At 42.1% G+C, this 71,919-nt stretch overlaps 3 protein-coding genes across 5 annotated transcripts; 1 reads left to right on the forward strand and 2 right to left on the reverse strand.

Annotated features, from left to right (window-relative positions):
- Positions 1 to 11,738: 11,738 nt before the first annotated feature.
- TMEM100 (transmembrane protein 100) lies at positions 11,739 to 19,799 on the reverse strand. Of its 3 annotated transcripts, none has more exons than XM_063175981.1 (3): positions 19,643 to 19,799; positions 16,393 to 16,536; positions 11,739 to 13,262 (listed from the first exon to the last, which is right to left on the reverse strand). In XM_063175981.1, the coding sequence occupies exon 3, from the start codon at positions 13,198 to 13,200 to the stop codon at positions 12,796 to 12,798; it is 405 nt and encodes a 134-aa protein (XP_063032051.1). In that variant the 5' UTR covers positions 13,201 to 13,262; positions 16,393 to 16,536; positions 19,643 to 19,799; the 3' UTR covers positions 11,739 to 12,795. The 3 variants fall into 3 exon arrangements, with proteins under 3 accessions (XP_063032051.1, XP_063032052.1, XP_063032050.1); XM_063175982.1 differs by lacking the exon at positions 19,643 to 19,799 and adding an exon at positions 16,629 to 16,697; XM_063175980.1 differs by lacking the exon at positions 19,643 to 19,799 and having other exon boundaries at positions 16,393 to 16,686.
- A 324-nt stretch (positions 19,800 to 20,123) lies between these two features.
- On the reverse strand, positions 20,124 to 20,540 carry LOC134428994 (PE-PGRS family protein PE_PGRS61-like). Its single transcript, XM_063176095.1, has one exon. The coding sequence runs from the start codon at positions 20,538 to 20,540 to the stop codon at positions 20,124 to 20,126; it is 417 nt and encodes a 138-aa protein (XP_063032165.1).
- A 7,906-nt stretch (positions 20,541 to 28,446) lies between these two features.
- On the forward strand, positions 28,447 to 37,917 carry PCTP (phosphatidylcholine transfer protein; the record flags this gene model as incomplete). Its single annotated transcript, XM_063176096.1, has 6 exons — positions 28,447 to 28,650; positions 31,353 to 31,470; positions 34,966 to 35,045; positions 35,378 to 35,549; positions 36,190 to 36,257; positions 36,784 to 37,917. Coding segments are annotated over 6 exons (714 nt in total), but the record flags the coding sequence as incomplete, so codon positions are not given.
- Between the last annotated feature and the right edge of the window lie 34,002 nt (positions 37,918 to 71,919).

Raw genomic sequence — 71,919 nt, forward strand, 5'->3', positions numbered from 1 at the left:
GTAGATAATTGAATTAGAAATCAAGCTCCAAGTGCATCAAGAGTTTTAATAAACACAAAAAAACCCCAATAATGCTTTGGCCAGGCAACAAGATACCCAGTGACATTTTCCCAGATCTATTAACATGCAAACCTGATACAGACACCAGCCCAGCCACAGAACTCACCTTCATTTTCCTGACTTTCCTTCTCAGTCCTTCTCAACCCATATTTTTTTTTCAGTTCACTAAACAATTATAAAAACAGCTCTTTCAGTCAACAAGAAATAAAAGGTACCACAGTCTCACATACCTGCATATCCCACTGGGATCAGTAGGAGCCTTCAGCTTACTGGGAGTTCAGGCTGACTTGAAATTACATTAATAAAGCACTTGGGCTCATTAGAAACCAATTAGGGACTGAACTGGCTTCTGAAACTGAACCCACTGCAGACAGTTAATCAATTCCTAGTTCTAAAGTGCAAAGAAAGTTATGCTTCTTATTACAAATTACTTTTAAAGACTATTTTATTTCTTAAAGGAAAGAACATTAAAGGTTGAGATTTGTGTGTATCTATACACAAACACAGGTACACATTAACACACAGACGTGAATAAAAGCCCAGGAGAATTTGTCTCATGGGGAGTTGTAGAAGGACCTTTCCAATGGGCACAGTGGGATTCTGAGTGCTGCTTCTGTAGCCTTCAAACGTGAAATCCAGGACTGGCAAATACCCAGCAGTCTGGCTGAGGTGTCAAGCGTGCTGTGTCTTGTGTCCAGGTCCCCTTTTACAGTTTCCTTGTAGCCTCCAGGATCAATACTCTGGAGAGCTTCTTGTTAACTCAGCAAAAGGCAGAACCCTGCTGTAAGGAGCTCAGGGAAAAGCTATTACAGGAGCCAAAGCATAAGGTGGGATGTTATTGGAATGTTCCTGAATAAGTAACTTTGGGCAATCAATTAGTTCCACTTTTGTTTTGGAAAGAGAGTAATGAAACATTACGCTTAGGGCCCAAAATGAACAAGAGATCCATTCCCTCCCTTTCTTGTAAAAAGCCCTGCATCTTGCAATATCTGCTTTAATGGCTCAATTCTGGGCCAGGGATTTCAAAATGTATATGGCTGTCCTCCAAACCTTCCTTGAAATAAGAGTGTATTTTGGTTTAACTTAGAAAAAATATTCTCATTGCGTGCAAATCCCTTCCCTGGCCATCAGCAGAAATTAATCAGAGAGACCAAGAGCTGTGAAGCCTTCACTGGACAAAGCACAGTGGTTGGAAAGACACCTCATTGCATCCTTCTGCCCTGTCACTGAAGGGCAGGGGTACAAGGATATACTCAGGGATTGGCTCAGGAATGATGTGTATTAGCTCAGGTTTGGTCCAGCAGAGCATCAGAACCCAGCTCAGCCTTACCCATCTCTGGATTCTTTGCTTAATCCACAACAACAGCAGAAAGTCCCAAAGTCCAGCCCCTTCTGTGGCTTTTATCCCAAGAAATGTATTCAGTGATTTCCAAATCAAATACGTAGGCCAGGGAATAAGGGGATTGGATACTGAGCTAACTGCTGCTCTTTGGATGCACTCAAATACCAGTTTTTGGAAAGGCTGTGTCTGCAGCTCGTTGTAATACTACCAAGAACCTCTGGCATGGGAACAAACAAAAGAAGTGTTGAAGATGCCAGGGCTGGCTCTGTGAGAGGGCAATTTAAAGAATAATGGACCTCCAGTGGTAAAGTCTCCATGCTGTGCTATTCTGCTGGCAATTATTGAGGAAGTTTGTTTAGGATTTAGGCCCAAGAGCTCCTAAGAGAGGCTTGTAAACAGCATGGAAGTTGAGTTTCCTGTTGGTGATAGGGAGATTGACAGCTCACAGCAACCTTTTGTGTTGTGCAATGACGAGTGTGATTGCTGTGCAGTTCCCCTGCAATGTGATTAGATTGTAATCAAACTGTGGCTCTGCTGGATTTCTTGATGTCTTAATTGATGGCCCCAAACCAAATGTCTTTCACCAGAAAGAAAGAAACCTGAAACTTGAATTCCTTGACACTGAGTAGGTTTAACAGCCTCTAGTGCCATGTCATGCTTGTGGCAAATGAACCTTATGTACAGTGGGTACAACCTATAGAAAGCATGGAAAGATCCGGAGACAGATTCTGTTTTATATTTTAATTTAGAGAATAGGTATAAATTTCTTTTCTCAGTTCCACAAAGTTGTTATGAAGATGAAACTCCTTTTAGAATTAAAAAGCAGTTGTCAACACTTAAGCAACTGTGAGTACAATCTGGGGCTTGTGGAAATCTGAAGGTTGAGTCACTATCACCAGTGAGACAAAGACATCATCTGGTGCATTAAGGAAAAAGTAAGTGCTTTTCCTAAAAGGTAGTTTATTTATATTATATAATTTTATAGCTGTGTTGCTCAGAGCACATTTCTAAATTTTGAGAATTAATATTTAGAGATCACCTACTTTAGTGAAGAGTAAGGCATAACAGAATGACTGCTTATATGTAGAAGGATAATAAGTTTAATTGAACCGATGTGAAAAACAAACAATAAAAACAAATATTGTCTGTAAAAATAACTCTGACAAAACAAAATCAAACTAAATTAACTTAATCAACAAAGAAAAAGTGTCTCATGGAAAGTATAGCTAATAAGATCATCTTGGAAATTTTTAAATTATCCAGAAACCTGAGACACAAACTTGTATTTGACAAACACTGTCAAAATGTTCCAACATCATATGGTATAATACATATGGTTCATATAAATATCATATATAAACACAGACCATGCATGAGAAAGTTGCCTATTCATGCTTCATAAATCAAAAAAGATGATGGAAATAAACCAGTATTTAAGAGCTGCTATTAAAACATAGAGACTTCTTTAACCATTTTCCACAAGAAAGAGCAAACTCAGAGATGGGAGCTGAGTTCTCTTCTTGGGCCCACAATCACCATTTCCCTTCAAACAACCAACACAGCTTTTTCCTTTTTGTTTCTCCCCTCTCTGGCATCAAGGTTGTTCAGTATCACAGGGGAGGAGGCCACTCTGTGGCTGTACATGTTCATTTACAAACTTATAAACCCTATAAATGAGCTGATGTTCTAGCACGCGTCCTTCCTCTGAGGGGAGCCTGGGGTGTTTCTCTACACTTCAAGGCTTTCCATTAGAGCTGCCAGCTCTGCCACAGGCCCCTCTCTAATCTCTCATTCCATCATCACTTGAGGACACTTGTAATGCTTGATGGGGCTTTAGTATAAAACTTCCCGAGGCAGTTGTCAGATGGCCCTGGGTCCTGACCATGACACAGTTCACATGTTCAGGAATGTGATTTCATGCTATGTGTGCTGCTGAACTGCAAGCTTTTAGTTCAGGCTTCATGGTACTTAATCTCTTCCCTGCCAAAAATTGCTTAATAACATCTCTTATGTTCAGCTGAAGTGCTCCAATAGCCCAAAAGGAAAACTTTGTTTCAAGGTGGATTTAAACTTTGCTGGAAAAAAAAGGAAAATCTAATTAGACTACTTAATGTAATTTACACTGTTGTTCATTCTGTCTGTGATGTGCAGGGGATGCAGAAGGGCTCTGCTGACCTCAGTGAGCCACTCACCAGCAAGGCAGATCAAAAATCACCACCTGGGTTGTGTCCACACACCCCACAAAGACTGGGAGATCTAGAAACTAAATCCGAATCCCCAAGCACTGTCATACCCACAGAACAACCCTCCCACTGCCCCCTTTGAGCTGGGGAGAAAGTGAAGAGTCACTTTGCAGGATGTCCTTCACACAGCTCCTGCTCAGCCTTGTCCTGTGATGAAATGATCCCTCTGCAAAAAGCCCATCCAAAAGCAGCTAAAAAGAGTGGCTGAGTGAGATGGAAATAGCAAACATCCCCCACAGGTGGTGTGCCAACATCAGGGGCTAGCAGGGCTGGGGTCTGAAGAGCAGCCGTCTGATTCCTGGGCAGAACTGGCCCCTTTTGCAAAGTTATTTGAAGAGCAAGCTGTGACTGCAGCTCCTCCCCCAAGCACGTCTGTGCTTCAGTCTCTCCAAATCATTCCCCAGCCCAGCTGAAGGTCTGCTGCCCTGTGACCACACTGCAGCCTCCTGCAACAGAGGCTGGCTCCCCAAAACCTGATACTCATTGAGGACACGAAGCTGGGGAGACTAGCAGGGCATTTATTTCTTTCAAATACAGATCTGCACAGATGAGAGCTCTCCAAGTGCTCTGCAAAGCTGATGCCAGTCACATTTTCAGAGCTCCAGTGTTTAACAAAGGCTTCACTCTGGGGATAAGAGCATTGTCCAGCAGAGGAGGTGACAGAGACGTCAAATCGATCTGCCAGATGTCGGTGGCGTAACTTGTACCGAGCCTCCTTTCTCTTTGTGCACTTGGCCCTGCCGCCTGCAACGTGCATTTCCCAGCTGGAAAGGCCTCACACACTCCTATTACTGGGAAAAAAGAAAGCTGCCCAAAGGGAGAAAGTACAAAAGGTTTGCCTGTGCTACAGGAAGCTGGAACTGCCAACAGTCTTGCTGAACTGAGTGCGTCGGCAGAATTAGGGTTTAGCAAGGTATCAGCAGCGGGACAGAAATGGAGGGAAAAAATTTCCCAAGTCAGGCTATTTTCTCTCAAAACCAAGTAGAATAGAGAAATAAAATTCAGTGATCAGAGCTCTTCACAGTCTGGAATTTCATCGCATGAAAAACTCCAAGGTTATTCTTATTTTCTTACTTTCCTAAATAAGGATGCAAATCTCAGCCTCAGGAGTTTATCTGTGCATGGATTTAGGTACAGAGCTTTCATACTTGTGCATATTTCATTTCAGCAAAGTGAAAATCTTTCGTGTTATCCTGCTCTTTCTGATTTTTTAAATACAATGCAGTTGAAAATTAAATGTGGTAATCCAATGATTACAACTTCCTGTAAAAATGAATAAGCAATAAAGTTTACATTTCTGTGAAATGTTTTGACTTAACGAGATCATAGTTTTCCAGTGGAAGACTATTCCCTTGGGAATTTCTGACCAGCTGTAACTGCAGCATTTGGAATACATCTGTCATCCTAGGAAATGAAGGATTATCAGAACCACAGGAGCACAACTAAGCGTTTGTTGTGGTGAGGCTGAGGGATGCTCTCAGTGGTGGGTGCACCAGGTTCCTTTCTCGTTCTTTGCACTTTTAAATCTCTCCTAAATCTGAACGCAGAGTGTTAAATTATTGAATCGGTGCGTGAATATAAACACTCAAACTGTGCAATTAGAAAACAGAAAAAACTCCAGTAGATGGCGCTCAAAAATATCCCAAATTTGCGTCCCTGCTCGGCTGGTGCCGTGCGAAGGCCCGGAGGAGGCAGCTCTGCCAGCAGCCCTGGGCAGCCCCCTCACCATCACTCAGAGCCAGGGGATGCTCAGAGCTGTAACAAAGGTGGGCTCAGCAGGGGCTGGAACACAGAAAATGCACCAAAAGCAAGTGCATTAAGAGATCTGGGTCCTGTAAAAACCCAGCAAAGTTTTGGAGAAATGTTGGGAACCAGGGCAGTTGTAGAACATGACTTTCCAGGCAGGGGATTGTCTGGCTGCCAGTTCCTGTGCAGTCCTGTTGTTCAGTAATGGCCAGTTCTGGGGTCACTTTTAAATTCTGTAGCTCTGGAAGGAGCCTGTTGTATTTCAAAGGCTGTTGAGTAGTAATTCTTCCACAGAAGCACAACTGGTTTTACCACCACCAGGGGAATGGTTTTTATTGACCATTCTGACCAAAGACCAGAGCGAAAGTTGATCCCATCTGATTGAGTCCCTGGTTGGTGGCCCATGGGAAATGAGCTCATGGCCAGTTAATTCCTCTGCAGTGCCACAAAGCCACTGCCAGAAGGGCCTCAGCCACTCCAGGGACACAGCTCTGGGGTGGCAATGCTCAGTGTGGGGCACCTGGCTGTCCTCTCTTTGTGCAGAGGAAAACAAAGCCCTTCACACAGCCCGGGAAGAGAAGCCTCCCCAGGCTGGTTGCCAGCATGCTTCAGTCCTCCTCTGCAGTACTTATCTCTGCTTCAGCATTAGTGTGAGCAAAACACACGTGGGCCTGTGGATCCTCCCTGGTTTTTCTGTCTCATCCTGAGCTCCAGGCTTCATGCTTTCACTTCTGGTCACTTTACAGACCAACTGCACTTTTCTGTGTCTGTGTCTGTGTCCCTCTAGTCCTGCTTGGCATGGGGCAGCCCAGGCTGCAGTGAGGAAGAGATGGCAGCTCAGAAAAGCCACCTCAGCCCCACTGATGTCAGAAAAGCCACCTCAGCCCCACTGATGGCAGCTCCCAGAGGGGCAGGAGATGAGCAAAGCAGTGACTGTGATGTGAATGCTGAGCTCAACACCGATGGTTTGTGTCTTTCACAACACTTGGAGCTGGTGGCAGTTGAGGCTACCACACCTATCATGGCGCAGCTGCTGCAATGGTGGAACTTGAGGGCTTTGCCAGGGGAAGAACAGCTTGTTCTCTAAGTTTTTGGGGGTTTTTCTTATAAAAGACTAATGAGGTGTTGGTCCTATATGCATTTAGCTGCTCATTTTGCAAGAGCTTAAACATCAGCAATAACTTGACCACCTTTATGATCTTTCACATGAGTTACTCACTTCAGCAGTTCTGCCTTTGGGGATAAAAAGGGAAAGAGGCAACAAGATGCTTTGCTTCAAGCCTGCATTTCATTAAACTTCTGCTGTACTGCTTTTTGCTCCAGATTAGGAAACAATTTACTTCCAGACTTCATTAGACTTTCTTGAGAAAACTGTTTATAGAGAAACAGTTTAAGAGATCAGGATATTTCTTTACAAGTTCATTTTGCAATCCAGACTGAAAAGTCCTTTGCTGGTATGCTAGCAGAGGTCATTCTTTGAAGCACCATCATTTGGTAGGCAAAGAATGAAATTACCTAGATAGAAACAAAGCAGAAGTGGCAACAGAGATGGTCATCCATAACATACCCCATGGATTCCAGGGAAATAAGTCTGTTCAGGGGAATCTCAGCTAATTCACATGGATGTCAACTTTGTCCTTTTTTTACTGCGTGAAGCAGCAGATTCCTCCCTGCAGTGCAGCGAGGGCGCAGGGGAGAGAACAAAGAGCAGCAGGCAGTGAGAATGTGACACCATCCCTTCCCACAGCGCTCTGGGCTGCAGCTCTGCTGGCTGGATGTTATTTTAGTGGCTGTGCCTCCCTCCCATGCTGTCCCAGGGCCCGGGAGCAGCAGCTCTGACGCCCGGTGAGCCCGAGGCTTATTCATGTTCAGGAATGGGAGGGTCAGGGCCATCGACACACACCAGCATCCTGCTGCCTATTATTTCCTGCCAGCCCTGGCGTTGCACCAAGCCCTAACATGACAGGTGGATGGAGTTCACAAGGAAATCATGTCATGGGCCAGTTTTCCAGGAAAGCTGTTAACTCTATTCACAAGCCCAGGCCTTCAGATGGAAAGGGAACGTGGCTGAGAAGAGGCGGTGAAGGGCTGCTCTGCTGTTATTGATGGTTTTGTCACAGATTATTCACTGACATCTCTTGCTGCAGCACAGAAATCTTTACCTCTGCACAGTGCCTACACCTTCAAGAGGAGACTGTGGCTGAATGCCTTTTAACTTAAAAAACCATGGGGACACTGCCTCTGCAAATCCCATATGGGCATTCGACATCAGTCAGGCTGCAAAAGATGGTAAAAGAATCTGCTTTTTGCTGAGCTAAATGCTTCCTGGGAAACAGAAAATAAATATGAGGTGAGGATCTAAGACTGATGTTAACCTGGGGACTTAAAATATTTTATAAGGATGAAACTGAGGATAAAGTCCAGGATGTATCAGAAACAAGACTTACGTATTTTTAAAGGTCTCAATCAACAAGGCACACTTACTATCTTTCCATTACTCCATGCAGTGTCCAACGACTGCAGTTGTATGTTCTTCTCTTTCTTTCCTCTTTTTCTGTTTTTAAAATGTAGTAATTTTGATATTAGTATAGAAAGCACAGAAGAATAGTTAAGAGGAAAGGCAGTCAATGCAAAAAAGTGTTTTTCAAAATTGCCATGCTTGCTACAAATGCAAATTTTAGGATGCACAGAGTCAGGACAATAGGGCTCCAACTGGCTGCTCACAAGAGGAAGGATTAGGTCCTGTGTCATGTTAATAGTGACATCAACAACATGAATAAAAGCCAAAAATTCAAGTTGATTTTGCAGTTTAAGACCATTGTTCTCCCACATGGTTTAGCCTGTAAGATTTAGTCTACACACAGATTTCTGCCAGAATTTATAGTTTTCACACCATACAGTGCAGTTCTTGATATGTAATGTACTTCAATATATAAAAGCTCTTCATGACTGGATAATATTTACATTGATATAGCTAAAATGTCATACAAGCTAGAGGCAACAAAGGTATTGGAAATATAAAAGCAAAATTATATCTGTCAATGCTTAAAGGTACTGGTAATATCTATGCAAAATGATGGCTGCCAATATTGTTCTGCTCTTCTTATTTTGCAGCCCATTGTAAAAACAAATTAGGTGAAACCTGCTGATAATATGCACCAACTTCCACCTCAGATACCAAAGGAGCAGTAACCCTGAATTTGACTCTGGATAAGCAAAGCTGGGGCAGGAACACGGGATATTCCAGAGGGTTTGTTCCTGGCCTGACTCTTCCGGATGCTGATGAGCCTCTCAGGCCTCTCTCCGTCCCTCACTCCGAGCTGGTTCCTGTTCTCTGCAGTAACACTGCACATTTGGTGTTTGGTAACAGGAGCTCTCCCAAGTGTCCATGGCAGAGAAACTTAATTCTTGACACAAGTCCATGAAACTATCCTTTCTTTCTCTCTTTCTCTCTCTTTTTTTTTTTTTTTTAACCTGGAAAATTATGGTATTAGAGCCAGAGTCATGTACAAAACACAACACGTGAAATGACTGGGGAATCGCAAATTGGGCGTTTTGACTTGAACAAAATCTAAGCATTGTCATACCAATCTGATTATTATTTTAAAATACTGTCCCAGGCTATAACTGTCTTTGTGTACAATAGCAATACAGGGTGTAGTTACAGACACAATTTCCTGTGCTTAGGGTTTGCAATTATTATTTAAGATCACTGTAACATTTGCCCGGAGCACAGCGCAATTCCTCTATTAGATAATTTTCTATCCTTGTGAGGCCAGTTTTGCTTGTGCAGTGCTGCCAGGGCTTTCAGGAAGGGATAGACAAGCAATTGTGACAATAAAATTTGCACCAGCTCCCACCCAGCCTCTCCCAGAACTGAAACACCATTTGTGGCATTCAAAGCCTTTTCACACCAGAAGGGAAGGTGTTTCTGAGCTGGAAAGTCACTTTGATCTCCACAGGGTTGCATCCTTCTGCTTCTCAGATTCCCATGAGAAACACCAAGCAGCAATCGTGGAGTTCCAGTTGGCTCTGCATCAAAGACTTGGTGCACTGCAGCACCCAGCACCCAGGCAGGAAACTCCAAATCAATCCAGATTAGGTCATGGGGCTCAAAATTTAAAGCAGGAATTTTGGTTGGGTTTTAAGGGCTGAAAAGGATATGTTGTTCCTGGGTGTGTAGAGAGAGAGAGAGAGAGAGGATAATAATGAAAATATCTAAAATAAATAGATTTGCAAGAAGAAAAAAGCATAGATTGTGAGACATGGGTAGGATGTCATTGCTGGTCAGTCAGAAGAGATGATGCTACTGCTTTGGACTGGCCCAAAATCAATGCAAATAAATCATGGGGGAAAAGTCAGTTCCTAAGGCCATGTGACCACCTAGTAATGAAACCTTTGAAAACACCTTCAACAGCCTAAAACTCTCTGCCTGAACTGCTCACAACCTCTGCTTTGCTCCTGCAGGACACCAGGATCAGATGCTGGGATTCTCCCACATAAAATTACTGTTTTGCTCCTCTGAATGAAGGACAAACAAGCCTGACTGTGCACAGCCTTTCATTTGCTTCTTGGGATGAAGATGCTTGTGCATGTACCTGATCTCTAAAGGACACAGACGATGCTGCTGAGCTCAGCAGCCCCTCTCACCCAGAGGCCTCCCAGCCTGTCCAGTTGGGTGGTGCTCAGGGGAGCACGGTGTGCCTGAAGCTTTGCTGTGCCAGGGTCACATCCAGGGTCACTGCAGTGTGTCTGTCCCTGCACACAGGCTGGGTAATGCCCAGGTGCCCACAATTAGCAAGGCAGAGGGTGATCCAGGAATTCTGCTGTGTCCTTGCCTATGCACTGCAAAAGTCAAAGAGAGCAGAGATAAGGAAAGGGAAATCATCTCTAGCAGCAGCAGAGCAATTCTTACTCACTCCTATTTACCCTTCCTGAAAAAAAACTGCTCCAAATCCCCCATCATCTCCTTTCCACTGAGTTTGGCTTTTCTTTTTTGACTTGGAGCTGAGCCTCACCTTGTACCTGTACCTGCCTTTCACAGCAAGCTCAGCTGTATCACAGTGATGGCCAAAGGAGGACCCATGGGTGGGAAAGGCTTCTGGAGAGGGCAGTGGGCAGCTCCTGCTCTGGGCTCAGCCTAGGGAGCCAAGCTGCCACACACTTAATGGAAATCACTGCATCTCTGCAGCCCCTGCAGTTCTCTCCTCAGCAGCCCCCGAAATTCCACTGACAAAAAAAGAAATGGGGAGGGGAGAGAAGGAGTCAGAAAAACTATTGTGTTCCCAGGGAGGGAAAAAAGATGAACAGCTCTATTTAGCTTCTCCAGCTTTGCTGATGTCAATCACTTCTCTCATTTTAAACAGGAAAGGCACCACTTTAGTCCACCTGTTCCATTATTTATCATGCTATGCGTTTCCCATGAATTGTCACTCATGCAAAACCTGTACATCGTAAGGGGACACCCTAATATTTTTAATGACCTTAAGCAAAGTGATTGACACTAGACACCGGTGTCAGATGTTCTGGTGACGCAACATGTTCTCCTAGCAGCAGGAAAGCTTCCTGCCGTGATTAACTGAGGGCTATGGAAGTGCTAAAATGTGTTGTCAGCTTTCCTCTGATGCAAGTGATTTTATTATAGCGTCTGGTAACCATGGAGTGTGGCAACGCAAATACTGACCCCAAACATCCCCTCCTGCACATATAGCTCACTCTATTTAAAACACAAGGTGCAGCTTGCAAATCCAGGGATAAGTTATGGATGTAACAAGCTTAAAGCATGGAGGGCAGAGGAAATGGTGGCACCTAAGCCATGATTCCTGGTGGTTTCAGCAGGAGGAGTTTAGGGATCCAGGATGAGGTGCAGAAGGAACCCCCTGCAGCACCCCTTTGGCAGGTGGGCTCTGCAGCAGCATCACCAAAACTGTCCTGGCTGCCAGAGGCTCTGAGGGCACAGAGAAGGCACAGGCCTGTCTCACCTTGGTAGTGGAAAGCAAAAATCACACCCAGCCCTTCTGAGTCTGGAGAAAGTAAGGAGGAAATTAAAAGAGAGGAAAAATAGAAATATGGCTCCATGCAGCCCCTTTGCCTTCTCATACACGCCAGGGTGGAAACCTGTGACTCAGCTCAGCACCACTTGTCCTTCAAGAAGGAGAAATCATGTTCTGTTTTGCTTCAATTTGGGACAAGCCTGTCAACAATCCATTAGCTGAGAAAAGCTGGAAGACCTCTACAACACAAGAGTTACAGAATCAACACCTCAGCCACAAGCGGGGGACACCTGGCACCTGCTTTTCATGAAGATTTGTAATCCCAAAGCTCAGTCAGCAAACACTACACATAGCTTTGCTTCCACAAGTTATTATTAATAGTTATGTCTCAAACTGACTGTGACAGTGAGTGTCTGCAGAACTGTCTGCTATGATTTTTCAATAACAGAGCTGTTAATCAAGCTGCAGAAGGTTGGACTATCAAACCAAAGTCCAGAGGCTGCAGAAGTTTCTGTAAGAGATCAGCAGTACATGTGTTCACAGTTATTGTCACAGGGGTTGTTCTACAAAAATAGAAATATAAAGCAGTCAGAATTGAAGATACAAGCTATCTTGATAGCAATAAAGAAATATTTTCTAAAGGTCCAGCAGCACTGGATATTATTTTAATGAAATTTATTTTTTAATTTTTATAGCAAAATAATCAAAAGTGCTAAACCTGACCACTTAATTTACAAAAATTCTCATGTTTTAAGCTATGATCATACCTTGTTATTTAGGTTAAACAACATAATTACACATTTCTACTGATTTCTATTCAATACTGAAACAAAATCAATATTAGTTGTTTTAAAAAAGGGGGAAAGTACCACAGGTATTGGGAGGGGGAAGTTACATAAAATATAAGAATCAGCTTATTGAGAAAGTTGCAATGTGTTCTTATTGCTTTTTTTTTTTTTTTTTCAGCTACAGTTTAAGTCCCAGATACTCTGGCCATAAGCTTGTAGTCACTTCAAATGCTATGACTTCTCCCTTGGTCAAATGTCAGTGTTTTAAGGAGACCTCTGGCATTTCAAGTCAATTCAAATTATTTTCTCAGTTCCCACACGTTCCCTTTCCAACACGATCAGCATGTTGGAGAATGCAGTTAGGATGGCTGCAGTTATGTGACACAGTTTTCTGTGAAGGAAAAATAGGTTTTTCTCTGTCTTGAAAAGAATCACTACCAAGTCTGCAGTAAGAAATATATTGAGAGCATTTGCAGAGTTGTTACAAGTATTTCTCAATCCGTTCCATTTTCATTTCAGTTCGTTTCCACAGTTAAATTAAAACCTGCAATCTCTCCTACTGATAAATAGCCAAGTTGACTTACAAAGGTTCTGCCTTCTGCCCAGCCTTCTCCTGGCCGCCTTTAGCCAAACAAGGTTCGCTGGTTCGCCACGAGCGCCGTCTGGCTCTCCCGCCTCTTTGCCTTCTTCTTGTGCTGCCTGATCTTCCAGCACACGGCGCTGGAAGCCAGCAGAACGAGTCCCGAGGACAAGAGGACCAGGCCAAAGACGGAGATGATGGAGCCATGGGAGTTGAAGATGTAGGCGACGGCGGTGACCACGGTGCCGGCGATGAGGATGACCACGCCGAAGGGAATGGTGCAGCGGTAGCAGGAGAGCTCGGCTCCCCCCGTGGCTGCCGTCAGCTGGCACTCGCTGACCAGAGGAATGGTGGTTATCACACAGTCATTGTTGTTGCTCTTCTCTGGGGGTACGGAATCAGGGAGCTTTGGGGTGCCCAGGATCTCTTTGATAGGCTCGTTTGTCATCTTGACTGTCTTGACTCGGCCCGTTCTTAGGCTAGAGCAGGCTCTGCTGAGCTCGTGCTGCGCTGTGGAGAGAACAGCGTGAGTTCAACCAATAATTACCAATTACGTGTAAGACAAATGGGGACACAGAAGTATCCCCTTGGGATTACAAGCAACCAGACATTCAGACCCCACAAGGATTTATGCACAAGATCAACAGTGACACGACTGATTGTGAAGGATCTGAATCACTTCTTGTAGTAGTCAACAATATGTATGTAAGTTCTGGAAATAACAGAGTCACAGACCAAGACAGGCACCAGCATTAAAGTGTTGTGGGCTAAACCCTACATTAAGTTACATCCTGAAGTCAGCATTTCTGGACATAATTTAGATTTCAATGGCATTACATTTTCTCACAAACAGGTGAAGTTCACACACTGTTTTGATTTTGGCTCACACACTTTTCACAGTTTCTTTATACACCTGCACACAATATATTACACAGATTTGCTCCACTGCACATCACAATAACATGGTCAAGTATTAGCCCAGCAAAAACCAGGATGAACAGTGAGCTCTTTCTCAGTGCAAGTGCGACTTAGGGAAAAAATTCGAATGGTCACGACAAGGTGTAGAAGTGGGGGGAGTGGGGATGCAAACAGATTTCTGCACTCAGCTCAGCTCAAGGCTAGTGAACCTCCAATATCAATGCCAGACTGACAGCTTGCCATTTACACTGGCTTCATGCAAAAGCAACAGGTCTCTTGTAAATCCCTGAAACCACATCCCTGTTACTGTGGGAGGTAGATTTACCATCATATTCACTCATCTCAGATAGAGCAGGTTGTTTTCCTCCTGTTTCCAGACTGTCAACACACTCTCAGTCCTGAAGGCATGCTCAGTTTGACTGCATCTGCACAGGACACAAACACCTTCTGGCTCTGGGCCCAGGGAATAATCAGAGCCCACCTGCTCAGAGCAAGAGGAGCTCATAGCCCTCCACCACGCCAGAGCTCGGCCTTGTCTCCGGGGCTCTGGGGATGTGGGGTGACTCTGGGGCCTGCAGTGAGCTCTGCCAACACCGAGGCTGCACACATGTGCTGTCCTGGCCCCAGCTCAGTGCACCCCAACACACACTCCAGAGACTGGGACACTGGGGAGCCACTGGGGAGCCACTGGGGAGCCACTGGGTCCCCCCTGGCTGTCCTGCTGTAGCAGCTCCCAGCACTCCTCCACCACCCTGGCGTGGGCTGTGCCTCTGTTGCTCTCATGAGCAGCACGATATGCAGCTCAGAGAACAAGGAAGAGCGTTGGCAGTGCAGTAATGCTTTTATCACTTTTATCACCTTCACATCTGTGACTAGGAAGTTAATTGCCAGATACTAGTATTCTCCTTTTCCTTTCCCACCACTCCACCCTTGTTGCTAAGATATATTGCTCATTGTGGAGAGCCCTTGGTTTTATGTCTCAGTACCTCCTATAACTGACTGTGGGTTTTACAAGAAAGAGGATTTCACTCTTTTTTAAAAAAATACACAAGCACAAACAGGCTAAATGCTGGATATAGAGTGTTTGCATACAAAGTCCCCTTGAACCCTCAAGAGAGAAGAAAAGCCCAGATCTGGTTTGCTAAAGCTTTTGTTGTACTGCTCTGGGAAGAGTGCTCAGCTCCCTGTTGTATCTGCCGTGCAGAGCTGCCTGTGGGCTCAGCCCTGCCAGAGGAGCCTGTCCTTGCTGGGCACACACAACACACCCAAGCACACACAGTGACAGCCCAAGAGGCATCAGCACACACTGAAACACTCTGATCACCAGGAAAGACTTTTATACTGTGAGGGTAACTGAGCACTGGAACCTAGTGAAGTTTTGGAGCCTACCCTCGAAGTAATCCAAAGCCATCTGCACAGTCAGCATTGCCTAGGAGCAATAGGGGGTCAGACCATATGACCCCCAGAAATCCCTTCTAACCACGACCATTCAATGATTCTGCCTGTTTCTGTGAGAGCACTCGGTATCTCCAAGGTTATATCTGCATCTCCAGTGTTATACCTGTGCTGACACCTCAGATATCCTAAATTCTCCTAGGTTCGGTAGCTGTGTTCTTTGAGTCACAATTCATGGTTAAATGCCTTTTAAATCAGACAGAAAGAGCCCAGGAAAGCCATGGGTTTGCTCTTGAGTGTCATTAATCTGTTCCCATGTGGATCTGAGCCCAAGTTCTGCATTTTCAATAATGATTGACCCAGCAGAGAGACGTACACTGGTGCCATTATGTTGCTGCACTGCTTATCCATAAAACATTACAGAAGTTCAGCATAACATAAGAATGTGGTCCCTAAATATCACCTTTTTTTAATATTATCATTCAATTAATATAACATTTTATTACCAAGTTTGAGAGAGAAAAAATTTAAATATTTTGCATATAAAAGGTCTATTGGCTCAAATACACTGTAATAACTATTCAAAAGTCCAAGAACTCTAACAGTCACTGAATTAGGGAACTGCCAAATAACTTGAAAAAGCCCACAATATGCATTATTATTCTGAAAAATTTTAACCTCTAATCAAAATGTATTTACTCCTGTCTCTAAAGTCCTTGTCCCTCTGCTTCAGCTGCATCTTCAATGAGCATTAAATTCTCCTAGACCTCCTGTACAGAGATTTGTGAAGAAAGGAGATATATTTATACAGTCAAATTTATCAGGAATAAAAAAATATTGTAACCTATAATAATTAAGTCAATGGCAAAATATCTGTTGATTTCTGAGGAGCACAGTTTTTTTCTGGAGTAGGATGCAAGAAGGCAGGCATTCATATAAAACAAATAAACAACCCCCTACTCAAATACTATTAAATTAAATAAACAACAGAACCTATTTGAAGTGTGAGCAAAGGTATCTAGCCCTAGAAAAAAGGGCACTGGATCCTCATTGCCAGCAAAGTCACTTCTGACTTAAGCCAACAGGTGATTTGGTTCAAGTTTCAGGGTAAGAAATTTAGGCAAAGACACCCAGCAACACCAGCATCCTCTCACTAATCACACCACAAGTACTATCTTAAGGAGCTGCTTTGAGTTGGAGGAAGAATGTGCTTCTGTGGCAATCTCTGGCTAACCCTGGGTAAAGGGGAGAGAAAAATTTTAGCCGCTAAAAAGGGTAAATTTAGATGTATCAAAACGACATTAAATCCATCAGCATGCACACCTACCAGATCCAGGAGAAATCCATGGTCAAAGAGTGCTGAAGATGTCTTGTGTGACAATTCAAGGCAGACAGAGCTGCTTGAGTCTTTGAAGCGTCAGATATTGCTGAGTGATGAGCTGGAGGTGCTGATATTTAGCATGGAAGTTCCCTACAAGAAAAGTTGTTGGATATTTATCAGCTTCTTAAGAATAAAAGCCTTGAGTGTAAAGCTTCTGCTGTGGGCTGACTCCTGCTCCTGACCTAACCAAAGCAGGAGATGTTCTCCCTCTGGCTCTCCTGGTGGCCTCTGCCTCTTTTCTTGGAAGCAGCCACCCATTTCTGGCCCAATGGAACATTTTCCTTTGATGCTGTGACGTCCCAGTGGCGAGTATCATAACCCAGGCATGGATTATGCCTCCACAGAAAGAGCCAGGCAGGACAAGGCAATGCACAAGAAATATTGTAGATAAAAATCTTATTTAACTTAATTTCTATTGCTCACTCCACCTGTGTGAATAATGACTCAGAATACATGGGAGTTTGTCTCTTCTATGAGTCCAATTTCTTTGAGCAAATCACTCCATCTCCCTGCTCCTCAGACTTCCTAGCTGTGAACTGACTGCGACAACACACCAGTAAAAAAACCTGTTAGATCTCTTCCACTATAAGAAAACCTAAGTAACATAATCCCAAAATCTCAGAATAAAAAAAGGCAGAGATTTACACAGTCCAAGAACTCTCTGTAATAAACACAAGTCCACTGTATTTACTATTGTTCATTTCTGTTCCTGGATTTTTAAAAACAAGATTCATAACTTCACGAGGGACAAGGGGGACTCTGCAGCAGGGCAGTGACAACTCTGCAGAGAGCAGAGCGATGGAAATTGTTATCAACTGCAGAAACAGCTGTGAAGTCACCAGGCAGCTGGGTAAAACACACAAAGCAGCAGATCTATGTTGCTAATCTTATTTGACACTCTTTCTAGAAGTGTATGATCACGGGAGATGATTTCAACATGGAAGCAGGAGTCCTAAGTGGGGATGAGAGTAAATTCACGAGAATAAGTTTGTATAACATCAAACTTTGAGGGTTTTTCTGTTTTTAGACCCTGCTAAGATTTCACAAACACAAACTTTTACAGGCACAAACTGCTGCTGTTCTCCAGATGATCCTTGGAATAAGCCTGTGACATTGCCAAAGTATATTTAGCTGATTATTGAAGTTAGCTAATAATAAGGAAGTCTACTTGCTTATCTCATTGATTATATTCTTTTCCACAGGACCTAGAAATGAGTTTAGCTTTCTGAAAAGTTTGGAGGGAATGCAGGAAAAAAAATCCTGACTTCAGATATATAATCTAGATTTCATTAAAAGAAATGCAGACCTCTGAAATGTGCTTGCAGTCAACTTCTACTTGGATTACAGCAAGGTTACATTTGTTTGAAAGCTCTTGCCAGCACGATTGTGCCCCCTAAGCCACTCTGACAGCATCTTGCTTGAAAAAATTATTTCCTTGTCAGTTATTTATTTGTATTTATCCCAGACTGCACCCAGTTTAAATATTTTTATTTCAAATTAATGTCTTTATAAAAAATTCTCACAGAGCAACTTCTTAGAGTTGAAACTTCTTCCCTTCTCCTTCCCCCTCTCACCACAAAACTGAGAAGCAGAAACACATGAAATCTCTACATGAAGCTTCCAGCGTTTTAACTCGGAATCATTTCAACGTGGTGCTCTCTCAGGAGGCTCCCACATATGGAGTATCTCTGTGCAAGGGCAAAGAGCCACTACAACCCTTTCCTCCTTTTCATATTTTACTTATGACCAGTGGGACACGTTTTGAGTTTTCCGCCTTCAAGCTCTGGACCGGGTTCTCTCTATCTTACAACACTTCAGGCACCCTTTTTTGCTTATGTAAAATCCCAAAAAATCATAATGCTCACACTTCACACCATGGCTATGCATTAAAGTGACTACGGAAAATAGCGTCAGGAGTCCCTCTGTCCCGAGAGGAGAGCCTGAGTTCATTCAGAATTCAACAGACTACAGTAATCCTCAACACAACCCCGCAGCTCTGCCCAGGTGAACGCTCCTGGAAATACACAACCAGAATTTGTTCTTACAGGACTTCGGGACCATGCCCTGAGCTACAGAGGCAGCAGAAGAACGCATTGCCTCCATATCAGCTGCCTCAGGATGCAGCAAGTTTCTCCCACCAAGTTTTTAAGTAAAATCATGAACAGATTTAAACTCTCGCACCTTTTTCGTTTTCCCGGCACAGCCGAGGTGTAGGATGGGAGCCAACCCAACCCCTACACAAACCAACTCCGTTATGCCCCAGTTGCAAAACTTTCGAACGCGCCTGCTGCACGCCACACACACACCTGGGCTAAAATCCTCATGCCCCCGAGCACCTCTGAGAGACGGCAGAGGGGCGAGCAGGCGGGGAAAGCCCTGTGCCCGTACAGCCCTGCGGAACCGGGGGACACCGACCCGCACCGGGAGCGGCTCCGGCTGCCGAGCCCCCCGATGCTGGAGGCGGGGACAGCCCTGTGCCGGAGCGGAGCCCGAGCAGCCCCGGGGAGCCGGGCACGGCAGCCGGAGCTCCACGGGCACAGGAGCCGGAGCTCCACGGGCACCGGAGCTCCACGGGCACGGCAGCCGGAGCTCCACGGGCACTGGGACCCGGAGCTCCACGGGCACAGGAGCCGGAGCTCCACGGGCACCGGAGCTCCACGGGCATGGGAGCCGGAGCTCCACGGGCACCGGAGCTCCACGGGCACGGCAGCCGGAGCTCCACGGGCACGGGAGCCGGAGCCCCGCAGACAGCGGGACCCGGAGCTCCACGGGCACAGGAGCCGGAGCTCCACAGGCACAGGAGCCGGAGCTCCGCGGGCACCGGAGCCGGCGGGGGCGCGGCCGCGGGGCGTGCGTCTCCGGGGCTGCCAGCGAGGTGAGCCGTGCCAGTCCATGCCACAGACTGGGCCACTGTGCCATAGCATGGGCCACTGTGCCCTAGCACGGGCCAGTGTGCCATAGCACGGGCCAGTGTGCCATAGCCTGAGCCAGTGTGCCATAGCATAAGCCAGCGTACCACAGCACGGGCCAGTGTGCCATAGCATGAGCCAGTGTGCCATAGCATGAGCCAGTGTGCCATAGCATGAGCCAGTGTGCCATAGCATGGGCCAGTGTGCCATAGCATGAGCCAGTGTGCCATAGCATGAGCCAGTGTGCCATAGCGAGCCGTGCCCAGCGAAGCCGAGCCGTGCCTTACCTCCTGGCCGCCGGGCGGGACTGCGGCGGCCACCAGCCCGCAGGCAGCATAAGAGGGGTTGCAGCTCGCCGCACAAGGGACTGTAAACAAAGTTCTCGGTGAGAGCGAAACAATTAAGGGACCGGAGCAAATTCAGCGGCGGGAGCTGCGGCGGGCGGGGCGGCAGCGGGACGGTGCCGGGGGCGGGGGGGCCGTGAGGGTGTCCGGGCTGGGCCGGGCAGGGGCCGGGCCTCTCCCTCCGCCCCGCGCCGCTCGCTGCCCGCCTCAGGGATGCGCACGGCGGGGACAGCGCCGGGGGAGGCTCCGCACTGCGCCCTGCCCGCCGCAGTCACACACACGGGCCGGGGGCGCGTCCTGCAGCCCCTCTGCCCTCCCGCAGCCCCCTGTGCCCTGCCGCAGCCCCCTATGCCATCCTCCAGCCCCTCTGCCCTCCCGCAGCCCCCTATGCCATCCTCCAGCCCCTCTGCCCTCCCGCAGCCCCCTATGCCCTCCCACAGCCCCCTATGCCATCCTCCAGCCCCTCTGCCCTCCCACAGCCCCCTATGCCATCCTCCAGCCCCTCTGCCCTCCCGCAGCCCGCTCTGCCCTCCCGCAGCCCCCTGTGCCATCCTCCAGCCCCCTCTGCCCTCCCGCAGCCCCCTATGCCATCCTCCAGCCCGCTCTGCCCTCCCACAGCCCTCTCTGCCCTCTCACAGCCCCCCGTGCCATCCCGCAGCCCCCTCTGCCATCCTCCAGCCCCCTCCGCCCTCCCGCAGCCCCCTGTGCCCTCCCGCAGCCCCCCGTGCCCTCCCGCAGCCCGTTGTTCTCTCCAGCCCCCCGTGCCCTCCCGCAGCCCGTTGTTCTCCCCAGCCCCCGTGCCCTCCCGCACTCCCAGCCCCGTGCCGGGTGTCGGGGCCATCCCGGCTGCAGCAGCGCGGGTCAGGCTCCGTACCTGTCCTGTCCTGTCCTGAGCTCGCTGGTGCCCGTGCCGGGTCACTTGGAAGCACAGTCCCTGCCAAAATCCAGATGAACCCCTAGCTCAGGAAGTAAAGGAGGAGGAATATAGCTCCGGGTGGCATTCTTAAAGGATAAAGTTTTATGTATAATTTAGAAATATTTTAACTGGCTTTTCTAAGCTTTGATTACTCATTTTTGCAGCACATGAAATACTACAGGGGTTTGGAGAGGGTAGGTGTGGGTGTGTGTTAATTTTTTACCGTGATTTCTGTTACTTCAGACAAAAAGCAGACGAATTATGCTTTTAAGTCTTGTAAACGGACATATTTGAATTTTGTGGTTAAGCTCAACCAAAGTTTATATTTAAAAGGCACTATTTTATCAATGATTGATAAAAGAACAGTGCACCAGATGTATTTAATCAGCCACTCTGTCTCTGAAAGCATGCATGTACTTTTGACTCCCAGGGTGAAATCCTGGCCTCACAGAAATTAATGGCAAAACTTCCACCAACTTCACAGGGGCCAGGATTCCGTCCTGTGTGTTGGACCCAGTGATGGAGACCCTGCCAAGGGTTCATCTCCTCCAGACAAATCAACCAGGTTCTGGAAAAGCTCCACAACTTTCTGCAAGAAACTGTCATTCCCCCCTCCCCGACTTGCTGCTCCTGTCAAACACATCAGCATTTGAGCAGCAATGACAAAGAAACTGGATCTGAGGGGAACTCCATTAGGCAGGATCTCCTGACCATTGTCTGCTCCTTCCCAGTGCAGGCAGCTATGTCTGTAATACCTTTATTAGATTTCACAAGTTCCACCTCAAAAAGAACCAGGTTTCCCACTCCTCCTGTTGGAGACTACCAGCCTTATTATTTTGGTATCTAGGAACCTTGTTTTTAGCTGAGTGGGTTCATAGACAATTATACATGGGCAAGTAAATGTTTGGCTGAAGCAGCTACTCCCTCTTTTGGCAATTAATCCTCTAATGCCCTAAGAGGGAGAAATTAAACTCTCTCAGGCGTGTTTTCAATCATTTTTTTAGATGTTTTACCAGCTTCTTCCACAGAAGTGCAAGTATTTTTTTTTTCCTGGTCTACTAGAAATACTAACATTTCATAATTTTCTTCTGATTGTTCAGGATGTCTGGTTTGTTTTCTCCAGTATCAGTTTCATTTTTCACTTTATATCAGAAATTCTTGCTGTTTGCACATGTGTGCATGACCTAAATTTCACCCCATTCTTGTTACATCAGTTCCTCTCTAGTCCTTCCAGTCTCGTATTTGGTTGTCCTCTGTTGACAGAGAGCCTCCCTCTCAGGCTTACACCATCCACAGCTCCACTAGTACATTCTTATTTTTTCATGCCAACTCCATTACTGAAAGTCTTACATAAAATACTGAAAGTTTTACATAAGATATCTCATGAAACTGATTTTTTAAGGAGCTATTCTAGTACACATAAACAAGCACCGAAGCTGGGCTTAGAATTCATGTTTCTGTTCAAATAAATGCCCTAACAACAGGCAAAAAAAGTCACACACTCTGCTAGACCTCATGCAATTCTTATTTCTTGCTGTGAAGCATAAAAGCTGCAATAGAAAGCGATGGGAATGAGGGAATGGCTGAGAGAGCAGTGTGCTCTCCCCTAGAAGGATGGCTTTGTAGCACTCAGGCACTGAAGGGTTTAAAACAACTTGAGCACCAGCCCTCTGGCCTTTTCATAAAAAGGGATCACTGACAACCTCTGTCTTTTAAGGTCCTGCTGTGTTCTGAGCACGGCTCTCCAAGGATGTAAGGAAAGAAGGACCAGACACAGCCGGGGCAGCACGTTCGGCACCTGGAGAAATTCAGTGCAAACAGCCGAGGAGACTTCAGGGCTGAGCAGCAGCTGCACAGAGGGGTTACAGGTTCACAGTTTTGGACTGCCATGCTTCAGTGATACATAGCTCCCCTTTAGGACCTGCCCTAAATGACAAAATCTCCTCCAGGGGCCCAAACACAGCTGCTTAGAGGGAAGCGCAGCCCCAAAGCTGGGCTGATAAGCAAGAGGCGTGTGTGATTCTGGAGCTCTGAGAGAGCAGTTTGGCTCCTAAATTGAGCAACGCTGTTGCTCTGCTGACTGAAACACACTTGCAATACTTCGTGGCTTCCTTTGAGTTTCTAACAGTCTCCTGGGCCTTAACAGCACAGCAAACAGTGACTCACTGATCTGCCAAAGTACAACCATTGTGAGCTCCCTATTCACTTAGTTTTTCTTACCTTTTCCCTAACCCGCCACTGAATTTTCCTTTTATCTTATCCCTAAGCGCACACAGGGACACAACACATCAGTTTACTGCATTTTGTGAAACTTTCAGAAAGTGCCCTTTCAATGTGTTCAATATATATTATAAATTGTCCTTACCATGCCATGCAGTGTATGAGTTTTGTGATGAGGAATGGAGTCCAAAAACAGCCCAAAGCCAGAGAAGCAAATAATTTCTCATAAAATGCTGTAGCTCCCCTCTCCTGAACACAGTTTACCCCCCAGCTGGCTGATAGCTGTGCAAACCAGCCACTCTGTGGGTAATCAGGCTCGTGAAATGGATGTGCTTATAACGACTGTGAGAAACCTCTTTGGTGGCTGGGAATATGGAAAGGAATTTTCTTTGAACTCCATTAGATCCTACTTGTGCTTTGGTCAACATCAGTTATCCTGCTGTGCATGTGAACTTTGTTATTGCCTTGCTTGACTTTCACTTAATCTTCCTGCAGTGCAGAAGAAGACAGGATATCTGGAACTGAAAACAATTATTCTTATCTCCTACTGCTTTCATAATTACACCGAGTTCCCATTTGAAGAGCTGCATTCCTTGTGTGGACATGTGCTTTTAATTAGCAGAGGGATGCATCACACCACCAGAAGCCAATTCCTCAACCTTGCATAAGTTGGTTACAGAACCTCTGGATCCTTGGCCAGACCTCTGGATCCGTGGCAGCTTTCTGGCCAAGCTGGGGGAAGCGTGGGAGCAAACTCCAGGCACTGTAATTCCACCATAACCAGGATTTTTATTGGAGACTATTGCAGTAGCACGCAGCAGATTCAGCTGAGAGTCAAGTTCAAAATAGGAATTATTTCTTTTCTTGGTTTTCCACCTGCACTGAGTCACCCAAAGAATTTACAGGGCTCTAAGACATGAAGGGAAATGCAGACAAAAAGCTGAAAAAGTGACTAAAAAGTGACTAAAAAGTTAGTGGATAGAGTCAAGAGACACTTTATTTCATTTGTTTCCCTTCTCAGTAGGTAGGGTATAAAGAGCATACACTGTTCCCTCTGCAAATGGTCTGTCTAATGAACATGGAGCATTTCAGCCAGCTTTTATTGACTCTCCAACAAAAGAAAGAAAGTTATGAGTTCTAAAGTTAGCTATACAGGCCGATGGCTGCATTACTTCCTGGCTGATGAGTCTGTGTGTGTCCTACTTCACTACAATCCTTAGGACTACATTTATACACAAGATCTATCTAAAATACTGCACAAAGTTAAAATACACAGCTTTTCTCTTACATAACAGATGACTGCTGTGAAATTTACAGTAAGTCAAGTGTCTGACCTAAAGGGCAGTTAAAAAAAGAAAAAGAAAAGAAAAAAAAGAATAATTGCAGTAAGACCAAATTAAGTTCTTACTGTTCCCACAAAAGAGAGAGCTTCTCATATATGTCATCTGCTTCAGCATCACCTGCTTAGGGAAGTTTAGAAGTATTTCTACATCCATGTAAACAAGTTAAGAAAGTAGAGGGTGTGGTAGTGATAACTATTTACCAAACCAAGTGAAGATCTAAACAGGCTGTCTTATCTTTTGAATGAGTCATTTTAGGTCATGCAGGTAATGGTGAAATCCCTTCCTTCCTACGGTGAATTTTAAAATTACCCCTCTTTGCTCAGGACCAGGTAAATACATTGAACCTCTTTATCTCCAGTTTATTTGCACTGGGAGTGCATTACTTTCCAGAGAAACTGTGGCTACAAGATGGAAATCAAAGGCAAATATGGCCAAATGAAGGAGATGGGTTCTGACACCAGGAGTCCAGCACAATAAACCATCTACCAAAGGTAAAAAATACATCATATCAGAAGGCAGAACAACTGCAGAACGCCAGTTACCCTCTAAATCCTCTTCTATTTGGGTGGAACTGTTGAAACTAGATACTCCATACAGAAACAGTCATAGTTTGGGGTTAAATTCAACTCTATGAAGAAGGCCATTATAAACCAGTATTTAATAGCCCCTTATGACAGCTCAAGCAGTGCATGTTTTGTGCTATTTCTCTGTAAAAATCACCCTAGGTGACCCTCCCTGCCTAAGTACTTAGGAATAAAATATATACATATATAAACATATACAGAACACATAAAATATATAAAGGTTTTGATGTAGCAGACAGACAATATAGTCTGTGTACTCTAAAAATGTTGAAAAACCAGATTTCCCTTTGACTCATACAAGAGAGGAGAATATAGACTGCCTTACACATGCGTGGCTGAGATGGGAGATGCTGTTGTTACTTCTCAGCTTTTTGGATGAAGAATCATCTTCTTGAAACTGTAAAAGTCATGAAACAATTTGTGAGAAAGGCTTTTACATGATGCAGTCAATAAAGAACAGCAGCAGAAGCTTATAATTGCCTTGGCTGTGTATACTAGAAATGCAAATGTACAAATTGTATAAATGGTAGGGCAGGACTACTCAGCAGCTTTGCAAAGTTTTTGGAATTACAGTAGTATATAAATGTCTGCACAGCAATTGAATTCATCAAAATCCCACATCTTTAGTTCCTCTCCAAGAATTTTTCAAAGTGCACCAGTGCCACACAGAGACAGATAGAGGAAAACACAATATAGCTGGGAACATTCTCCCACATATGGATGTCCATATCTAAAACAAACACTGAAAATCACCTGGGGCCTGAAAACATCAATCTATGTTGATTGCTGGTTTCAATTCTGGCCAATATGATTTTCTGATGTAGGAGTTGTCCAGTTTCCTGGTTTTGTTCCATGCCACAGAATTCATTGGATTACCCAGCACTGATTTCAGTAACAGAAAGGTCAGGTGTTAGCAGGGAATTCATACAGATTTATTTCCATTCTAAAAAACAGGTGGAAGATTTAGGTATATTAATGCCACTGATAGCCGAAATTGGCAAGTTGCCTTGAGGTACATTTCCCACTCAGAGCAGCAGCAGCTAAATAGAATAACAAAATCACAGAATGGTTTGGGTTGGAAGGATCCTTAATGATCATCTCATCTCATTCCAACCCTTTGCCATGGGCAGGGACGCCTTCTACTAGACCAGGTGCTAAAAGCCCAGTCCAACCTGTCCTTAAACACCACCAGGGACAAAAGCTAAACCTTCCGATTCCAGAAAGCCTGGCTGAAACCAGGTCTGCTAACTACAACACCACAGGGTAACTAACCTGAAGCCTGAGATCCACCAAGTATGTAGAACAAGTTATGGGCACTTCTGAAAGTCCCCCTCATTGCCCCAGAACAGTAACCCTCTATTTTCCCTTCAGTGGTATTTGGGTCCCTGGTCCATGTGTGGGACTGGACTTTGCTGTGTCCAGGCTGCCTTTGGGTTCATGTTCCCAGCACAGCTGCTGCCCACAGTGCTGGGGCAGAGCAGCACAAAATCAGTCCTGAACTCATCCAGCCCACAGCCACTACCCAGCAGGGAAGATTCTAAAGGACTTGGGCTCAAACTTCAGCTTCTATCCCTAAGCTAAGGGCAATACATGGAAATACAAGGGATAAATAATAACACTTACGTAAACATACATGAAAACAGAAAATAAACTCTCAGAACAGCTTGTGCTTTCTTAGTAATCACCACTCCTTATTTACCAAGAAAAAAAGGTCACATAGTAATGCCTTTTTTGAAAGCTTTTGTCCCTAGAGTGGCCTTGTGAGATAAATCTATTTTTCCATGAAAGTGCTGGGGAAACAGGGAGTGGTCAGGCAGATGAAGCCAACTTACTGATGCCATGTAGACAACCATATAATGCAAAACATTGACCCTAAAATAATAGGCAACATGGAGCTGTGATCACTTCAGTCCTTTTGCACAAACAAGGAGATCAGGTAATCTCACAGGCATGTTAATGATCAGTTCTTGACTCACAACTCCTTTTTCATAGTGGGCCAAAGTCACCTCTGTGCAAACAAGAGCCACAAGCTCTTTCAGTTTCACTGAGCCCTGTTTCAGAGAAAGAATGGGACTTAGAAGTGAGACAGCAATCTGATAAAAGCTTTGCAAAAGTAAAGAAATATTTCTGCAAGAAAAAAGAAAAACTAAATTATTCTCACCTCCAGGCCATTGCCTCAAATTCCATTTTAAAGACCAGCTCCTCAGCTGGGTGGGCAGCACAGCTTCACTCAAGTCAACTTAGCCAAGAAATTACTCATAAGGGATGAGCCATAAGAAATGAATTCCCTTGATATCTGGAGAACCAACTGGGCTCACTGAGAGCATGCCATTTTAAGTAATGTTTAAAGAAAAAAAACAACACAAAACAAAAATAAGCCAAAATATTTATACCTATTATGTAAATATGAATAATATTAATACACATAAGTTTACTACAAAAAATAAAAGAACTGAAATGTTTGACAAGCAGTCTCAGTGGGGAGGTGAGAGCAGGTAAGATATGAACAGATTTTTATTATCATTACTGACATTATTTTATGAAGATGGTACGGGTCAATTTCTGGCATCAAATTTACATACTGCGAGGAAGTTTGTGAGATGCAATCTTGCCTTTACAAAATGCTCTCTGCAAAAGTTTTCTGGACTGTGCAAGGATGAGGGTCAGCCTGTATGTCCAAACCAGTCAGCCAGAAATCCTCATGCTCTGCTTGCAAACCAATTGACTGGAACTGGAAAGACAGCTGACATAAGTGAACTCTTTGTCAAAGACCTCAGCCACTTGGCAGGGAAGCTAGAAACACTGCATTATTCCAGCCTTGCACAGAGGTTACCACCAAAGACATTGCCTGGTGCTGCCAGTCAGTAGGTTTGATGATGTCCCACTGCTCAGAGCTGCTTGTTTTATTCTGAAGACACAGCGTTCAGCAGGAAAATCTCACAGGAATTAGAAGAATAGAGCTGTAATGAAAACAGATTTACAACTCCTAGGAGAAAACCTGCCATAGTCACATTTTGAAGGCATTAATGCTTGGCTGAGTGGGATAGGTGGTGTCACTGCAGAGCCTGAGCAAGATGCAAAATGTGTCCCTGGCAGTGGATTCCTCCTGCCCGGGAGCTCATCCCAGTGCAAGTTTTTTGCCTCTTTCCATCCTGCCTACCCCAGGGCAGCCCAGTTTGCCATGGGCAGAGCCCGCTGCCTTTCCTCCCTGCCAGGCTGGCTGGGCCTCGCTGGGGCGGGCCAGGGCCACGCTCACCTGCCAAGCAGCTGTACAGCAGTTTTGGGTTCTTTGTATCATACTCTCATATGTACAGTCCATAAGGAAAACTGCCTGTCCAAACGTGAAGACATACAAAAATACATGTGCCCACAGTGTTCAGTCTGTGTCCTTGGGGGACACCGCAAAGGGAAGGCCCTGACCAGCGCACCCACGGACCCGTCCCGGTTCTGGCACCACGCTGATGTCTCACACATTCAGAGGCACCACCACGGAGACCGCGCCTAGCCCGGGCGCGCACGGAGCGCACCTGCAGGGCAGGGACGCCCCGAGAACCGGCCGGGAGCCGCGAGCCCGCTCCCCCGGCCCCGCAGGCTCGGCGGGCCCGGCCCCGGGGCGGAGCGGGGCGGGCCGGACGGCGGCAGTGCCCGGCCGGGGCTTGAGCCCGCCCGGCGCCCGCCCGGCCGGGGACGGCGGCGCCGCCGGAGCTGGAGGCAGCGGCGGGGATGGCGGCGCCGCCGGAGGGGCAGGAGGCGCTGTCGCGGGGCTTCTCGGAGGAGCAGTTTGGGGCCGCTTGCCGGGAGCTGGACCAGCCGGCGCCGGCCGCGGCGGGGCCCTGGCAGCTCCTGGTGGAGACCATGGGCGTGCGGATCTACCGGCTGTACCACCAGGTGGGCGGGCTCCGGCTGCCGGCACGGGGCGGCCGGGGGGCGGTGGGTGGCAGGGGTGCCGGGGCGGTGGGTGGCAGGGGTGCCGGGGCGGTGGATGGCAGGGGTGCCGTGCTGACGGGGATGCGGTTCTCGCACGGCCCGGCCCGCAGCTGCGGGTTCCCCGCACAGGCCTGGGCTCGGTTTCTCCAGGCTCGCAGAAAGCCGCTTTCCGGGTAATGCCATTAAGTGCTGATGAGAAAGCTGCCGGGCCGCAGTGACGCCGCGGAAGCGAGCTGGGGAATCCCGGGGGTTCCGTGTGCCCCCCTCTCGAACCCCTCGGACCGGGGTCTGTGCTCAGGGGAGCGTGTCCCCGAACATGCCGAGCCCCGCCCGTGTCGCAGCATCCTCTCTCCAGGAGCCCGCCCCCCTTCCTGCCTCTCTCCACACCACACTGATTTCCCACCCTTTGCCCTCTAAAATCAGGTAGTTCAGAAAGGGTTGGAATGAAATTCTTCCCTTGATGACTAACTTATTTAAAGAACTTCCGTGGTTTAGGAACTGACTTGTGATTGACAGTGTCTTCATTCTGACAGGGATTTACTATTCAATACTGACTTCTAAATCCATATTTAAATATATATATATATAAATATCTTGGTTTTTAACTGAGTGATCATAGTTTCCTCTCAGCTCCTTCTGGACTTCATGCTGTTCTTTGCACGACAATTTTGTATTTGTATTCTGAGAAATTATTTCTGACATGGTAATGTTAGAAAAAACCAGAAAGCATACAGGGCTCTGCTAAAGTCACAATGGGGTGGGGAAAGCCTCTTTTAAAAAACCATCACTTCATAGACCTTGGAATTTTCTTCAGTGATAAATAGTCTATGTTGACAGTGTGGATGTGGTGACTGGCAATGGCCAGAGGAGCTTATCAGTCAGTGCACACAGCTGGGTGAGACTGGGGTGCCTGCCAGGTATCCATGCAAGGATCAGTGAGTTGCTGGGGGTGTTCCTGCTGGAGTGGATGAGGTAGAGGCTCTAGGATTAGAGCTCAACCCAGAGCTGTGAATGCATTGTGCAGTGGATGAAGGCAAAGGAATTTTGGGAAGCTGGGTTTGGCCAGGCTCATGGGAGCAGGGAAGCCCTGGCTCACTGCAGTGGCTGTGCTGCTATTGCATGAATGCAGCTGGTGAGATGGAAAGCAGCTCAGGCTTCTCCTCCTCATCCTTTTGTGCTTTTATGCACAGGGACTGTAGAGCTAAAAGGACTATTTGAAACTAAAAAAACCTATTTACAGGTGTCTGTAATTTTTAATGTGGTGTACGATGCCCCCAGTTTGGGCTGGATGGACAGACTACATAGGATGTGAGGGACCTTTTCAAGTCCAATCTTGGGACTCTTCTAGGAAATAAATCTACTGTTTTGTCTTTCAGTTGCTTCAGATTGCTGAAAGAGAAGATGAAGTCTAGAAGTAGGGTCTTTGTTTAAAGTTGTTACTGGAAAAATTAGCTTTTAGCACGTACTGAACTGCAATTCCCCTGCAGCAACAGTACTCCAGGAAGCTGAAAGCAGCAATTATTCTTCCTGTTGCCTTCTCTTTTTGCCTTGTCTTTCCACCTTCTCTGCAGGCTGCAGAAATAGATCTGGGCCTTCCTGCTCAGTGCTGCATTCCAGCCAAGCTGATTGACTCTCCTGATGACATGCTTCAGAAAAATGGAAACGTTTCACTCTTGTTTTAACCTTCTTACTGTAAATTGCTGGTTTTCTTGTAAGAATAAAAATGTTGATGCCTCTTAGAAAGATGATGAGTGCGTGGGGTTACACAGATGCTGAATAGTTTGGGTTTGAAGCTGGTGATTGGTGCTCCAGAGAAGCCACAGTGAAGATGAGTAGCTTAAGTTTCTTGCTCATATTACTGTTTTCTGGTACTTCAAATCCTCATCTTCTGGAGTTGATTTGTGAAGGTGAGGTAAAGAAGAAAAGAAGGTTGTATAAGCATTCTTTTCCTTTCCTTAGGAATGCTTTGATTTGATTTCTACACTATATATTTGAAATACTCTCATTGTTTTAATTTAGTCCTGAACTGTCATTGCTTTAAAATAGTCCTGAACTTGTACTTACAGTGGTACAAACATTGCTTCATAGGCACAGATGGAATTACCATATGTTGAAAGTGACATTAAACAGGAGATATCCTGCACCCCACCCCTTCAGTGCATACAGCTTTCTGAAAGAAAATAGCTGATAAATATTCAAGGCAGATATGAGTGCACTGTATGTAAGCGTGGACATTGTAAAGCATTCTTGTATCCCAGCCTGATGTGTAAGCAGAACTAACTCGCCACAAGAATTTAATGCTTCTGGTAAACCTCAGTGTGGGCAGGATTCAGTCCACACTGACCACTGGAGCTGAAGAGGGGACTGTGTGAAGAAACATGCTCCCTCTGGAACTCCTGATGAAGTAAAAGGGTACTGGTGTAAGGGAAGGAACAGCCATTGTGCAGGGCAGGTCAGCCTGGCTGCATTTACACTTTCATGTATAGATCAAAAAGTCGAGAGGTTAAAGACTGAATCTTATATTGTTTTCTGAGCACTTGCTTTCACAGCTCTTGAGCATATTTGTAATTTGTGCCCCACCTAACTTCCTTCAGCTGTTCTCCCTGATGCAGAGTACTTCCCTTTCCTGTGTGACTTTTCCTCTCTTCATTCTGTTTCCACAGCAATCAGGACTTTATGAATATAAAATCTTTGGTGGTCTTGCTGACATTCCCCCAAAATTGTGTGCAGATGTCTACATGGACTTGGATTTCAGAAAAAAGTGGGATCAGTATGTTAAAGGTAAGCTCATCTAGGCAGTGTAAAAGCAAATTGGAATCCACATTAATTGTTCCCACTAAAACTTTCTTCAAAGGTATTTCGAAGTTACTGCCTCCAAAGACTTTGGGTCAGACTTAAATATCTTTTGGGATAAGGTTGCACTCTGCAAATGCACAAGTAAACACTGATATGCAATCTCTAATGTCTCAACAGTATTTCCCTTTCCTCTGGAATGAATTCTTTCCATGTTGGTTAAAGCATATGATTGGCATCACTGGTTATGCTGGAGCACTTGTAACTTCTAGTTGTAATACTTAGGTTAAATTTTAGTAGATGTCTTGGGGAGAAATGGGGTGGTACCTTCTGTGCATCTTTGCACAGGGCGGTGGAGCAGTGCGTCGTGGAATTGCAGGTTGGAAGGGACTTCTGGGATCATCTGGTCCAAACTTCCTTGGTGAGAGCACAGTCAAGACAAGGTGGCCCCGCAGCTGAGTCTTAAAATTTGTCCTTGGGGAGATTATTTCAAAGGCTAATGTCTTTATGAAAATTTTTCCTCAGGCTTCCACCAGTTTGATGAATGGTGGAATATCTTTTCCTGAAAGCATGGGTTGTTCTTGGCACCTTTTACAGTCAGGAATGGGTGTATCGAGGGCATATGGCTTTTACAGAGAAAGGAATAACTAATTTAGTTACGTTTATTTAATGTTGTCTTTGAAAAGGGGCATTAAACCTGGATATCCATATGGTGCTAAAACATCCTAAGTCAGCAGTAACAAGGTAAGGGTGCAGCTGATGTAGGTATCTAGTAATCCATTTATTTTAAAGATGGGGAGCATTTTCTTTTTAAGCCTGTGCTTGAAGTCAGAGCAGGCCAGTAAAACTGAAAAGTGGTCTGAGTGTTTTGCTGAGCAAAGAGCAGTGTTAAAAACCAAAGACTTGTTAAATGTTGTGCTTGTAAGGTTTAGGACAGCTCCAGGGTGAATGATTGCTGATAATGCCAATGGCTGCATTGATACAGAGACCCATAAATTAAACTCATGTCAGTCTTGGGCAGATTTAAGGAGTAGTGTCTTCATGAAGAAGTGTTAATTGTCAAAATGCTCAGTAGCTTTCTTGTAGCAAAAGCCATTTTGCCATTAGTGAAGCTGAATCAGAGTGGGACTCAGCATTATTGTATTGGATGTAAAAATACTCTCTTGAGTTACTTCAGTAGTCTTTAAGTGCATTTAGGAGAAATGAATGCTTCTTAAATAAACACTTTTTTTTTAATTCCTTCATAGAGAAAAGAAAGGAAGCTGCTGGGGGAAGCTACACCCTTAAACTAAAAACTAGATAATGTTGCAGAGCTGACATTTGTATCCTTGCTGACCATGGTTTGTTCATCTCTTAATTTCTACTTGTGCTGGTGCTTTAAGTCCAGCATTTCATAGAAATTAACTCTTAGAGGGCTTTAATATAACATAATGCTTTCCTTCCTACTTAAAAATTGACACAAGCCCACCTGTTTTTTGGGATGATACATATGATGAAAGTGCTAGCCAATGTTTTAAACGTAACCCCAGTTCAGCCTGGGTGTTTTCTTTCACATTTGGGAAGAAACCCCAAAAACTTCCACTGAGAGCCTTCTTGCTCTTGGTGTTACTCTTTTTATTCCTTGATGCTCTTACAGCCATGCAAGTGGCAGTCCAAAGGAGAAATCTCTGCTGAACATTGAAATAAAAACCTGATCAGAGCAGAAGTAGCTGCCTTTTTAGCTGAAAAGGCAACTGCTTCTGCATGCTTCTGAATATCCACAACATGTGGACACCCTGAGGCCTGGTTTGTGCTGCAGCTGCCAGCTCAGCAGGGAAGTTGTGACTGAGGTACCACGTGCTTCTGTGGCGTGATGCAAAATGGTTGGGCCTGAGCAATACTGAAACTGGCTACTCCTGATTGCAGCACCTTCCTGACTGAGATCAGACTTCCCAACAATTTCACAGTGATAACTGACTGCTGAAGCAGTAAGTGCTGCTGTCCCTATTATGGATGGAACAGACTTGTGATCTCTTGTGGTGGTGCTAAATGAAATCAGATTATTATTTAAATGCACTATATTCTGGTTTGAAGTGAATGCAGGTGGGATGTGGTTTATGTATTGTGGTTTTTGTCCTGTGTTTGCAAAAATACACAGGTAAATGAGGTAGCTAATAAGAGTTGTATTGGTGTCTTTAAAACACTGTCATGGTGCTTTTGTAAAAGGAAGGAAATCTCTGTGGTTAGGAGTGAAAGCTAAGTGAATAATCCAATGCTCCAGTGACCTCTGGTGGAAAACATAAATGTTGTGGGTTATTACAACACCAGGTGCATCCAGTGCTGCTGCAGCTGGAGAAGAGGAGAAGCTGTTTCTGTGGGTGACAGCTGGTCTGCAGGGCATGCCAACAGAATCCTGGTTTGGAATATATTATATAGGGAAAGAATCTCCCATCTGGGGCACTCTTCTTGCCTTGTCAGTGAGATTATTGCTTTATTCTGGCCTCACTTCCAAAAAACCTGGCTCTGGAGGATATAGAGCACCTCAGGCACAAGTCTGCTGTAAAGGAAGAAGAGGCCACTGTGGCTGTGAAGGTGGAGCAGCTTTCTGGATCCCACTGTCCTTTACTGCAGACCCTGGGCCAGCCCTGGCTCAGCCCCAGGGCTCATCAGGTTCCACTGCTGCCTCAGGGAAGGAAGCTGTGCTGTAGACAGGTTTTCAAACTCGATTGTGTGGTTTGATTAGAACTAATTTTTCTCCTTCAGACTACTCTCCAACTGAGTCACTGCCATGTTTTAGGCACTATTCTTAGGTTACCTTTTTTTTTCATATTCTGCTGCCTTTTGATTTGAGTTTCCAGGCAGACTGAAGGTGGTGTAATGAAGGCTCATAAACTGCTCAAGATTCTAGTTTGCTGTTGCATGTATGTACTGCTGTGAAATTCCTGACAGCTTTTCCAAAATTCATTAATCCCCATGTAAGATGTCTTCAGGTGTTAGAAAGCTGCACTCATCCTAGTTCCATGCTAATTCAGTATAATGTACAAGGGTGATGACATGCCTGTGAAAAAGCACATTGTACTCTTAGACTGTGACTTAAACTTGTGCAGAACATGCACAGGTGAGGAAAAAGCTTTGAGATGGAAAAGCTTTGAATGAGCAAACTGTTGGAAAAGGAATTTGACTCTGTTGCCCTCAGAATTGTTCTCATTTTATGCTTTGGGGTTTCTGGATTTTTTGGGGGGGGGTTTCTTTTTTTCCACCAATTAATCCAATAGCCAAAGAAAAACAGGCCACCTATTTTTGTGTATTTGATTCCTGAACAATCCTGGTACAGAACTTCTTAATGTCTCTTATTGCTAAAATTCTACATACATATCAATTTTGACATCAGGGTTGCATGTAAAATGTGTACATGTCAGAAATCTGAGCAGTTCTTGATGCCATCTATATTTCTGTTGCAGTAGAAATTAAAAATATCTAACAGTCTTCTTCTTTCAACCGTAGAACTGTATGAGGAAACATATGATGGTGAAAAAGTAATCTACTGGGAAGTGAAGTACCCTTTTCCTCTCTCAAACAGAGATGTATCCTTTCAAGTTTTTGTTCCCCTTGCAGTTTCTGCCACTTGGTCATCCAGGAATCCCAGCAATGAACTGATTCCATCACTCTGCTGCACTGATCTAAGATCTTGCAGTCCGTGTGTTAGATGAATGTATGTGGCATGAGGAGGAGCGTGGGTGCCTCTTCCCACACAGAGCTGGAGCTCCCATAGCTGAATTACTGCTCTGCAGGATTGAATCCTGCAGGGACACAAGAAAGAGCTTGAAGGAGGGGCTGTTTGTGATGGAGCTCACTTGTCAGCTCCTCATCCCTCCAGTGACATTGTTTTGACGTGGCTCCTCAACTTGCAGTGCAGTATGTCTATATCCGGGAGAGCCGGGAGATGGATGTGCAGGGGAGGAAGATCTGGGTTGTGTTGGCAAAAAGTGTGGCTGTTCCTCAGTGCCCTGAGAAGCCTGGCATTATCAGAGTTAAGAGCTATAAACAAAGCCTGGTAATTGAAAGTGATGGCAAGGCTGGAAGTAAAGGTAAGACGTCAAGAAAATGTGTGGCAAGTCGTGTAGGCAGGGAGTGTGTATATTAGCAAAACACACAAAGAGGGGGACTGGAAATTTTAAGCCAAGGTTTACTTTAAAATGGATGAAACCTTTGGAAATGTCCAGTGCAGTGCACTGGTGTGAAGAATCCTTTTATGTAGCAGTTGGGCTGGGTGGTTAAGAATAGTCCACTGACCACTTCCTTCTGCCCTCCCATGCCAGACCCAGTCTGCGCTGCTTTTCCTGCCAGACAGTTCAGCTGGGGAGACTGCTGCAATTTCCTTAACTCAGCAATGATTCAAGTATTGTGTTTGACAGATGTATAGATTAAAGGGTTTGCCTAGAGCTTGACTTATGTCTGAGATTAGTCTTTTAAAGACAGTCTTCTTTTATAAGACATGGTTTACAGTAATTCAAATGCCTTTTGTGGCTCTGTCAGCTTCCCAGAGGTTAACAGGGAATGCCTGTATTTACTTCACATTTCACTTCAGGACAAGTTGAATTTTTTGTGCAGAATTGAGAGTAGAACTGTTGTAGTTGGTGCTTCAGGATGCACTGACAGCTTCTGCCACAGTGTGTTAGAGCTGAGGCTCAGGTCACTGGTATCTGGTAACTTCTCTCTCCTCTCTAGTCTATATGTACTATTTTGATAATCCTGGTGGCATGATTCCAACCTGGCTGGTCAACTGGGCTGCCAAGGTAAGGAAAGGATGCAGATAATGATCTTTGGCTAATCTGTTTCAAGCAATGAATTCACTGCAGTCATACCCATCCTCTAGGTTTTGGGCAGAATTATTTTTTTCTGGAACAGATACATCAGTGTTCCTAGCTTTTACACAGTCCCATGTTTTCTGTCTCACTATTGTATGCTTTCATGACAATGGTCTTAATTAATTTACTTATTTTAATTCCTGTCAAATTCCTTTGGTTTTTCAACCAGGCAGGTAAATTTCTGCAGCAAACCCCAAATAATCTGTGTTTCAGAGAATATATGAATAGCCTCAAGACAAGCAAACTTCAGTAATGCAGTTTATTCCCAAAATATTCAAAGAATGGCTTAATGCTATGTACCAGATCTTAGACTTCATCTTAGAAAATTGGGTATTAGATCTTAGAACTATATCTGTTTGATGTCCTTGATCTATATAAAGGGAATGCTCATTTTGCTTATAGTTTTTATTGGTTTCATTATGCAAGAATAACTTTTCTGTCTTTCTCTTTACAGAGTGGTGTGCCTGCTTTCTTGAAGGATATACAAAAAGCTTGCCTTAATTATTCTAAGACACATGGGTGTTGAAATTGATTTGAATAATTTAATTCCTAGATCTCTGCTCTTACAGGAGCAGATGTTATATATTACACTGGATAAAATCTACCTCTAATATTGGAAAGAATTCTATTTTAGTTTGAGTTATGCCTTGAGTTTTATTAGATTTTTTTTCGACTGAAGAGCTGGCCACTGGCAAAGTAGCACCAATATCAGCTGCAGCTTTTGAAAATACTCAAGTTTTACCTTGTTCCCCATGCTTTGCTTATGCTGGTTGTCAGGTATCAACTAGAGGAGTTCTGTGCTGGATATGTTACATCCTTGCACAAGAAACAATCTTACCAGAAAAATGTCTGAACTTGGACTTATCTGCATGTGTTATGCCTGGATCTGCTTTTGCTACCCAAGTTTGTCATTCTTAAACTCTCTGCCTGATATAAACCTAAAAAATGCTGAGGAATGAGGTAAATTACTAGAAACGTGCAATAGGAAGTCTGTGATGCTAAGCTCCCTTAAATCCAGCTGTAAAAAGATCAAGCCTGAAGCCTTGCATTCACAGCTCCGTACTTCTGCATGAAATGTAAAAACTTTTATTTGTGTCCAGCTAGAAGAAAAAGGAGGTGACTTCTTGCATGTCTGATTTAAGGGGAACAAGTTTTATCTCCAGAGTCAGTAGCCTTATCTATAAAGCAGCTTGGACACCAACTTGAAACTGGAGGTAATTTTAAACTGGGTGCTTGCCACTGAATGTGGATGAGCTTGATGTGGAACTTGGGCTTGCTTGCATTTTTAAATTTAATGCTGATATAAAGAATGGATGGGGACACACTAAAAGCTTAACTGAGCAGGAAATTAAATTTCCAGCACCTTTTTTGGGGGTGGGGTGGGTGGAGGAGGGACAGGGAGTGCATAAAGGAATGAGAGGACGCCATTCTCAGGGATTTAAAATATTCAGCATTTTTCCTAAATCGAATCCTGTTTCTGAATCAGTCTGGTAATGGAGTAGCTTTGTGTTGTAAAAAATAAACAATTGAAATGATGCATTTACACCTTGTGTGACTATTTCCAATAAATCATTATTTTGTCCATGTAGTGTTCTTGTTCTGTCTCCATGGTTTAAGAGTTCCGTGCTGGGCAGGTCACACATGACAGGCTGATACCATGAGCTGCCTTACTGTTAAAAGGATTTTGAAAGAATAAGTTGGATTAGAACTAAGCAGGATTCTTGTGTTCTGCCAGCAATTCAGGCATTTTTCAATGTGTTTGACTTGGAGACTGTCACTGGATTGGATATTACAGTGTTACACAACATGATATAACAAAATTATAAAAGGAGGATGAATCTTCCTGGAGCAATGATGCAGACTAATTAATTTGCAGTTTTTTTCCTGAACAAAACTGACCTCTGTGCCACAACAGTCCAAAACTTCCCTGTAATTGTAAACCTACCTTAAAATTTGAGTTGCAATGTTTATAAGCAACATGTACCTAGTGAGCTGAGTATGTGCACAGAGATGAATCATGTATAAAATAGATCATTTTTTCATTCTTTTTCTCCAGACAATCTAATTTTGTTTAGTCTTTTAAGGAAGTGAAAGCAGGAGGAAGACTGAAAGCATTTTATAATCATGAATTCACTTTGTCTTAGACTGGGTATCCCTGTGTGTGCAGTGTGCTGAGACACTGAGGCTGAGAGCTCAGGGGGCTGAATGGCTCCATTGTCAATCCTGCCGAAAATTGGATTTCCTGCAGGCCCTGCACTGAGCATGCAGAATACACAGCCTTTGCTCACATACCCACGCTGAAACCATGGCACAGGCAGCTTCTTGTGCCAGACACAACTTTCTAAATTAAAACACGTTTGATTAAACAGCAGATACTAAACCCAGCTTTTCCACTGTTTACAAGCGACTAAGCAATGATGTGAAGTGAAAGCAACATCAGATCTTGTCTTCAGTTCCCTGTGGGCTTTTAAAGTAACATAAATATGCAGTGACACTTCAGTTTAAGTCTGGGTTACCACACCCATCTTGTATTACTCGGGAAGAAAAGTTCCAGCCTGTGTGATGAGGCTTCGTATCTGCATGGGAGATTGTGACTAAAAAGAGTTGGTATTTTCAGTCTTTGGATGTAAAGACATTCTTAAATCATTTTAGAGCATTATTAATGACTGATTAAATATTGATCTTCCATAAATTATACATGTGTCATGTGAGCCTTCCTGGGTAGCTTGAGCAGGAATTTACCTGCAGGGAAAGTCACCATGCATTTTGAATTCTGGTGCACAGGGTTATGAAACATGAAACCCCCTTCCCATGCTGTTTGTTCATGTAGCACCTTGAAGCTGGTTTTGTTTCATCAGCTTGCCTAAAACTGGAGTGCAAAGTTAGTTCTTTTAGTGATCTGTTGTAAGGAAATGATTGTTTGAATAAAAAAGGAATGAACATTTCTGTTAGGTGCCTCTCATCTTCTCTATCCCACCCCAGTTAACAGATTGGGAGGTATCACACTACAGATTACCAGGGACTAATGAAGTTTCTCAGCAGCCAAATAGAACTAGAAAAATTCTGTAGTTTCAGTCAACAAAGGCATCTGCTCCAAAGTGCAATATCAGAGTTTGCATAAATCATAATAAGCTTTGGATCTATTCTCATACAGAACTTCTGTTGTAAATTTAGCAGCTCTTACTGAAACATGTTTTGGTATGTTCTCCACAGAAAGAAGTGGTGGTTTTTTTGGAATGACTGGTTCCCCACCCCCTGTTTTCATAAGGAATGATGCTGTAACAAAATGAATATAAATCATTCTTCCACAACGTGTTCCAGCCATTCAACTCCATTCTTTCCATGCAATCTCTCTGTAAAATGAATGTATTTGAGTTGGAAGGTAAAGTAAGGCAAAGATTCTCAGTAACCCAAAGTCAACACAGAGAATGATGTTAGATTCACAGTCACTGGAGCTGCCTCTTAGAAGATGATGTGCAAAGGGAAACACAAATTGTTTTTGCTCAGGAAACAAACAACTGGTTGATGCTTCACTTCTCAAGCAGGTCATCATCTGTTTTATGATTTAGTGGAACAAAAAATGTGAGAAGACAGGGGGATAGAGTGCTGATGCTAGTCCATTCTAGTAGATGATCTATCTTCCCAGCAGCAATTTTGCTTCCCATTATGTCAGTTTTCTATGTACAAAGAACATTTTCAAAAGGGATCTAATGATACTTAAATGTCACTCAGCTGAGAGCGATTTCTCCCTGAGCACAGATTTGCCTTCCTCTTATCTAGATGATAATTCATAACCAAATTTACTGTCTCACTGTAGTTCTCTGATCAAACTACTACACTTTCAAACAAAAACCTTTGTTCTCACTCCTCTCAGTTTAAATATGCTGAAAACTTCCATAGAAGTTAGTTTCCAAAATAGAAAAGAAGGCTTGTGGCAGGAGCAGAGTTGTTATAAATCCAGATGGACTGCATGAAAGATAAATGCATTTTGAGGAGCAATAAAAAGAAAAAATCTCCACAGCAAAATTGGTTTTGCTGGGTTTTTTCATACCACTCTTGTTTGCAATTGCACACTTTGGAGTCCTGATCAATAAGGTAAATAAAACTGGTGTTAAAGCATCCCACTCATTCTTCTCTGTAACTCCAAGGAACATATTAATTAGGATTACATTTGCACACATAAAGAGAATGTTATCTTTCTGTTAGCTCAGTATTCTCTGTTCTTTGAGAACTTGACCATAAACAATTGTTCTCATTTGGAATGTGAATGATAAATGTATCCTTAAATCCTGCAGTGAGACAGGAACATTTTAAATGGGAACTCTCCACTGGAAACCTTCATTTCCAAAGTAAGGACTGCATCCTGTGAATAAGTGTTTCAGTGGAAACTGCCTTAATAATCATGTCAGAAGGCCTTAAACACACATATTCATTTTAGCTGTGAAAATTTTCCTGCGTCCCAGCTGTGAAGCAGCTTAAGCTGAAAGCTGTTCCTGCATTGTAAGCACAAGTACCTGTAATATTAAGGTTTAAGTGAGTTTGCCTTTATCTGTACTCTCTGTATTTCCTGCAAATTCCAATATTTTTCTAAGGCCTGTTTCAGCTCTGGAGGCAAAAGAGATTATGTGATGGACTGTAAGAATCAGGTTTTGCTCCAAGCTTAATTGTCCTATCATTCTTCGTGTATGGAAGAAACCCATGAGAATTAATCATGTTCTTCCTAGGATGACAAGCTTGGGATTGAAGCAGTTCTTCTACCACACGTTAGGCCAAGGGTTCCTCTGTTCTGTGACCAGAGGCCTGCTGTGAAGTTACAAGGCTCATTGCATTGCTGCATATTTTGGAAATTTTAAGTCTTTCCCTGTTTAGATCACTCGGAGCCATGGGGAGTTTGACTTTTATTATTCCTGGTGCATATACATGTCTTCCAAAGCATGATAGAAATTGTGTGTAATTGCCTGGAAATGGATATTTCACATTCAGCTGCAACTTGGAGTTATGTTTTAAGAGTGGATTTTAAATATTATTTTTATTGAGACCAGGCTACTGCTGTGCATTTTGAAGTAAATGTGTTTTCTCAGCACGGAAGCCATAGAATCCATTTGTGCATTTGAGTGGATCTCACAAGAGGCCAAAATTGCCTGGCCAACCATTAACCCTGTGAAAGGCTCATGATGCTGTTCAACTATTCAAATGAAAACAAACAGTAGGAACATGCCTTCAGCAGGAAATTACTGTGGCACTAGAAGAGCCCATTGTCCCAGAGTGTGAGGTGAGTATGTATAAGAGTACATGGCCTTCCACTGATTTTTTTTCTTGTAACATGGGAATAAACTGACCCTTGATAACATTTAAGGTGTGGTTTTAAGAACCATGAAGTTGAGAGCATTACCACTGAATAATGAGCTTGATAAATTCACTACGATGACAATCAGGCATTTAGAAAAACAACTTTTAAATCCATTTGGAACAAGTTAGAGGATAAGGATAAAGAAGTAATCTGAGGATCTTTTAAGGTCTTTCAGCAAAGACAGGCCTAGAAGTACCTGCCAGGTCACCAAATGCAATTTTAGGCATCACATAATGTAAACCTTTCCCTTGCATAAAGTATGTTTCACAATTTTGTGCTTAAGCCATCCTCTTTTTCAGACTTGTAATTCTGTATGCTCAATATCTTTGCTAGTAAGTTTGTTGTGAAAATATGACTTGTGTAGAGAACTTGTATTTTGCTCCTTTTTTAGTAATGTTTGTTTAGTGGCCAGTGGATATCAGAATGTTTTATGCCAAAATAAAAAAGGTTTTTTCTCAGTGATGATAATCAGCAATGAAACAAATTGCTTTGAGAGACTGAAATCTCTGGTTTTGGAGATACTCAGAGCTGAAGTGGACAAGGCCCCTGGAAATTTATCTGACCTTGAAATAAGAGCCAGCCTCACATTTGTTGCTGCTCTGGTCATCATTTGACTGGATGATGAGATGATCCCGTATGTCCCTTCCAAGCTGAATTATTACGAGATTTTCAATATTGAAAAGCTAGGAGATTACAGTGTGAATCCTTCTGAGAAGGCAGCATTATTTTCTTTCCAAATGCTGTTATTTAACAGACTGACTTCCAATGAGATACAATGAGACACACAAGTGTAGGAAAAACCTACAATCAAAATCTGTATAAAAACAGGTACATAGATATTTTTGGCAAGATACTTTTTGGAAGCTGCTTTGTTGTTTTAGTTTCTTATTGTAACTAAAATTACTGGTATGAAGTCGGTGAGAAATCTGAGAAATTTAAGCTAAATTAAATTAAGGCAGACTTTCTGAATTTTTGTTAGTGAAACAATATCATAATAAGCATTACATTACATTCCATAAGCAATAACATTATTGAGTGAGAGCATGGTGACTAAGTTTGGAAAAGGACAGCAAGAGCAGACAAACTGAGGCTGAGCTGCTCACTCCCAGAAATGTTACTGGTGCCATTTGTTATTGCTCATTTCCTGTTGCATCCAGCAGCTGCAGATCATATCTGAAATGTTGAAAGCTGGGAAAGGGCCAACTGGGCAAGGCTGAGGTGTAATCAAAGAGAAGATAAAATGCAGATTTAGAATATCTAAGAATTCCATGATGATCCTGTAGCTGTACCTAACTATCAAGGCAGTATTTTTAAAGACAGCATGCTAAGCCAAATAGCACTCTCAACATTTTAGCCTTATACGTTGTGGACTCTCTTTTTGTCAGATGAGAATCTATATTCAATCACATTTAATTAAAATTAAATTCATACTAAAGGATATTTACTGTTAGTAAGTAGACTCTTCTTCTCCAGATCTGGTGCTTGTTACCAGCCCAATTCAAAATTTAGCAACAGAAGAAGAACAAATCTTTGTGTGATGATCCCATCGTGGACTTTCTTCTCCCCAGCCCAATGATGGATATTTCCAATCGACATTTACTGCTGAATGCAATGTCCTTTACTGTCACATGTCTTCCCCTTTCCCTTCCCCTTTCAATACTGTGTCAACATTTGGGATGAGCCCAAATCCCAGTGTGTGATCCGACCTTGTGACATCGCAGCCCCCTGAGCTGCCAACCTGGCCCTGCTTCCTGCTCCAGAGAGGGAGCACAAACAGCCCTCTCAAGGATCATCTGCTGCCCAGATATTATCTTTATCTCTGTTGCTGCTTGTCCATTTTAATGTGTTATAAAAATCTTGCACGGATTCACAAACAGCCCTCTCAAGGATCATCTGCTGCCCAGACATTATCTTTATCTCTGTTGCTGCTTGTCCATTTTAATGTGCTATAAAAATCTTGCATGGATTCACGGTTGCCTTCCCACAATGTGTGTTTGGATCTGTGGATCTGTACTTATTGGGGAATAGGAATTATGTCTTTTGGGATTTGTAACTGTTGACATTAAGAAAAATGAGGGGGAAGGATAAAAATCACACTGAAAACACAGTAGTAAATATGAAATGATGTTGGTCAGTGTTAAGCAGGGCAAGAGCATTCTGAAAACAAACTATGTTTTTTGTTTAAAATTATGTAATTAAATATATCCAGTATATTTGATAATAAAATATTCAATTTAAACAACAGGGCAGTTTTTTGGGGCATTAGTCTCTTTTTTCATTTAGCAGAGACATGTTTTGAAATATGCAAATTGCATGTTTTCATTTTCTGGGCCAAATAATGAAGGAACACAAATGTTGGCCAGAGTCCCCAGAAACGAGACTATTTTCTAATTTGTAAAGCTGCAAAACCATGTTAGTTTAGCACAGTGGCACTACTGGAAACATCAAGTTCTTAGGGCATTTTAGATAAGATAGCTTTGACTTCTGCTGTTTCCTGTTTTCTCCTCATATTTTGAAAGGAAAAAAAAAAAAAATTTGCATTGCTCCACCCTTGCCTTGCAGAGAGGCTCTAACTCAAATATTATTTTGTTTGGGAGTAAGTTTGTTTACAGCTGCAAATAAGGAGAAAAAACAAAAAAGGTTCCTTTTAAACTGCTCAGAATGGCAGTTTCAGCAAAACACCTTCAGTGCTTTCCCAGCAGAGATCAAAGGAATGAAATCCCAGAGGGCTTGGACACTGGGGTCTATTTTTGGCAGTGAAACATCCACACAGTTCCTCTGCTGTACTGGGGACATCAGAGGAAACTGCAAATGCTGTAAAGCTTATTCTGATGTCACAGGCTTTTGGGTGGGTTAAAAGGACAAATACTGAGCCTTTCACTTTGGATTCCTCTTTGTTAGCTGCTGCTTATCAAGCAAAATGGTGTTTTTGTCTACCTCACCTTCATTGTCCCACAAACAAGCAATTACGTTTTTCAAGTATTGGGGAAATCTGTAATACAGTAAACTACATGAATAAATAAGTTTTAATTTTTCACTTGGTTTTAAAACATACATTAAAAATAGTCATTTGATTTGTTTCAAATGCAAATACAAAATATTTAAGCTTTTCCCACCTCATTTTCTTCCCACTTTTCAATTATTAATTACTAAAAATAAAGTGGAGCTAGAGAAAGATGCTAAGAAAGGTATAGCAGTGAGGAAAATAAATCTTCTGATTTGGGCAGAAAATGGGCACAATGCTCCAACTGTCATTGAAAAATGAGGGAAAAACTATTTTTACTTTTGTGAAATAATTTAACGTTTTTCAGCTCATTTTCCACTGCTGCAGAACAGTTAGTCCTCTGGATAAAACAGAGGCAAAGTATTAAACTAGCAGAAGGAAATAAGCCTTTCCTCCTCTCCCAGCTGTGTGGCACGGGCAGAACATGAGACTCATCCCTCTCACACTGCTTAAGAGTTCCAACACTGCCTTTGCTCCACATCTCTGCCTCCCTCTCAGCAGATCCTTCAGCAGAATCCTGCCCCTTTTCCCCTGGGTGGATCCTGCCTGTGCTGAGGAGTGGCTGTACAGGGCAGCACAGTCAGGAATATCCATCTCTTCAAAGTGCTGATGATGCTGCCTCATGAGGGAGCAAACTCAGAATGAGTTGGAACACTGCAGTTTGCCAACCAAAGGGGCACTGCAGGATAGAAATAAATGTATTTAGTATCATCCTAAATTTGGTTTCAGAGAGCAAACCACTGTCTGCACAGGGAATACGATCGTTCCTTAATGGGCTTCAGGCAGCAGACACTGATAATTCGAGGATGCTGGCAAACAAACCTGTTGAAAGCGAAGGAAGTTGACCCATCCTAATTGATCAGCATCGACTCCAATTTATTGATTAAATCAGCCGCTTTATATAACAGTGTTAATTAACTTCATGCATATTGCAAAATCCAAGCTCAAGATAGGTTAACAGAGAAAACTCTAACCCCTCCTTTTGTTTTACCATACCCATGATTGTTTATTGAAAACAGGACCAGCGTTCTCACTGTGATATGAAAGGTTCCCAAAACCTCCATATCTGTTCCCAGAACAGCTATCTTTTCCCAGAGAGCCCAAGGACAGAGTGTTTTGCCTGTTATGGGAAGACTGTCTGAGAATCTTATTGTTTATAAAGTGGTGCTTGAGAGAGCCTAATTGTTTATAGAATCAAGCCTGGGAAATGCTTTACAACTACCTTTTACTTTTCCCTCTGCTGTGTACCTTCATGGCCTCTTTCTTTAAGCCATGCTAGAACCAGACTCTCCACACAAACCTGCTGTGTTCTGATGCAGTGGGTGATGCTCTAAATCGGCAGCCTCGTTGTCTTACAGCATGACCTTGCATCTGCAGCCCGGTGAGCCAGCTGGCAGCAGGATCACTGGCTCTGGAATGTGGCAGAGGGGAAGGAAAGCAAAAATACCTCGGCACAGAAAGGCATGCATGGGAATCAACTGAGGGCGAAGCAGCACCTGGAAAAGGGCAGCAAATAGAGCTTAGTAGTGAGGAAAGACTGCAGGAAACTGGGCACCCAAACGCAGGAGAGCCAGGAAGGAATATCAAAGCATTTGCAAAGGGCCACAGGTACCATGTGATAAACAAGGGCACCACCAGGCACACAGCCCTCGCTGGTCTGTGCAGGGACAACAGGAGCAACGTAGACCCAGTATCTTTTCTCTTTTTTTATCTGAAAAGTCACATCAGCATTTGGTTTCCTTTTTCCTGATACTTTCCTGATGTTTCATGTAGCTTTGAGAAAACACCAGAAAAAAATTGAAAAAACAAATTTCATTTACATATAAAAAAATAAGCATTTTCCTAATTTATGCTATTCAGAGACTAAAGTACATCTCTAATACTTTTGTATATAAAAAAAAATGTAGGATCTGGCCATCACTGAAGAAACAACTGAAGCAGACTCTGAGTTGGGACTATCAGTCATTAGGAAGGACCTCACTCAAGTTTATGTGAGACTCATACACGGAAGTAAATTCTGGTGCAAATATTATACAGAATTTTTACCCTGCAGTTTTACTGTCTCAGTGAATTGAATAAGAAACCTCAATTCCATATTTAAAATCTCGTTAAATCCCTCCTTACTCCAACACATGTGCGCACAAACAAAACCCATCCCATCTGGTCATAGGCATCTTTGAGTATTTGCTTAATGGCTCCCTAGCTGTAAGGATTGCAAAAATGCTTGAAAACCAGATACACCCTAAGATCTGGCAGCTGGAAGTTTTAAGTCTTCCCCAAATAATGAAATGTGGCTGCGTTTGGCGCTCGTTTCCATGTCCCGGAGAGACCAGCAGCGTTTCCCTGCAGCGCAATAAGGCACTGCCCTCTAGTGCCGTGCGCCGGACCCGGCACGGCTCGGAACAGAATTGTGCGGCAGCGCAGGGCAGCGTTGGGTTAAAAGATTTCATTTCCTGTCCGCTGCTCCCTGTGCCAGCATTCTGCAGAGTGACATGGTGACTTTTGGTCAGGCCCTGGGATGATCTGTTTGATGCTTATATGGAGTAAAGTGAGGATGCGGCAATGAAAAACTCCAAAATCAGGCAAGAGGCATGAAAGAAACTGTGCTAAAAAAGTAATATAACATCAGAGAAGAGGAGTTGTTCGGTGAGCCAATAATCCCCAGGCAGGGTAGGGTTGTCTTTTCCTCCACTAAATAAATCCCCCAGAACTCTCAGGTGGCTTACAGATGGTTTCCCATCGAGTTTTTCCTGAGATCATATAAGAAAAATTTGTCAACATTCAAGACTAAGGCAATTTATTGGTCAATATTGAGTCCCTCGACTCGTAATGAAAAGAATTATAATTAAAGTTTTGCTTTATGAGGCCAGCTTCTGGATGCTGATAAAACACTTGGTGGGAAATGATTCTGAACCACAAATAAAAGGCTTCCAAAGGAAAAACACATTGGAACTGCATGGGCTCTGAGTACAGTTAGGTATGATGTGACTAAAATAACTTTGGCTGTCAGCACTATCTCATGTTTATTGATGGCTGTAATTGTTACTGCTGCAGTAGGAGGAAAGTTGAAACAAAAAATATTCATGCTGAAATAGTTCAAAACTTGATCGAGAACTTACCAGAGTCCATGAGATCTTTGATTTGCATTTTGGGCCAGTACTTCAAAATGTGTTAAGAGAACTCAAGCATAGCTCATAACTGACATGAACAATGTAGAGTTAAAATATCTGCAGGGGAAGATTCGTGAAAAAGTCTTTTCTGCATTTCTGTCATTTAAAACCTATTACTTTTTCTCCAGATAGAGATGCTGCTCAGGAACTAGAAAGGTCTAGGATAATTATTCATTCAATTTGGACAGTACTGGGAAAAGCCCCTCATCTATATTGTTCTTTTTTAAAGTATATTCTGTAGCAAGGTGATAAACTGAATGTAAGCAGTGTGAGCATCATTCAACATCCACTGAAATATTTAAGTGTTCTCTTTTTACTTCAGTAGTCATCTGACTAAGCCCCGAAGGCAAAATTTAAAGTTAAAATTAAAATTTGAAGTTTTTTAAGGATTCACAGTTTTTTTGTTTGTTTGTTTTTGTTTTCAAACATGACTCAAAATAAAAATGAAACAAATGACATTTTCTCTGGTATCTTTATTTTGGATCAAACCTATGAGTTCTTATTTATGCTTTCCCTTTTACTGAAGCAACTGAATAGTTACTTCATGGTTCGACCCGCTGAGATGAAGTAGTTTGATAAATTCTGCATTACATCAAAACGTGATGTTGTAAAACTGCTTTCTTTTATTGACAAAGGATGAAATGTCACACCAGCTGCTGCCAAATACAGTCACTCATAAGACATTTGTGACAATCTCTTAGTATAATCAGTTTTAGATAATTTAAGTAGCTGTCTTCTTGTCTCTGTTTGGTGAAAGTACACCATAAGAAGTAATACTTTTTGTCTTTTTTTTCCAGTTGATTGAATTTTATAGCTTGGAACAAGAGTAGAAATAATATTCAGAGTTATTTCTAGGAGAGCACAGAGGAAAGCAACACATTGTCATAGTTCAAAGCAAATATTTTTCTATTTTTAGACCCTCCTACCTTGCAACGTGCAAGAACCCTACAATAGCATCTAGCCAAGTGCACTTCAGCCCAACTTCACCCTATAGCAAATGGAATGCTAAAAATGGTAAAATCCAAGACAAATTTGTAACATTTGTTTCTTGAATTTAATAAAAATACCAAAGATGAGTGCTGGTGAGATCTGCAACAGCCCTCTGGTGTTACAAGAAGCAAATTACAGATCAATTCTTCATTTCCTTTTGCCCTGCATTGGGCTAACATTTTATGACCTTTATAAAAGATCAGAACCAGGGGAATGGTGTCATTTTGCACTGTTTTGTGCAAGAAGAGCCCAGAATCAATCCTGTTTTGAATTTACCATTCAGCCTGCAAGACATCCTCAGTGCTTTGCAGGATTGCAGGAGCTAATCATTTACCTCTGTGTTATCTCCACAGGATGTAGCAGTGATGTACCTATAAATGATTTCTTGAGCAAAGGCCTGCAAGCTTGGCTGCTCCCTCCCCTTCCTGCTCCCTCTCCCAGCTCTGTGTATATTCAAATCATCATTCAGGCTCTTCTGATACAACATTTTCCAGCATCAGTGTCAGTTCCTGTCTCCCAGCCCCAGATGGATGACCAGTAACATCAGCTGGGAATGAGCTTTTTATTACTGGAATTCCTTGTGCAGTGCAGAACCATTCACTCAATAACTCAAACCAGGCACAAAAATCTCCCGGCTTGGCAAAGAATTCATCTTCCTTCAAGCTACCAAAGACTGAAAAGAGCACCTAAAAACCTGGCCATTAGCTGGTTCTTTTATTTGCAATGTACATAAGGCCAAAGCAACAGCAAATGGAGTTATTTCCCACTGAGGAGAAATAGTTTTCTCTAATCTGCAATCAAAAGAGGCTTGACACACATTAGTACAAGAATATTGCTTTCAAGTCAAACATTTTCCTATTGTTGCAACCATAACAACGGAATAAGGAACTGAGTGACAGAAGTTGCAATCCTGGGGGCTGTTAATGATGGATCTGAAGCTGGTTTTGTTCTGTGACCTTAAGGGAGATGTGATGCAAGAAGGGAGGCTGCTAAGGCATGTAGGAAACAGCCCCTTTCACAAATCAGACTTAGCTAAAATCAGCTTCTAGAAAAGATTGGGTCAGACTTATTCCAAAAGTTAAGGCCATTCCATCAAGGAAATAGAAAACAAATATTCAATTCCTGCGAAAGCAGCATTACTCTACTGATCCAACCTATGTCTCTTTTGGAAAGACCAACATCTTTCCTCTGCAGTAATTGATGTCATGTAAACTTGGCAACACAATGGCAACTGCAGAAGCTGATCCAGAAGAACATAACCAGAAATCGATTCAGTTTGAGAAATCAATTAAGCAAGGACTTAACTACAAAAATGGAATTGCTGGTCTGAAGTGTCAAAAGCAGCCAGAAAGATCATTGTTGTTGATTGTAAGCTCAATAAGTGTTACTGACCAAATATGCAAATACTTCCCTATCTGAACCTGAAAAAAGGGGTGTGTTGTGACAGCAGGATGAGTTTCCTTCAGATTATATAAAAATGATGGACGGGAATGATTTGTGGCATGGGAAAGTTTGCTCTTGTCACAAGGGAAAGAGCTACTAAAAAAGCAGCCTTGGGTTGTCTCAGGGGTAAAGGTTTTCCTGATTGAGATTATTTATAGAGAATTAGTTTTTATGGGGGGCGTTTCATTATTTTCTTTTTCTCTTGAGAATTCCCTCCGTTCCTTGTGATTCATTTCAGATGTTCCAGATGAATGAAGCATATCAAGGTGTCCTTTGTAGAAAAATTCCAGCAGCAACTCAGTAAACTCACCATCACTGTAAGTAAATCCAACAATCAGAAAATTACTAACATTTGTCAGAAAGGTTCTGTCTTTTCCCTGCAATAATACTGGAAATAATACTAAAATACTGTAATAAATGGTGTACTTTGAAGCGAATCCTCCACATTCCAGAGTGCCTGTATATGTATGTATGCTGTAATGAATTTCTCTCCAGCTAGATAAGAACTCTCATGAGCAGTCTGCATATTTAAAATATTTTCTGCCAGGATGGACACTTTGCATGGGAAGCTGATTGCTGCTTCTGCTTTATTGTACTTGCAGAACAGGCTCATTGCCATGGCTGTGCTGTGCCAGGGTTAGTGCACCACACTTTCAGCAGTTCTATTATATTACCATGATTATAATCTGAGTGCCCATTCTCTGGAACATTTATTCTTCTAAATTTCTCATCAGTGGTTCTATGGAAAATAATACTTTTTATTCCATGAAAATATCCCATGTTCATGCTTTCATTGATGGAAAAGGCTCTTAAAAATCAAGCCTTAAAACCCTACCTAACAGTGTCTGTTTACTAAATCCTAAGCCACTTTAGGATGATGATGATATGATTTAAAATTCAGATTAAAAAGAAAGATACAATCAAATTCCATTAAAATTTCAGGACAATGCTTGGAGGGCTATATTGATAGATTATGTTCTTGTCTGTCTTCCAATCTGTTCTTCAGATTGTTCTGACTCTGTTCTGGACCTTTGATATTTGCTGGAGATGAACTGGTGCACCATATCCCACAAAATGCTTTATATCTCCAGCCTCACCTTGTCCCATGACCATTTTCTGAATACAGAGGCTTCTAAGGGTTGTCAGGAGGCATAAGAGCTGTGGGCAAAGTGTTTTCTGTGCACAGATTATATGGATACAATCTCTGTGACAGTGGGAATGAGGCAATATTGGGTTTCAAGTTATTTCTCAGCCAAGTCTGCAAGGTGAGGATGAAATGATGACATGCTCATGTCACAGAAAAGCTGTTCAGTTGTTCTTAGAATCTGTGCTGTGTATAGAGGTTTGTTTGGCCTATTTATACCCAGAAATGTTGCTTCTACACAACCCTCCACCCCACATTTGTGAGTGACTTGGACTTTATGTTATTTCATTTCTCTGTGGTGGCACTCGGCACCAGACAAAAAGGGAAATCTGCCTCTCTCCATCCCGGGTCATTTTTAATAATTTCTGTGGACCCTTGGCCACTATGCAGTAACAGATGCTATGAATCATGAAACTGGACTGCACAGATCTGAGATGCTAAAATATGATCCTGATGAGTGCTGAAACAGCCAATTCCCCCCCAAAAAACAAAAACAGAACCCCAAACAGACTAAACCCCCAACATTATGGACTTAGAGACAATCCCAAAGCTATTGTAAATCACCACTACCTGCTCTGACTCCCCTGAAATTCTGACAGTGTCAGCCATCTGAGACTGGTCCTCCTCATGCAGTAATGTGGAGAGTATTATGCTTTACCACAGCTTTTGAAAAGGCAATTCTCATTCTGACTGCCCTTCTCCATTTTTAACAGGACAATAAGGAAGGAATGTACTGTCTCCTGTCTTTTAAATAAAGTATTTTCCTTCAATCCCATTTTCTTGAAAAAAAATAGGAATTATAAACGGAGTTTTAATTTCCACTCTTCTTATGTTCTTGAAAGATAATTCTCTTTTTCAATGAAAATAGAAACAAATAGTTGAAGATGGATCTTCATCCAGAGAAAATATAATTAGAAAGCAGTTTCTTCAAAGGAGGAGTGACATTCATCTGTTTGAAGACACAGGATCTTTTAGCATAATTAGAATGGTCTCATTTTACAGCTGAGCACTTTGTGTCTCTGCCCTGCCACCTTTGGGTATTGGATTTCACCATGTTGTCCAATGCTGCCTAGGAAACACTGAGGCGCAGTTTAAGACAGTGCATGTCTCAGTCCTTCCCTTTTGAGCCATTTGTAGTTCTGGATCATTGGAAAGAGCATGCTTTGGACAAGCAAAATCTATTTATTAATCAAAATGGGGAAATCCTTGCTTAAGCAGTTAACGTTCTTCCTACTTCACATCCCCTCCAGATTTGAATTGCTGGATAATTTCTTGTATAAAATTCTAAGTGCTGAAGTCTATAGTTCCTTGTAGAAAAATGCTTGTATATTTTCTTCCAGAAATTACTGCAAGTATGAATTTGGTTTTTGTATCTTGCACATGAAGTGTCCCTTTGATGTGTTTTAGATTGCACAATACCATGCAAGTGCAAATTCTTTCTACATAACTGCAGTAATTGTCAGAAACTGCAAACATTGCAATAACCTGTTGGAGGTGGTAGAAATCTCTTCTTGCATGGAACAGTTAACTTGAATCTGCCCTTGAGGAAATGGAAGGGTCTACATGCTTAGCATTAAAGAAGTTATTGCAGTGATTATGGACTTCTTAGTTATAGAACTCACAAAACACAGTCTATTTATTCCTATATTTGCCTGTTAATTATACTGTATTTAAGACATTTTCATATGACAAGGTGTTTTTTATTCAAGGGATGGGAAAGAGTGAACTGGTACTAATTGAAACACTTCTACTATTTTAAATAAACCAAGAAAGACTTATTTCAACTGAAAGTCTAATCGGAATTAATCAATTAACTCTAACCTTTTCCAAGTTAGAGATTCCATCCAATTATTTTAAATAATTTGCCCATCTAAAGATCTTGCAAAAAAAATTACTGTCAATCAAAACAATCCAATTATTTTAAATCCAACTGATTTTTCATTACATCTTTATTGTGAAACTGAACAGAAATGGCTGCCAGGGGATTTTAATCTGTTCTGGTGAAGTTTAAACTTTTTACATAGTACACAGCTATATGAGCAGGAGTTCAATAAATCTACTTGCTCCATAGAAAGACAAATGTCTTGGTTTCCATTTTAATACCCTAAATCAAGATTATTCAGTGTCAAGTTTTTCTGCAGTGTAAGTGTGTGGCTGTAGGACCAAGGCCACTCACAATTCTGGAGTACAAGCTGGATATCAGGGGTGTATCCCTGATATCCAAAGGCACTGGGGCTAAAGATACCAGAGTTTAAGTTCCTTTCTTCCAATATGAGTACAGACAGATACTCCAGTTTTTGATTCCCTGTCTGGGAAATTAAAAGCCATCTTTTGTTTCCTCAGATGGAGTCAGTGTATGAGCCAGGGAGCCTATTCCCAATTTCAGTAATATGAAGCAGTAAATAACTACTAACAGTGCTGCAAAAAGATGAGTATTTCTGTGTCATAAGTAGCCTGGAAGCTATTCAGCTCTACTTCATGAATAACAATAATGATCTACTGTGTTAGAATCTGAAATGTTTTCAAATCTGCCCCCTGCCCCATGAAACTTCAAGATTAGGTCTGGCACAAACAAGAGGCTGCTGCTACAATGCACGAAGAAGAGCAGGAGCCCCAGCTGGTGAGCATTTCATTTATCAGCGTTCACCAGTGAAAGACCCTTTTTGTCTGCAGTACATTAGAGCAAGTAGGAAAAACTAATGGCTTTGCCTTCAGGAGGCCAGCCAGTCTGCAGGCAGGCACTGTGCAGATCTGCAGGCTGCCCCACGAAGGCTCCTCGGCTCCTGCCCTCAGCACTCCCATTATTCCCTGGCAATTGCTGCCAGTTGGCTTGGCAACCATGGGCATATTTGAACAGCTGAATTCTTCCCTCGGTTACGCTTGGCACCACCACGGGCTTCAGGGGAGCTACAGGGTGTAGCTGAGGGCAGGACTTGGCTCTTGGCACCCGCTGCAAACCAGGCCAAGGCCACCAGTCGCATTTTTACCCTTAATACTTCAATCCGTAGCGTTAGTGAAAGGAACCCAAAGCATGCTCTGTGTCACCTGGCCTGAGGAAGGCCTCGGTGTGGCCGCGAGATGGTGTGCAGGGAGCTGTGTCTGCTGCCGGCCCGTTTCTGTGACAGGAGCCCGCTTCTGACACCTGCAGCGTGGGCTCGGTGTCCCCCGCGCCGCGCCGATCGCACCGAGCTCAGCCGGCGTCTGAAACGCCGCTTTGTTTGCATCACATGTTTTTATTTCGTGAAGTAGACCTAAGTGTCCTGAAACTAAAGGAGTGTTTTTTCATGCTGCTATAATTTGTGAAATAATGAGACATTTTGGTCTGTTAACTCCTCTTAAGTCTCACCACAATGTTATGCTTTGACTTCATTTGTGGTTGCAAAATATTTACTTTTCTCTTTAGCAGATTATATGAAGCTGTGTATTTTGTCTTGGGAGATATATACATATATTTATATATATTTAATCTCAGTAGAAGCTGTTAGTAAAGCTATTTTTGTGCTCTGATCTGGTTTTGCATCCTCTTTGAAAATATTTACCAGGATAATGTGGATTTATTCGCTGATGTGATCTTTTCTCAAAAAAACCTAAAAGTTGACATACTAATAATGTGGACTTTTTTCACCATGCAGGTCATATATATACAAATAATTCCTTACTTGTATAGGGAACAAATTCCCCAAACAATTATTTAGTACTATTAAACCTTCTCTCACTGGAGATTATAAATGGAAGGTGGTATTTTTTAAATTGCCAGAGGGACTTAGGATCATAAGCCTTCTAAAAAGTCAGAGTGAGTTCTTACTAGGTCAAACTCCAGAATAAAGGAGGCAGTACTGTCTGCTTAGGATTTAAACAGCAGAACACCTGGACTTACTTCTTTTCCTTTTTCATCAACATCCAGTCATCAAAAACCTGATCATCATTCACGTACCAACTGAGCTGCTATCCAAGCAGAATTCAGACAGTGGAGATCCAATGCAAATCTGAAGAGGTCCAGCATTCAGGGCACTTCTGATTCCTCATTTGACCCAGCTGTAGTTACACTGCTGCTTATGCAATACGACTATGAAGTAATTAACCATTTAATTAAAGGTTTGTAAGAGGTTATGATATCCTTTGAGAAAAACAATTGTGTGTCTAGTCGTGATTCTCTGCCCTGACACCTCCAGTGACAATTCAAATCTGACTCCCTCAGTGTCTGGGAATGCCCCTTTAGCCAGGTTTTCCATGGTAATTAGAGACCATCTCAGCCAGTTCCTGTCTCTCTTCATGCCCTATCAGCTCAGAGCCTCGATGTCTCCATCAGTGTCATTATCTTGGGGACTTCTCTGGTTTCCTAACAGAGTCCCTGCATTTTCACAGGTAGCTTTTCCCATGGATGGTATTTTCCTAGCCTATACTGAAATGCAGTTTAGTGTTCTCACCATAGTGAATGTTGCAGACTCCTGGCAGGATCTTAATTTTTCATGGCTTGTCAGTCTGTGGGTGATCTGCAATTCCTGTCACTTAGCTTACATTTTCTTTCTGCCTGACCTGAAACTCTAGACTTAAGAAAAAGCAGATTTTCAGAAGTCTTTAGGCACCTAAAGAAAGGCACCTTTTTACATTAAAAAGGGACTTTAAGAAATAAGATATCTAATTCCTGTTGACTACCAATGAAAAAGTACTTAAAATATTTAATAACTTCTAACAGCTTAATTAGCTGCTCCCAAGAGTTGTAAAATCCCTACAACGACTCTTGGAGACAACCTTTCCTTTTAACTTGTGCATTTTTCCAGTTGTGGAAGCAGAGAAGGGACCCAGAAATAAACATGAATTATATACACTTTAAAGTCTTTCTGAATTGGAGAAGCAGGATAAAGGAAGAGTTTGTTGTACTTTCTGTTTGTGGACCTGGGCTGGTTTTGATTCCAGCTATTGACAATGTGCAACTGGGAATCTTTATGCTAAATATCTTTATTAAGGAAGAGACTCCAAAAAAAAGATAATAAATTCAAACTGGGCCTAAAATCTACTTTTTTTGATATTTTGGTTTGGGTTTTTTTTCCCCCCAGCACTTAGAGATAACATAAATGCCTGACCTTTGTTTTCATTCTCATATGGTTTTCAGACAATTTGGGGAAGGGAGGGAGAGGAGGGAGGAGTGAATGGGAATTTTTAGTTTATCCACGAAACACATCTTGGAGAAAGGTGAATTTAGGAAACAACAGATGCATATGCCTTCCAAACATCTTGGAGTTCTTAGAGTTTTGTGAGATAAAATGTGTTATTGTTGTCTTTGATACCTACTACTTTCTCCTGGTAGAGTCCCAGGATTTCTGAGACTTATTTCACACAGGAGCCACAAAAGTTGGATTCAATGGGACAATCTGACACTGCTCTTGCACCTCCAGAGGACAAAAGTCAGTTTTGCTGACAAACCTGAACGGTGATTCTAAAACAAAAACTAAAACCTACGCTAAAGAACTTGAATACAGCACTGAGGTGATCCTGCAACAATCACTTGCATTTTTACCAAAGGCTTTGGGGTCTAGCCAGGGATGAAATCCTACAGAGCAATTCATATCTAGTGAAAACATGCCCAAAAAGGTCTGGGCTTAGTGAAGTGAAACACTGCGTGTTCATCCTGCTTTTCAAACAGTTTAGCCAAGGCTTCTTTTGCCAGGGATAATTTTCTAGGATGCAAAGAAGAACAGCAGATGCCTCCAAAACTTTTACCATGCAGTGCTTTGTCAGTGTACTCCAGAGGGCAGCATGGTAATACTGCTGAAGTGCTCTACCAACTCATACAAGATTCCTCTGATTTTTTCACATTAAAAATAAACCTTAAATTATTTACTAAGAATTTTACACAGAGAAGCCATTAAATATATGCAAGCTACAACAGGAGAAATGTTGTTTTGGCTTCTTAGGTAACTAAATAAAGGGATTTATAAGGAGATGAAGTTTAAATTAAAAATATTACAATTATATTAAATATAAATGTCTTTCATTGTCTTTAAAAAGTGTTTATTTTTTGATGATTTTCCTGCTCAGCCTCAATTTTGGATGAGAAAAATGTTAATATACTAACTACAAGTATAATAAATTCTGTAATAAGTGCTTTCTCCAAATTCAAAGTTATAAATTAAACCTCTGCTTGATAGTAAATTCCATAATTTTTAATATCTAAGTAAGGTAATTTTTAAAAAAATCAAAATTCTTAAGAAGTTTTACTTCAGAAAATGTTCACTGTACTCTTGATGCTTCTAGATACTTCAGCCTAAGAAATTATTTGGTTTTGTTATATATATTTAACATAGATCTTAATGGAAGTAATAGTTCTTTACAGGAGGGAAAAAAGGGTCAATTACAATATTTGACAAGGTCATATTATTGGAGTAAAATGTGTCTCCCATATCATGGTCCTTAGTATGTTAATCTGACAGATAATTAAAAGTGTGCATGTGTATACCTGTAAGAAATATGCAAGTGCCAAAATGCTGAACAACTGAGAATCAATTGCTAACAGCACGACACCATTAGCAAACTATTCCTTGAGAATAATATTGTATAAAATTACAACAAGATCATATTCCAATTGTCTTAATAAAGGGACTGCAATATGGGGCACTTTTCAGGATTGGCAGGATTGGCCATAAAATGCTGAAATAAGCACCTAATCTATCTGTAGCAGAAGGCCAGTAAGACAAATGGGACATAAATAATGCCAGCAAGACAATTGGGAATCCCTCTATATTCCAAGAATAAAAAAGCTTATGGTGTGTGATTGTCTTATTATGGATTTTACCAGGGTTTTGTTGGGTGGAGTAGCAATTAAACTGAAGATGCTGTTGCAGAAACCATTTATTACTCCAGTGCCTACACAGAGCAGACTCTACTGAAAGAGACCATGACTTGCATTTCCAGACAGGGTTTAGGCTTTCCCTTCAGTGATTGTAAGGAACCTGCCATGGGTCTCTCACAAGTGATCTAATGAAGCCAAAAAATCTACTTTTAGGTCAAATGTTTAGAATGTTGAGTCTTATGCCTCGGGGGGCCTGACACAGCAGGGGTCCTTCCCAAGGAATTCTTAGGTTATTTATGATGACTTCAATAATCCAATGTAGTCTTAAAGTCAAAGGGAATTCTTGGGTTTCATGAGCTTTGAAACAAGCCTCGCAGCCCACAGGTATTATTCATTCTGTAAATTTTTCCCAGAGTAGTTTTGACACAAGAAAACTTCCCAAGGAATTTTGGGGACGTTACCTTCTCCTGTGTAAGTTTTAACTAATCTTTGGAAGAAGAATATGCAGATCACTTTTGCGCCAAGGCCTTTCCAGTCCTAAGCAATTCCAGGGCTGTACCAACACAGAGCAACCAAAGATGCTGCAACACTTTTACCCACAGTGTCCCCCAAAAGAAGGATGCATTTAAAGAAGGATTAGTCTGGCGAAATCAGTAATTACAATCTGTATTAAGCTTAGAGAAAGGTTGGCTAAAGTGAGCATATTGCAAGGAAAAACACATTTTCTGCAATCTGAAAAGACATAGACACTTCCATGGTATGCTTTTGACAATTTATTAACTTTTTCTGCTAGAGCTGACCATAGGCATTTGGATTTTTGGCTGAGTTCTGCTTCAACGTTTATCTGTGTCCTGCAGGTTCAGCAAAGCTGCTCTCATTTCCCTTTGTCCACTTGCTTGCTGTGAAAATAGATTTTAATAGCCCAGGCAGGAATTGTAATTTATGTCACTCAAACTGCATACAACATTTGCTATCAATGTATAAATATGCATCAACCTGGGCACCTACAGCATTGCTTCTCTCTGTAATAATTCATGTCTTATCCTTCCACGGGCATCTACAATAATCACAGAGGACGTGTAGACATAAAAAACGTGTCAGAGACAAATTGTGAAAAAACAATATGATAAATATGTATTTAAGTGATCCCTTCAGTTAAAAAGCAATAAAAATATTCCATTATACAATAAAAGTAACAGTGTGGGTTGTCACAAAGAGTGTCAAGATAGAAGGCTCCTGAAGGCATAATGTTCCCTTCAGACATGAGATCTGTATTCACCTCCTCTCATAAATATTTTTTATTTCACAGAGGACTAACCACTTTTTCTATGCTTTATTTCTCCATGTGTAAAACTCACCCTCTGCCTGTTACACTAAATGAAGATTGTTTGGGACAGAGGCTGTGTAATTGCACTCTTTGTAGAACCTTGTAGCAGTGTTGGCTGATAGCAGCTGGGGCTGCTAAGTGCTGTGTGTGAAACAAACATTCTTGGGTTTGGTTTGATTTCACTGCCAGCACTTCAGGTCAGCCCCTAAGCTACTTTAATTTTTAATTAAAGTGCATCAATAATACCCTTTGAATGCTTGCTTCTCTGTTGTTTCCAGCTACATGCTAATTGGTTTTTGTCCCCATTCACACAAAATTTAATTTTCTGGTTGTTATCTGGAGAATTTCCATAGCAATTTTAAGAGCTTTTTTCCCTTGCTGCTGTGAGTATGCTGACTTTTTCCAAAAGACACCTGCTCTGAAGTTAAATCAGATTCTTTGCCACCTTCTTACCCACTTCCCCATGACTTCCATAGAATAAAAGCATTAGTCATTGACCTGTAATTATCTTTAATTCACTGGTACTTTCCTTGCACCAGCTGCAGGAGGGACTGAAAATGGTGCAATGAAAAGACTGAAGCAGGCACAGACAGCATCAGAAGAGTGATGACACACACTTATACACAACTGCATGTGCATCACTTAGCCACAACACAATTAACACTCTTGCCCCAAAGAAATTATGATCCAAGGCATTCTGCAAACTTTCAATAAGTGCTGTGTTGTCTCTCAGGTCCTACCAAGAATCCTTCAATGTATGACATCTGCCTAAAATCTCATCTCTGAAAGTTGTAAGTCTGCATGAGAACATCCAGATTCATTTCAGGAGAAAAAAGGGGTTTCTGTCATTGCAAAAAAAAAAAAAAAAAAAAAAAGACTGGAAAACATGACACAAATGTTTCCTTAAGGCTCAGTAAACAGAAAGCGAAGTAAAAAATACCTTTTTAAAAAGTTCTTTCGTTTAAAAATCAATTTTTTAAAACTTAAGGGCCAGCCTGATGATGTTTTAGTACTTCAGGTTGACAGAATGATCAGTGGGACTATTCACAGAGTATAAAGATAAAAATGTGCAAAAGATCTTTGTCAGATCTGGGCCTACAGCCAGCCTCTCACTCCCCAAGAGCATGTCATATGGCACTACTTCTAAATTTGGCTCAACTTTGTTTTGGTGAGTGCAAAATTTGTCTAGATCCAAAGCTAGTTCTGCATCTACCATTTAAAGCTTTTTCATCCCATGTAGAAACTCCAAATAAATAAAATTTACAAAGAAGCTTTTATCTGGCTGTAGATGTGTTTATAAGTAAGAGTGAAAGCAAAACAACACTGGGCAGGGATCCAGAGACTGATACCTGAGCTATAAACTACCACTGATCACAGTGTTTAGTAAATTAAGTAAAAATACCTACCTCAGTTTCACTGCCTGAAGTCAGATAGCATGCTCCCCTTCTTGCCTTGACTACAGTTTGTGCCCAGAAAGCCCCAAGGGAATCAAGGGCAATGGCAGAAATTGAAAGGGATCATTTCCTTTCTCTCCAACATTTTCCATCTAATGTTGACGGCCCAATCTGCAATGTTAGAGTTAGCAAAAGAAATCTTTGACAATGACTCTGTGTCTCATATTGCAGCCCCATCCTTCTCCTTTACAACTGTTTAGGCTGAATCACTTTTTATTTGCCACCTGGAAAAAGCCAATACCCAAGATAAGGATACGCTTCCCTTAAAGCCTTCCAAACTCCGGAAAACTCAGAAAAAAGGGTGGAGTTTGCATATCTCTCAATAAAAGCACAAAATGTAACGACCAAAAGAAAACTACTGCCAGGCAGAAAAGGGTTCTTGACTTGCTAAACCACAGGATATCAATAAACAATGCCCCTTCTCCATCCCTTCCTAAGGGATTCCTCCTTCTGTGAACACATTTTGCCCTGAACAGAGAGGGATGTCACCTGAGGGATGGCCCCTGTGCAGCCACCTGAGGGAAAACTCTTGTCACCTAAAGGAAATCTGTCACCTGAGAGAAGGCTCCTCTTCTGTCACCTGAGGGAAAACTGCCGTCACCTGACGGAAAAATCCTGTGCTATCACTTGAGGGAAAGCTCATGTTCTGTCACCTGAGGGAAAACTGCTGTGAGTGAGGGAAAACTGCTGTCACACAAGGGAAAACTGCTGTCACACAAGGGAAAGCTGCTGTCACTAAGGGAAAACTGCTGTCACACAAGGGAAAGCTGCTGTCACTAAGGGAAAACTGCTGTCACACAAGGGAAAACTTGTCGCCTGAGGCATGTGGTGGAGGGCAGGGAGAGAAACACTCCTGGCAGGCCACATTCCCCACAAGTTTCTGAAATATTTGTACAACTTGGTGTCTCCTCTAAATGATGCAGTAAAGCAGAGGCAGGGAGGATATAGAAAAGGGATGTATTGTCAAAAAGAAAATGGCATTCCGAAGCTCAGAAACCAGAGGTGGAGCTGTAAAGCCTTGGAATGCAGTATGCTCTCCTGGACAATAATTAGCAGGGCCTCAGCAGCCCAAGGGACATTTCTGGGATAGCAGTGAGTCTTTTGAGGGGTTAATGGTGATAGAGCCAGATTTCAGACATCTTTCTTCTTTACTGCACAGTCCCCAGGACTGGAGGGCAGCTGTGGGATGGGATCCAGGGCAGGGCTGGGGGCTGTGGATGTTATGGAAGCTGTGTGGGCTCCTGGGTGAGCTGGGGCTGCTGAGGCTGCACACCCTCCTCCAGCCTCCACAAAAATCTCTGCTTAAATTTTAAGATGCAGTTTTGAACTTCAGCCACGTGATGGCCACATTTAAAAATTCCATTCCTAACAATGCTGGTGGTGTAGTGGCTGAGATAATGAGACCGAAATGGATGTGGTCAGAAAACCCTCTAGGCAACCCCATACAGGAGGATGTTTGTGTAAATATTTTATACACAATACACAATTTTGATTGTGCAAATACTTACTTCAATACCTCTTTGAAACAACTGTATAATGAAACATGAAGAAGAGACAAAGGTTTTATAATCGAGGCGGCATTGTGAGTTTAATGCTCTGGTCCCATGGCCTGGGCTGTGGTGGCACCCAGAGCCTCAGCTCTCACATCAGCTGGGCCATGACCCCTCAGAGGCTTGGAATAAACATAGTTTTTTCTATGTATACTTGTACACAACATAATAATATAAAAACAGAAATGTTATAATGACATGATAGCAATATAAGAATACAAACATGGTTTTACACAGTTTGTGGAAGAACTAGCCGTGGTGGGGGACAATGATTAGCCAACCCTCCTCCTAATTTCAATATTGAAAGAAAACTCACGAACATATATTTTGAAGTTTGTAAAGTTTTTAGATTTTATAAAGAAATATGGAAGTCTAATGGTAGTTTCAAATAGAAAAAGGCAAGACACTCCATGTGGAAAGTGGGTGCAAAATCGGCATTCTGAAATTTTTCAGATGTAATTTCTTATTAAATAAAACATTAGATAAATCCAAACTATTTTCTTGGCTCTAGGAAATTTATGCTTTGAGCCTTTGATTGAACCCTAAACTGTTCTGGCTGAATGGCTCACAGTCTGAGGCTTTTACCTGCAGACCTGCAGTGCTTTTGACCTTTCATTTATTTTGAAAGTATTAACCTTCAAATGATTCAAGAATATAATCTTAATAGATGCAATTTCCTCTTGCAAATTTCTTCTGACATGGCACATAAAAATGTTGTGGGACTGACTGTTATTGTTTGTACCAAAGTTCTTTTACTCCTACCATAACTTCAGGATTACAAGGCCTCATTAGCAGGATAATGGCAGTGTTACTTCAAACAGCATGGTTCCTTTTAATTGTCTTGAGACAATCTGACCTTCTTTTAAAAGGAAATCAAATAAGTTTATTGTTGCCAAAAGATCTTGGGAAATAAAAGGAAAAGAGGGTGCAATAGTACTTAATTTTTAAAAATTGAACCAAAACCCCCATATATGTGACTGCTAAAATTTGATAAGGTCTGGGAAATTTAAAAAAAAAAATCATTCCTTTTTGGATTACTTTAAAGTTTCTTGGTGGTATTTTTAGACCATGTAATATTTCTTTTAAACTTAAAACAGAAAGTCTATTTAATATTTTTTTAACCAGAAAGTTGTTTATCAAAGACTTTGAGACAGTGTCCCAAAAATTCATGAGGATCTAAAAAATTAAAAACTTGGAGGAAAACTACAATTTAATTTGTAGTGCTTCAGAAGTATGGGGCTGGAATTTTGTTTTGTGAAAAGCTGGTTCGTTTGGCTAACTTCTTCTGTTCAACTCCATGTGTATGTGAAATGATGGACAAGAAGAGCTATTTATTGTTCATTCCTAAATTTTAATCTCTTTGAATCTTTGATCAATATAATGAAAAATAACCTGTCTTCACTTTGGTCACTTTGAGTTCTAGTAGTTGCTCATACTTAATAATGAAGAAAAAAAAGTGCTACAATTATTACTAACCTTTGCTTTCTTCTTTCACTCCTTTTCCCCCTTTCCTTACCCTCCAGTGTGACTGTGGCATTGAATACAGCTGAGACAGAGCTGGTTCCAAACTCTGGTACTTATTTTTGGTTCATTAATTTTTGGCAAAGAGGGGACTCTTAATAGGGGACTCTGACATTCCCAGCTAGGTGGTGTTTGATCAAAAGTCACCACAGCCAATGTTGTTATTTTTTCCAAATTTGTAAGTGTGTTATTCCCTAGGAGCCCACAAAAACAAAGCAATTAGTCTGGCTTGACAGGAATGATGGTGGCTCAACCAGCATCAGAAGAGAAGGCATTCCATGGGATTACCTTTTCCCTATCTGAAGTCTGCTGCAGCCTAATTTACAAAACGACAAGGTAATGCGTGCTTTATTTGAAGTGCATTATCTGCATTCTGCCAGCTGCACCCTTCAGGAATGTGACACTGTTAAATGAGATTTCCACACACCTACAGGAATGTGCGGACACTGTTAGCCTAGTAAACACACAATCTTTTACCAATAACGCCCTGTCTCTCTCTCCATTTCTTCCTGTTTGTGCTGCGTGTCTGTGTCAGCCTTGTTCTGAGCCAGTGCTGTCAGGTGAACTCTGCAGAGTCTGCTCAGCTGGAGCTGGGAATCCCAGCCAGAACGAGCCAGCCCTGCTGGGATGCCCCTGCAGCAGTGAGTGCCCGTGGAAGGTGCACACTGCTCTTGGCTGCTGCCACTGAGCTTCTCCACTGGAGATGAAGTTGTAACTGCTGTGGGACGGCGGGAGGCTGGCAGCTCTTGAGAGGCTGATTAGTGAGGATCTGGGTGGTAAATTCAAATATTCAGGTGCTAATCCAGCCTTAAGCCACTGAGCTACTGGGTACTTTTATGTAGCCAGTACTTTTCCTGTGACTTGATTTCCCCGAAGTAGAATTATGCCGCTCCTGAATTGGAGAGATTAGATATTATGAACAAAAACCATTATTGCTCTTATTGACAGGGAAAATACGCCAGTTGGATTGATTTAGGATTTCCTAATGTTGGTAATATACTCCTGAATAAAGTTATGTTGCACCTATTCAGTGGGTGACATTCACCTTGGCACAAACTAGGCTTATGTGGGACTGGTGAAATTGATAATATAAATTTGCTGCATACACATTTCAGTAATTCCACTTTGAATCTGTGGAAGATGCTCTGTGGGTGTTGATTGGGTCCAGAATATTGGACCCCTGCCAAAACTCAGGCAGAACTTATTTTCCTTCATTTGGACATGTGCAACAACTCAGGAAATTGAGAATGTCTATTTTGGTCCTATCTCAGAGGGTTTAGTGTCTCCCTAATTCTGATAAATGTATTCGGAGAATATGATGATTTGAATGAGCCCTGAGAAACTGTGCCTCCAGGGTTAATGAAAGGAGTGTGGTCTGCTACCCAGCAAAGCACTTCTGGATTGCTTGCTGCAGCTGGTAAACTTCCAGGAGGTGCCAGAAAATGGAAAACTCAACTTTGTTTAGGAATACAGTTGGATGTCAAAAGCATGAGAGCCTGGAATTTCTGTCTGAGTTTTCCTGCATAGTGATAACGCAGCAGGACATTGCTTTATTTGGATGTCAACATCTGACTCATTCTTGTCTGAGCCTTAGTAAAGCTGAATAATTGGTGCTTCAGAGAAGCAGGGAGCTGAAAGTTGTCTGCTGAGGTTTGATCTTGAAGGGAGTGAAAGACTGAGTGTGTATTATTTGAACTTGAGGAAGAAATGAAAAAAAATGTTATCTAACTGTAGTGTTGAGTCATCTTAGCCTGGCAAGTGTTAGGAGCTGCTTAGGTCAGCTGAAAGATTGGGAAGGAAAATACTGACTCAAGAATTTTCCTGTACCAGCAGAGGGTCTCTGCTGCACTATGGGCTGGGATTTAGAAATGGAGATCTAAAGGAGAACCTTATAAACAGCAGCTGCTTTTAAAATAGCTTCATTCCTTTGCTTCTGACAATTGCATGAAGTCATGGGAAATCCTACCATAGCTATCCCCTCAAATTTTTCAACAAACAATATTCACACCTCTGTTATTTTCTAGCCTAGTTACATTACTTAGTGCTTGTTTAAGAAAAGCTTGGTTATATATTCTTTTCTTAAATTGGCTTTGTCTCAAGCACAACTTTCAGATGCATCCAAGTGATTTGTAAGCCTAATCTGACTGAATCACTCCTGAAAGTTAGACCTGACATTTTTACAAGTTTTATCTGTGGGCTATTGCTAAAATGAATCTGAATATATTTTTTCGACTTCTTTGGCGGAAGGTCTCAAGAACCTTGTGGACTGCTTAACAAATAATTCTATTCTAAGTGTGAAAATATTAATTCACCCTCCCCCCCATAGGATGACAGCAGTATGGCTTCCCCTTGGTGATGGGAAAAGTTTGGGAGTGCTTTGATAAAAAATTTGGAAAAGGCTTCAGCTGGGGCTCTCAAGGCTTCACCTACTGCATGTTCTACTGTAATTCCTGCGAGGTCCACTGACCAACACCTTTACCAACACAATTTGGAGTGTGCCTGAACACTTTGTTGCCTTCTAAAAAAGTCTTCAAGTGGCAACTACTTCAGTGTCCCTTTTGCTTTTTGCCTTTCCCCTGAAATGGAAGACACAGCATGTTCCTTTGCTTCTTCCAGCTGCACATGCTGCATCTCCAGCATGCCAAGATCTGCTCTATTAAGAGTTGTAAATAGCTCAGCTGTGGGAGGCTTTTCTTTACCTATGCTATGAAATGGTTTGTCTCCTATCAGTTCTTTGCATGAAGTGAAAGAAATAAAGATTTACAGCAAAACAGGTTCTCTTTGGGTTGCACCAGAAAATCTTTCTTTCCAACAAGGGATACAATGAAATTTCTACCAGGTTCCTTTCTCCTCCCTTCTTTAGCCTATTATGTATCCAGGGGATGAAAACAGCCTGTCGCTGGCAAGACTTGTCCATAGAAGGTCACACTTAAAGCCTTGAGACTGTAATTATTTTGTCTCCTTGCTCTCCAGCACTGCCATGTGAATGAGGTCATGGTATTAAGTGATTCTAGCTGCTTAATATCTTCACTTTATGTCCTAAAGGACTTCTGGCACTTGAGCACTGTGTTTGGGGACTATTAGATAGGAATATTTTTTTGACAATTTACTGACATTGTTGAATTTATATCCTATGTGTTTCCCATCTTTAAGTTATTATTTCCTTCCAATAATACAAATGATCCAAATGTCAAGATTCTGATTCTGTGTATTCTGCAATGGGAGTGGGGGGCAGAAATCCCAACTCATTGATTTCAATTCAAAAAGGTAATACCCTCTTATAAAAGCTGTGTTATCTCAGTCAGATTCCAATGCAGAAAAATTAATCTAGGCACTTAAACTTTTCTCCTGCCACTGTGCTTAATATTTCTTTCTTTTTTCTCTAAAGTGTCAGGAAGTGGTGCTGAGTTGGCAGCAGTATATACCATCCCAGAGGAGGCTGTAAAGCAAGTGTTAGAAATGTTTAGTCCTGTCTATAAAAATGAGTTTTACTGAACTCTAAAAAAGTAGTAACAGAACTGCCTCTTCTAGCAGTTTTTGTGGTTATTAATGGATGTTAGTGCATTAATTATGTTCCAATGGAGATTTAAATTCTAATCCAAACTGTCCATCCAAATTGAATGCTTTCCTGACCTTAGCACTATCTGATAAAATGTCTGTGAACTCCTGTATGTAGAATGAAATTTACCACTGTAGAAATAAGTAGCCTTGTGGGAATGATTATTGATTCATATAACTGAATATTGAGGAGGAGACCTCTTTTTGATGGAGAGCTTGCCTTGAAGATTCATGTTACAATCTGTTCACTTCTTTCACCACAGAAGTTATTGTAATTGAGGTATCTCATACACTAGAATGAATTCAAGAGACTGTGTTAAAAATATGGCCTTTGTCAGAATATCATAATTATTTCTTGTTATTCCCTCAAAACAGAAATTTTATTATTTAAATAGTTACACTGCTTCTAATCCTCATGCAACATAATTGTCAATGTGATGGTGCTAATATTAACAGAGGAATTTAACTTATTAAAGGGAATATAGTATCTGTCAGGAGTATTTCAGCCTTTGCCACACTCCTGGTAAAGAGAAATTGACAATTTTTCCTTTTGTGAAGACAAAATTTCATTTTAAAGGAACATCTACTTTTTGAATATCATGATATTCATGAGAATGGTTGCTTTAAAATCCTTTTCCAGCATTGTTGTGCCCTCCCAAGCTTATAGTCAGTATTTTGCAGTTTTTCTGAGGGTTCAAAATGCCACTGGAGGACAGATGACACATTTCAGTCTACCCTTACCATCTAATGTGTTGCTTTCTGGTCTCAGGTTGCTTTTCCTTGAGCAGTTGGGCACTATCAGTTGTCGGTTTCCCCTCTATTGTTTCTTTGCTGCAGAAGCTCAGCAAGTGGGAGATGAGAGAACGACCGTGCTGCCTCTGCTTGGGGAGCAGGGGAGCTCTGATGGGGATATAAATTATTGGAAGAGTGTCCATCTCGGGAATTGCAGACAGACAGAGCAGCTCTGAGGAAATACAAACTGTCAAACACAATTTGCTTCTGTTGAGGCTTGAGTAACAGCAGAAGTGAAAAGGGGCAAAGCACACTGGAGTCACTGTATGTAAGTATTCTCAAATAATTTCTTAGTTCACTTACCTGATGAGCAGATTGCCACAAGCATTTCTACACGCTACTTTTCATCTTTGAAGAATGAAAATTGCTTTTCATTTAATGTGATGCGTGAGCACAATATTTCTTTGCTGTTCTCTAAATATGTAGGATATTTTATATGAAGAATGGAATTTGAAGTATTTGTTGAGGAGAAAACACTTTTGTTATGCCTTCCAAGGAAATGCTACTGTTTTAAACTGAGTATATACTGATACTATGATGAGTGTCCAGTACCTTTTAAAGGGACATACTTATTAACCAGTAACCATCATATTTAAGACTGGGGGTCCATAATTTCTATTTATGAAACTGTTTATATTTCTACTGTTTTCTTCAAGAGCCAGTTTATGGGAGGGTGTTAATAGCAATAATTTACCTGCATTTACACATGAGCAAACCCAGTGCAAAAAACTGGCAACCTGGAGTGAGTATGCATAGAGTTTATGACAGTCCAAGACAAACTGGTGTTTATTTCTAAGGAAAAGTTCTTATTTCCTTTGATTCTCTGCAGAAATGTAGGGGTTGGGTGTGTGAGCATGTGTGTGTGTGTTTGTGATAACAAAAGAAAAGTAATTTTGAGAGTTATCAAAAACTTTAGGCGAGCAGTTTTGAATAGAACCAATCAACTCCAACCAATAGAAGATTAAGAAAGCTAATTAAGATTAGGTTGCACTGTACTGTACACTCAGACTGCTATGACACATGGAATAAAAGAGGATCCTTTGGAATTTCTGAAACCTGGTTATTAACCTGCAATCATTTCTCATTATGTTTTCCACGCACTGTCTATTAGCAGCAGATTCAAAGCTCATGTGCCTTCTATAGCAACAGCACTTCAGGTTTTCAGAACATTTATGTGGCACTGCAACAGGGTAGATTTTTTTCATGTTTTATAAACTGATTAAGAAGCCTTTTGGAAGTGAAAAAGAGGGATATGAGTTTGCATGGATCTGTCTTCTCTGAAAGACTTTGATTTGACTGTCTCTTGTCAGAGGCTCTAGATAAAGAGTGATTCATGTAACTAAACATTTTCCACAGAACTTACCTAAAACTCTGTCCTGAGCTCTGTATAAGCAATGACAGAAGGGTGGCCAGTAATTCACAGAGGAATCAGTGCCCATTTCCTTTGTTTTCAATGTGATGGCATGTCCAATTACTCTGAGTCTTCACTGCTAATCTCAACAGGTCCTCTCTTGCACCTCTTGCCTGTAGTGTTCCTGCAGCTTTCCCAGTGCACACTTAGTGGATGATGCTATTAGATGTTGTAAATATAGGTTCTTACAACTACTTTCTGCATTTATAGAATAAATTGAGGACTTCTTGTTCAGCCAAACTGAATGATGGCAGAGAATTTTCCCTATTATTAGGACTGACTAGAAATCTTTTCCCCTAAAATCAAATCAGTTTTGGTATTTTTGCTGTGAAATCCAAAAACTACAGCTCTTTTTAGGTTTTAGGAGAAACCTGGTCACCCCCTAAATTAAGACAGATTTTTGTTTTAGTGACAACAACTTTCACCACAGATTTATGACTGAAAAAGTTACTATAAAAAATAACATTAAACTTCACCTGTTGGCTATATTTAGGATACTTTGCAGAGTTTAGTCCATGCAAAATTCATGTTGAACTCTAAACTGAGTTTTTTCAGTTTGTACCCATAGAACAAATCAATGCATTCAGCAAAACTGTGGAATACATATAAAAAGCTTTTTACAACAACTGTGTTAATTTTGTGTTAGTCATAAACTCAATAATGCTTGATGTAGAAAACTAATTACTCTCTAAGGTGAAGGGATTGGGAATTGCTAATGTTTTGATTGCAAGTTCTACTGTTAATTATCATTGCAATAGTGTTCTGGTGGACTCTGCATTTATCAAAACCACAAAATCTCAGTAATGATGGTCAGAGAGGGTTAAACTCACAACTGAATAGATTAACCAAGCTCCAAAATTTAAAGCAAGCCATCCAAAATTTAAATCCATTCTTCCTCTGTCATTTTGCTCTTTCCCATGTTTGTCAATGCCCTTTGAGTATCTCTGTTAAGGAGGGAAAATTCTTCTAAAGGTGCCCAGTTTGGGGATGTGTTTACCTCCAATTCCAGTGTTCCATGCAGCTGAATGTACCTTGTAGAAACACTTCAGGGACATTAAAACTTTGTTTGTTACAAGACTGAAACTATCAAAACTAGGAAATAATTTTTCATTTAATTTTCCCCCATAGTTTTGGGGTTTGTTCTTTTTTTTAAGGTTTATTTTAATCCGAAACTATGATATAATGCAGGAAAAAATCCCAGTCCTCCATGAAAACTAAGATTAGATTAGATTAGATACCTGCAGCAAAAAACCTTCGTGGAATATTTTTATTGGGAGATCAGGTATTTTGAAATCACAGAGCTAATTAATTTCTCCAATTTAATATTAAAATCTATGCACCTGGATTATGATGTCTCTCTAAGAAATAAGGGGGCCCAGGTTTCAATCTCTTTGAAAAGATCCATTTATTATGAAAAGTATTAAATCTCCCAGGCACTATTTTTGAAAACAGGATTCAGGTGTCTGAAGTCATTCGAGTTGCCAGGATAATGATATTTCTAAATGTGCTCTAAATGTGTGTGATTCTGGCATAAATGACAGACTTTCACTAAACTTGGAGAAATTTTCTTCTGTTTTAGTGCTTGTGGGGCTCAGTGTTGGCCAGACTTGTTTGATGTGTGGCAGGACAAAGGTGAGAAGAGGAAAAGGGCAACCAGAAAACACTGATTGGAAATTTGTTCTTTTTCAAACAGTTAGAGCTGCATTTTAGCTTAGTTTATTTTTAGGCGAAAAACGTTTTATCAGCTGGAAGCCATTGGTGAATCAGTGTGAAACTTCCCAACAGTTTATCAAAAAAACTAAGCAAAAATGTTGTTCTACTGTGTTCCCCACCCACTTATGCAGAATTTCTGCTTTGCAACCCAAATGTACTGCTTAAATGGCCCAGCTGATTATATGATTTGTTGCAAATACTGTTAGATATCTTTAAGTGGTATTGGAAAAATGCAGGAAATATTGGAAAAAATACAGGCAAGGTAGCTGTGTTGATGTTTAATAGACACAAGAAAGTTTTGTGTTTAAAACACAGCTTTCAATATTTTATGGTATCTCTTATAGCAAGTTCTCCAGAATTTGGATGTATTCAT

Source organism: Melospiza melodia, chromosome 24 (genome assembly GCF_035770615.1).
Source record: "Melospiza melodia melodia isolate bMelMel2 chromosome 24, bMelMel2.pri, whole genome shotgun sequence".
NCBI lineage: Eukaryota > Metazoa > Chordata > Aves > Passeriformes > Passerellidae > Melospiza > Melospiza melodia.

Bases quoted from the DNA above. Each gene is read 5' to 3' on its own strand.
- TMEM100 (XM_063175981.1), bottom strand. From the start codon at position 13,200: ATGACAAACGAGCCTATCAAAGAGATCCTGGGCACCCCAAAGCTCCCT.
- LOC134428994 (XM_063176095.1), bottom strand. From the start codon at position 20,540: ATGGCCCCGACACCCGGCACGGGGCTGGGAGTGCGGGAGGGCACGGGG.